This window comes from Heloderma suspectum, chromosome 2, assembly GCF_057233095.1.
Source record: "Heloderma suspectum isolate Gila_16-S chromosome 2, 16-S_ref, whole genome shotgun sequence".
NCBI lineage: Eukaryota > Metazoa > Chordata > Lepidosauria > Squamata > Helodermatidae > Heloderma > Heloderma suspectum.
The window spans coordinates 357,663,937-357,736,025 of NC_139459.1; the positions used below are offsets into that span (position 1 = coordinate 357,663,937).

General features: G+C 44.4%; 1 protein-coding gene across 1 annotated transcript; it reads left to right on the top strand.

Annotated features, from left to right (window-relative positions):
* Nucleotides 1–9,092: 9,092 nt before the first annotated feature.
* LOC146355544 (vomeronasal type-2 receptor 26-like) lies at nucleotides 9,093–23,556 on the top strand. The gene is made up of 6 exons (XM_084829938.1): nucleotides 9,093–9,374; nucleotides 11,113–11,803; nucleotides 13,291–13,325; nucleotides 17,336–17,563; nucleotides 21,639–21,765; nucleotides 22,652–23,556. Exons 1-6 carry the CDS (start codon nucleotides 9,093–9,095, stop codon nucleotides 23,554–23,556), a joined length of 2,268 nt encoding a protein of 755 aa, XP_084686064.1.
* Nucleotides 23,557–72,089: the final 48,533 nt, after the last annotated feature.

Below are 72,089 nucleotides of genomic sequence, written 5' to 3' on the forward strand. Positions count from 1 at the left end.
ACCCTCATTGGTTATGTCCCCACCAAAGACAGCATCTAATTGGTCCAGATCTCTGCTACTCAAATTCTAAAAAGAAGAAAAAGCTCTTTTAAAATTGTGTGCCATGGCAGGGCCCGCAGGCTCACCCAGCCAGTTGCCAGCGGGGCCAAATGGGCAAGGAGGAGGACTGGAGCAGAGCCAGAGAAAGAGGAGGTGGTGCTGCTGCCTCCTAAAAACAAAAGGAAGGGGGACTGCTGCTGCTGGGGGGGGGGAGCCGGTTGGCGGCAGAAGAGGGGGATGGAGGGATGGCAGCTATGGAGCCTAGCGACAGCATTATTCCGCGAGCCCACTGGAATCTGGTGCCGGCCCTGGAAGTTAAGACATGGCTGGTTGCTTTTAAGATTACAAAACATAAAATGAAGTAGCGAAGGTCAACTGAACTTTGCTGAACTGCTCCCTAACTGACCCATGAAATGGACCTACACGGGTGAGAGGTGCAAACATGTTTTCTCCAGATCAGCACCTGCTCATGGAGGCACGCAACAAGTCAACAAGGTTGCAAGAGTGATTTTGCTCCATTATAATTATAAAAACCATGGTCATTTACACTACTTCTCATCAAAGCTCAAGGGATTTTTATTTCCAAGGATCACTTTTGAAACTGATGAAAACCAAGTGTAACATCTGGTAACTCCTCATATACAAAACCTGAACAGTTGGTGCATAAATACCTCCCATGCCTCCCAGAGCCTGGGGTGAGATCTAGGGAAGCCAGGGACTATGCCAGTGGGAGGTTTCATACCATCCCATTCAGACCTGAAGCCATGCCGGACTCCATCTTTATTAGTAAAGTCACTGCAGCTGTGAGATGGTTTGGCTTCTAATTAAGTGTTTTTGAGACCAATCACAGGGGCCGTGTACGTGTGTGAATGAGAGAGACAGAGACAGAGACTTAGAAAGAGTGTATAGCAGGCATCTCCAGCATTATGCTGCTACTGTTCTTTATTCTGCTGTCCCATGTTCCTTGTGGGATGCAGAAGACAGAATGCCCAATGAATTTGATAGGTGATCAAAATCACACATTTGATTATTACAGGCCAGGACAGTACGTGATTAGTGGGATCATATCTACAGCAAGTACTGCATTTCAACCATTCGTTTTCTTCAAGCCTCCCTCTACTAGTTTACTCTCGTAAGTGATGATGTGACCATCTCTGAATTCATCCTCTCCAGCTGACCCTTTTTAGGAGGGAGGACAGCAGCAAGTCTCTGTTTTCTGATAACTGCCCATTTTAAGCAGGGTCAGTGAGTCTGGGCTCTCGCATCCCTGTTTCGTCCTGCTTTCCTTTGGGGATACGATTCTTGGGGAGGATTGTGGTTGTGATTGTCAGGCACCGCCTAGTTGTTCCACAACCTGCCCTTTCAAATGCTGCAGCTTGTGTGGTTCGTTTTGAGCTCTTCAATCAGGACCAGAGGCAGCACCTTGGGCAGCTGCCAGCAGTGATGGAGTTAAAACTGGACTTCAGGGCAAGACTCCGGGAACCCACAGCCTAGGGGCCCACCAGTACTGAGAGAACAGCATGTGATGGGAGCTGTGGAACAAAAGGCCCAGCATCAACACCTGAGCTGGCATGGGAATGCCAGGACTCAGATAAGCTGACGCTGTTCACTGCAACATCCTTTCTTTCACATTATTTTTTAAAGCATTTTATATTCAGGGGCCTATAGTTAGCTGAGCACGTACATTTATTTAGTTAGTTTATTTCTTGCAATTATATCCTGCCTTTTTTCCTCTTGCAAGGAACCCAAGGCTACTTACATTATCCTCCTCTGCTCCATTTTATCTTAGATATCAACAACAACCCTGTGAGGTAGGTTGGGCTGAGAGTCTGTGATTGACCTAAAGTCACCCAGTGAGCTTCCATGGCTGAGTGGGGACTAGAAACCGGATCTCCCAGCTCCCAGTCCAACACTCTCACCAATACTCATTGATCATGATGAATGATTTTCAACATATATATTTTCCTTTTTTTAACAAAATGGTGCTTATTCCCAAGTAAATGTGTTCAGAGCATCAGGGTAGAAGAAGCAAACTCCGTTTTATTCCTGCAGTCTTGATGATGCTATGGTTTAAATGAGCTTAAAATGGGAAACTCCACATACTCAGAGTATTACTTTCCCTTTTTTTTATCAAGCTTGGCAAACTGTTTGGGGGTAGGGTTGATCTAACATCATAGGAATGTAGGGGCAGTTGTAAAACAAGGAGTCGTGGCGGTGGATGAGGAGAAGAGAAATGTTCATTGTGTGCTTCACAACTGAAGTAATGCATCTAACCATCTAAAGGGTGGATGGCCCATAAGACCATTAAGTCCAGGGTCTAAAACTACCCAGCTGTAACTCACTGGCTGCTAGAGCCCATGGCCATGGTGGGGCCTGATGCTGATGCCCACTTTAGGACGGAATTCAAAGTAGTGCCGGGTGGCTGGATGTAGCCACCACTTCAGTTTCCCACAAATTCCACTCAACAATCATCATTTTGGGGCACCATGGGAAATTAAAAGGATGGCTAGTAGAACCAGCTGTCCCACACTGCTGTCCTACACTGGTGGGTTTCTCTGGTTGAGTGCTGCCACTGCAACCAGAGAAACCCACCATGGCTCACCGTCAGAGGAGGGGCTCATCAGAGGATGAATTGTCCAGCCCCTTCCCCATACATACATGCAAAACTAGAGCAGGTCCCTTCTTGGTTGCCTGGAGATATGAAATGCCAGTATACCGCTTCCACTGTCTGCACCCATATTCCTGCAAATACAGGTAATAAATTGTTTGAGTTGCAATTAGTACGTTGTACGTTAAACTATATCTATTGTGAAATTAATCATTCCTATTTTTTCTTTTTGTGTTTTAAGTATTCGTGCAGCTACTGAAATATATCAATCTAATAAGCAAAAAAAAAAATTGGTTTTTTTTTAATGTGATTGCTATCCCACCCTTCCTCAAAAAGAGTCCAGGGTTCTTTACTAAATAATCAACATAAAAGAAGCATTTCTAAGTAATGGGTATTATAAAATCCTAAACCACATTTGTACATTTGGGAGTAACCTGTTTTAGGGCGCAATCCTATGGAGATAGGCGGCTGCCTCCAAACTTGGAGGTGACCACCTATCCAATGCAGGGCAGGAGAAGCATGGAGGGGATCATTCCAACCGCGCTTCTCCTGCCCTGCATTTGCAGCTAGACAGCCGATTTCGGCTGCCTAGCCACAGGAAGGCAGAGCAGGGGAGGAGGCTGCCGGATGACACATAGGATGTGTCGTATCAGCATTTCCGCCTTCCCTGCCCTGGAACGCCCCCTGGAACACCCCGTTTTGGCTGCTCTGTGCTTCTCTTCCGAGCACAGAGCATGGAGCCATTCCACACTGCCTGTGAGGCAGCACAGAAGGTGGGGAAGGTTGGTTCTCCGGGAACCGACCTCGGAGCACAGGCTCCAAGGTCGGTTCCTGGAAACCCACATATCCTATGGCCGTCTAGGTGCTGACTAGTGGCCATAGGATTGCTCCCTTACACTATTTAATAAAAGCCATTCTATAATTAAGAAAAATGTTCCACTTTGGTCTTTTCTTCCTTAACATTCATATAATTTGCTAGTTTTGCCATGAGGGTTATTTCCCATATTTTTCCCCATGCCATTCTTTCATATTCTGAATCTTTGCTTGCCTCCAATGTTTAGCATTAAGGATTGCAATAATATATGAGATTATTTCACTGTTTTCCTCTTGAATTAACTCATTAGTCTACCCATCAGTAAGAATCATAGAGGTCTAGCAGAACTGAATATTGAAGTATATTTATCTTTCTGCAAAAAAACAATTTTTTACAGCACAGAATATAGGAGTTATCTTCCAATGCATGTGCGGGAATTTATGTGGTCATGCCTTCTCTCTTAACGATTTCCAAGGGGGTGACCATCTTAGAATGCTGTAAGCAGTAAAAACAACAACGGTGTTTGCATAAGCATCTGAAGAGGTGGGCTTTAGCATCCTACAAGACTCTGTCTTGTCTTCTCTCTTAACATGAGCATCAAATAAATTGTCTTACAATGACATTGTGATGGTATGTACATACCAATGATTATAAATAAGGTCAACAGGTGGAATCTCCAACAAAATACTGTGATATATCATCACTTCCTAACAGGAGTGCTCCAGTCTGAAGTGCCAGCCAGCAATGTCCTCCCCAAGATAACTGCCTTCTTCTACTCCCCTTCCTTTTCCATTTTTCTTTTCAAAGTGACACACAACTTTTTGAGGGTACTGAATTATTTATTTATGATTTTATTTTTATTTATTTCATTTCTATACTGCCCAATAGCCAAAGTTCTCTGGGCGGTTCACAAAAATTAAAACCTGAATATGCTGAGTCCTCATAGAACTGGTTTGGGGGGAGGGGTTGCCCTTTTGGGCAACTACTCCAGAGATCTGTTGTACTTTTGCAAATCTTGGGGTTCCTGCAAGCATGCTAATACCCTGGTTTTTTCTCAGTGTCTCTGTTTTGGCTCCATTTCTGTTGGTACTCACTACTTGAGTTTCCTTTCCTAAGGAGTAATAATATGTGCAGTTTGGTGTGCTGGAAATGCCAGGGAAACAAGAAGTGACCCTCCACCCACCAACCCCGTATTTAGTGGAGCGACCCTGTAATATTCTCCTAATTTTTGAACTCAGGCATGTGTTGTGGTCAGTTTACTGATACACCTGTTTCAGAAGCAAGTGCAGGCAGGTTATAAATGCAGGAAAGAATACTGCATACACAGGAGGCTGGGCAGACCCTTCAATATTGTCTTAATAGTGGGACTAGGGGAGGGTCCCCCCTTCATGGATCACTGCCTTGTTGTGGCGAAGGGGCTTGCGTAACTCAGTGAAGCCATAAGCTATGCCGTGCAGGGCCACCCAAGACGGACAGGTCATGGCAGAGAGTTCTGACAAAATGTGGTCAACTGGAGAAGGAAATGGCAACCCACTCCAGTATTCTTGCCAAGAAAACCCCATGGAACGTATCACAAGGCTAAAAGATATGATGAATCAGAGGTCAGAATTAAGATTGCTGGGAGAATTATCAACAACCTCCGATATGCAGACGATACCACCCTATTGGCAGAAAGCAAAGAGGATCTAAAGAGCCTCTTGTTGAGGGTGAAAGAGGAGAGTGCAAAAGCTGGTTTGAAACTCAACATTAAAAAAACGAAGATCATGGCATCTGGCCCTATCACTTCCTGGCATATAGAAGGGGAAGAAATGGAAGCAGTGACAGATTTTACTTTCTTGGGCTCCAAGATCACCGCAGACGGTGACTGTAGCCATGAAATTAAAAGACGCTTGCTCCTTGGGAGGAAAGCTATGGCAAACCTAGACAGCATAGTAAGAAGCAGAGACATCACCTTGCTGACAAAGGTCCGTCTAATCAAAGCTATGGTTTTCCCAGTAGTAATGTATGGCTGTGAGAGCTGGACTATAAGGAAGGCTGAGCAATTGATGCTTTCGAACTGTGGTGCTGGAGAAGACTCTTACGAGTCCCCTGGACTGCAAGGAGGTCAAATCAGTCCATCCTAAAGGAAATCAACCCTGAGTGCTCATTGGAAGGACAGATCCTGAAGCTGAAGCTCCAGTATTTTGGCCACCTAATGCGAAGAGAAAACTCCCTGGAAAAGACCCTGATGCTGGGAAAGACTGAAGGCAAAAGGAGAAGGGGACGGCAGAGGATGAGATGGCTAGATAGCATCACTGATGCAATGAATATGAACTTGAGCACGCTCCAGGAGAGAGCGCAGGACAGGAAGGCCTGGCGTGCTATGGTCCATGGGGTCATGAAGGGTCGGACACGACTGAACGACTGAACAACAACAACAACAGGGGAGGGTACGCACTCAGGCAGCGATCCTTGTTCTGAGAATTGTGGTGTTATGTTGTACAGCATTGGCAAAGTGTCTTTGTGAGATGGTTGGGGAGTTGAATGGTTTCCGGATCAAATGCTTCCTTGACTCTCCCAAAATTGTGCAGAGCCAATGTGTTGCGGTGGAGAGTGGTTAGAGCACTGGGACTAGGACTGGGAGACCTGGGTTCAAATCCTGACTCAGGCTTTCTTCTCACTGAGCTTTTATCCTGCAATTGAGATTGCTCCTTCACCGAAGTTTGAGAGCTCTTTACATGATGTCGTGTCCCTCCAGGGCATCACCTGCACTAAATGCCCTTTGTTCTGTTTTTAAATAGATCACAGATAATGAGCTATCAAATTACTCCACTGTGTTCCGCTTCCGTTTCCTCCGTGAAAAGAGGGAAAGTGGCAAGAAGAGGAGTGAGATCAATGAAAGATAATGGAAGAATCAGATACGGGGAGAAGGAGGGGGAGACGGGGCGGGGGGGAAAGGAAGTGGGTGAAAAAGGGAGTCGTTGTGTCCTGCATTTAAAACGGAAGCAGAAAGACCCATTTTAAATGCAGGATTTTAGGCTGGAGTAGAGATGCCCTCAGCCATGCAGTTGACAGGATGACTTTGGGCCACTTAACACTCTCTCAGTTTAACCAACCTCACATGGTTGTTGTGTGGATAAAATAGGAGGGGGGGGACTATGTTCACCACCCTGAGCTCCCATGCAGTCAAATAAATAAATGTCAGGGGGCACTGTGTGATTGAGGAATTAGCTTCCCAGTTGCAATTGGGTCTGGGGAGAACAGAGTTTGCCCAAGGAAAGAAACCAACTGCCTGGCTAGTCTTCTTCTATCCTTCGTTTCTAGTTTGGAGGCTGCCTGCTCCCTCTCAAGCATGCTCCCACTCTTAAGTAGCAAACATCCAAAACTAGCCCTCTTCCTGTAGCTCCACCCACCATCTCATGAACCTCTTCAAGATATATTTTGATTGGATCGACAGCCCATGCAGATCCTATGCATGCTTACTCAGATATTTATTCTGCTGTTCCCAACGGGGCTTATTCCCTGGCAAGTATGTTTAGGTTTGCAGCCCAGGTTCTTTGAAGATTTTGTATCTGCCCTAGATGTGTTGTTAAAAGGGGAGCGGGGACGATGCACGTTGCAAAGAGATGTCCTTTCTGCACACCCAGTAATTAATCCATCGGCCAGGGGTCTGAAAAATGGGTGATCAGGACTGAATAAATGAGGTAGCCTTGAAAGCTACTAGTCATGATGGCTAAATATTACCTCCAGGATAAGAGACAGTATGCCTCTAAATGCCATTTTCAGCATCATATGAGTGGGAGGATGCTATTGCATTCATGGCCTGTATTACTGTATGTCTCCAGCATGCTGTTCACACACTGGCCAACCAGTTGCCTGTGGGAAACTCTCAAGTAGTGTAGCAGCCATATCGGGGGTCAGACTAAGTAGCCTCATGCAGTCTCATGCTTCATGTTCTTGCTGAGCTCTTGCTCTCTGAAATATATGTTTGTAAGCTGACGAGACACAGGAATTTCTTATCTTGTCAACAAAGGCTAAGGTTATGGTGATATGTATATCATGTTCTCTGCTGTTCTCTGCTTATCATGGCTACCCTATAACCCATTTCTTGTATTATAAACAATGGTGCTAGGAGAGGAAATGCTGAATACTGCAAACCCACACAGAAAGGGGCGGGGGAGATTTTGCATATGTGTCATAATGTCTATAAAAACAATTTGCTGATGTAAATCGGGGCTTTTGGCTCTTTGGAAGTGATTCCAGCCATAAAGCCCATGCGTTAAATAAAGAAAAACTCTTTTTCCTTCACTCCGTGGTCTCTCTGACTCTGTGTTCTGCAACAGTAGGACATGCATGGAGTAGAACCTTCCCAGCCATGTTCCCCTCAACTGGTGTACATAGGCATACTGCCTTTGATACTGGAGGTAGCATATAGCCATCAAGACTAGTAGCCATTGACAGCCTGGTCCTCAATGAATTTGTTCAATCCCCTCTTAAAGACATACAAACTGGTGGCCATCACTACATCTTGTGGAAGCAAATTCCATAGTTTAGGTGCTGTGTGAAGAAGTCCTTTCTTTTATCTGCCCTGAATCTCCCATCAATCAGCTTCATGGGATGACCACAGGTTCTAGGATTATGACAGAGGGAGAAAAATGTCTCCCTAGCCCACTTTCTCCACAGCATGCATAATTTTGTGCCCCTCTATCTCGCCTTCCCTTACTCACCTCTTTTCTAAGTTAAACAGTCCCAGATGTTGTAACTTTTCCTCATAGGGGAATTACTCCATCCCCCTGGTCATTTTAGTTGCCCTTTCCTGCACTTCTTCCAACCCTACAATACTCTTTTTTAGGTGCAGTGACCAGAACAGTACACAGTATTCCAAGTATGGTCGCACATAGGCTTATATAATGGCAGCATGATATTGACAGTTTTATTTTCTATTCCTTTCCTAATTATGCCAAATTTGGAATTTATCTTTTTCACAGCAGCTGCACACTGGGTTGACATTTTCATTGTGCTGTTCACCACAACCCCAATATCTCTTTTTTGCTCCAAAGGTGTCAAACCTAAAGACTCATACAAGAAGTATGTATTTTCAGCTTTTCTTTTCTTTTTTTACAAAATTAAAGTGTGTGTTTTTCAGTGAGAGGTACTCGTTACAGATAGCCATAATGGCTAAAACTTTTATTAAGGTCAAAAAAGTACAACCTCTTTTATTCACTCCAGACAATATAGACCAACCGGTCTGCCCAAGACTAAATACTGGGATCAGTTATGGTGCTTTAGGTTCTAGAACTATGTTAGCATGGGGACCAAAATAAACATGACGTAAAATGTGTTTGATTTCATTAACTATCTGCATTAAAATACATATAAAAACATGCCAAGTGGATGCAATTTGGCACAGGACTCATGGCTGGGAGCATTTAACCCTTTCCTTCCCTGGCATGGTCTCAACAAAAAACACACCCTTAACCTGCTATTTGCACTGGAAACAAAATTCCCAAAGCATCAATTCAATGGGACTGTCATTCTAAGAACAGAACCCAGGGATTTCTATTTTAATACAGAATGCAGAAATTGAAAATAGTTTAATTGAATAAAGGATGAAAATCTGATGACATCTATCTTTGCTGCAGTATGTCAACTATGAAATACTGGTACATCCTGCCCTTCTTGTTTGCCATTCATGAGATCAACCAGAATCCGAGGCTCTTGCCCAATACCACCCTGGGCTACAACATCTATGAAAACTATTTCAGTGGAAGAATGACTTACGAGGCCATGATAGACCTGCTGTCTATTGGGCAGCAGCATGTTCCAAACTACAGCTGTGGAAGACAGAATAACCTGTTGGCCGTTCTTCAAGGGGCCGACTCTGACCTCTGCAACCAGATTTCAACCATGCTGGACATCTACAAAATCCCACAGGTATGAATGGGAGTGAGGGATGCAGGCTGAGTGAGTCTACTTCCACTTTGCCACCTCTCCAGAGACGTCCAGGAGATGGCACTGGGCTGGGCATCACCAAGTAAGGCTGGAAACAGGCAGTAGTAGTCAAAAGACCTGAACATGGTTTGAGACAGGTTTTATTTGCCCTGTTGTGCAGACCACCACACTGTCATCTCTGCACAGGGGATTTTTGTGATTTTTGAAACAATACAAAGGGTGCACTGAGTTTTCATTTTTGGATATTGCATTGAATCTACACTAAGGATACTTCCAGATGGAGGGCTTGTAGACAGCCCCGGGTTTGTACTTGGATGGGAGACCGCCTGGGAATCAGGCTTCCTGCCTTGAGCAGGAGGTTGGACTTGATGGTCTTGTAGGCCCCTTCCAACCCTATGATTCTATGATATGATTACCTGATTCTGCTCAGATCAATTCAGGGGATGCCAGCTTCAACTTTGGTGCCAAACCTGAGCCAAAATTCAGAAACCCATGCCTCCCTTTTACTATCATGGGAAATTAAAACATGAGTAGTTTTTTTTCTCTTTGTCAGAATTGGGTGATACCTTCAGGCACAGTAGCCACTTATGAGAGGTCTCCCTAAGTATAAAACCTGCATAGTTTCAGAAAAGTAGGTGCAGCAGTTCATATGGAAGGGGAGTCCACAAACCTTTGGGAGGGAAAGTGATATGCTTCTCCCTCCCTCACCCCCAGTTCTTTGTCCTATTTGTATAAAAACAGCACACATCATAGATGTGTCCATGAGCAGGAAACCTGCTGAGTTTCAGGAGGATAGGTTGAGGAGGTAGGAAGTTATCATGGTAGAGATCTACATTAAGGCTTTCTTTATAGTGAAGTTTTGTGGCTATGGAAGAATGGCCATCTCATGGTCCCATCTTTGCCCTCCCCCAAAGCACCATGACTGGACCCCCCACTAAAATGTGCCCTAGGATTAGAAGTTGAATCTGTTCATCACTGAACTGCACTTGCTCCCTCCACCTGCTCATCAGTGTTTTAGAGAAACAAAACCAAAATACACTATTTGGAGAGGAAACAGAATGTCTGTATCTCTGAGCACAAATTGGTAACAAAGCCTTGTTATGGCATAGGTTCAGTACTGATGGCTTGGGAGGGAAGCCTGCTACACCTCAGGAAGTACCAAAAATGGTCCAAAGGGGCCCAGTTCTACTTGAGCTTTGGGCTTTGTCTGAATCTGGTGCATATCCCTACTGCACAGTATGCAGAATGTATAGCACAGCACCTTTGTAGGGTGTCAGTGGGCTGCAAACATTATTGTAAGCATGAGTATGTCAATTTGAAATCTTAAATTAGCATACCTCGTATGAGTTATATCTGAAAGTATTTTATTTCTTTGATTTGGAAGTTCGAACTGGTGTGCTTAAACCAAATATCCAATATGGAATCCCAGACAAAAATGGGTGAATGGGATGGGGGTACTGTGGGGTGGAAAGGAAGGAGGAAAAAGAAGTCTTAGTGAAGAACCACTAAGTGGGCTAAAAGTTATAATGCAGGCCAAAAAGTGGCTCCCAAGCTGAGAGAAATAAACATTCAAAGCAATTTTAAATATAGAAAGGTCTATTATTTTATAGTAGCTAAGTGGCAGTCAACATCTGAGTTAGCAATGATTTTAAGTTAATAGACATCTGAGTTTTGTCCTTAAAAGCAAAGCAAAACACCAATGTCTTTCTCTCTTTACTAGGTTAGTTATGGTTTTGTTAGTCAAGTTCCTAAGGAGAGACAAAAGTTCCCTTTTTTCTACCGGATGGTCCCTAAACCAGAACCACCTTACTTAGGGATTGTCAAATTGCTCCTGCATTTCAGATGGACTTGGATTGGTCTCATTGCTCCAGAAAATGACAGTGGGGAAAGGTTCATGAGCACCTTCACACCTTTGGTCATAAAGAACAGTATTTGCATTGCCTTCTCAGAAAGCATCCCAGTGCTGAATTGGGAAAGATTAGCAATGAACATGATTTTAAAATTGATGGACACTCAAGTCAATGTAATTGTTTCCCCAGTGGACTCTCAGATCATGTATGCACTAGCAGCAATAATGCGATCAGTTGAGAAGATTAAACATTCAACTGTGGGGAAAGTTTGGATTGCAACAGCTCTACAGGACATCAGTGTGAGAATGTTATACACAGCGTTTGATCTTGAGCACACACATGTTTTTTTCTCTTTTTTAATCAAGGCACACAAAATGACACAATATGACAATTTTAAAGCTGTATTTTTTGCTAGCTATCAGTGTGGGAAGACAGCATTTCATTGCTTCTGTTCACGGCATCGCTTGGCATTGAAAGTCTGGAAAAGATGTACAGAAAAAGAGAACTGGGAGAACCTGCCCCAGGATATGATTGAAAGAATCCTGTCTCAAGACTCCTACAGTATTTACAGTTCCATCCAGGCTGTGGCACGGACCTTACATGCTGCATACTCATCCCGACCGAATCGGATGGGGAGGATGGGTGGAGACAGGCTGGTACTTCAAAGGGTTGAGGCATGGCAGGTATTCCTTTTCGTTCACAGATAATTATTTATGTAATTTTTGTTTGATAAGCAGCTCACTGGTTTTCCTCAGGGGGTGTCTCCACCACCGATTTACTCCGAGCCGGCTGCGTGTTGAGGTCATTAGAGATACATGACATTGTGACCATCCAGCACCCCCCACCCCCGGAGCTTATCACCGAAAAAACAGATTTCCTGAGACTGCTTAAAGTCTGATTTTTTTCCCCTTAAGTCAGGTTCTCCCTGGTATAATTCTCGCATGCCCCAACCCCTGTATTTTGCTCAGGTACGCTAGCCCTGCCCAGGGGTGTGCCTTTCACCATGACCCCAGTCAAGGGGTGTTTCCTGTGTGTTTCCCATCCCTGCACCATCCCAATTAGTGCCTACTCTGAAGTAACTCCCATTGTGCTCAATGAGGCTTGTCCCCTGAATGCCCACACCAGAATTTGCAGAGATCCCGCTCAGTTGAAATGGCACAGTTTAAAGCCCAATTTACTAAGCACTGTAAATCTCAAGGCTCTGATTCTTGGTTGTTTGGTTTATTGCCTTAGGAAGCAACTACTCCGACCCTTCATTATAGAGATCGTGCACAGCATCGGGTTACAATGGGGGCTGGTTTCCCATCTTTATGTTTACTGCTCTCTTTCCCACAACAAACCCATTAATGTCTCCTCAGTAGTAACTCCCATTGTGCTCAATGAGGCTTGCCCTCTGAATGCCCACATCAGAATTTACAGAGATCCCTCCAAGTTGAATGCAGAGTTTAAAGCGCTGATTCCCTGAAGCCTGTAAAGCGCTTTACCGAACCTACGATTCTCCGTGGCTGGATTTATTGCCTTAGGAAGTAACTACTTCATACCTTCATTATAGAGATCCTGTGTGTTCAAATGGGGGCTGGTTTCCCTCTTTGTGTTCTCCCCTCCCCTTTCCCAGCACAAGCATATGTGTGTCTACTGGGGAGTAACTCCCATTGTGATCAATGAGGCTTGCTCCTGAAGTGCAGGTGCATCTGGAGTTTCAGGGGAAAGGAGAAAGGGGAGGGGGGAAGCCTCTCTCATTGGTTGAGCAGCTCTGCCAGTCAGATGACGTTCACTCCAATGCCCACCCCCACCAGGTAGTATATTCTATGAAACAATTTTTACTGGTGTGGAGCGCTTATTCGTGGAGCCCTGCATGGACCAAAGTGCAGCAAAGCTGATTCCTTTAAAAAAAAATCTGGTACTTCTCCATTCACTTCTCCTGCCGTTGTTGTGGAGACACGGTCCCAGTTTCAGTGAACAGAGATTCTGGTGGACTGGAGGCACCACACGCTAGCCTGGGATCCACATTTTTCTTCCTCACTCATCCCACTGTTTTATGAACCCAGGTCTCATTGTTTCCACCACGCCCACAGGGTTGCTGGTAGGGATTTTTTATCAGATCAGTTTGAAGTTTTGCACAATTGTACACCTCAGCGGGTAGATCATAGATACCAAGTTTCACATTATTATTTCCACAGGTGTCATCTTTATCAGCAGTAGAATTCTCACGCTTATGATTGTTGTTGTTGTTCAGTCGTTCAGTCGTGTCCGACTCTTCGTGACCCCATGGACCATAGCACGCCAGGCCTTCCTGTCCTGCGCTCTCTCCCGGAGCGTGCTCAAGTTCATATTCATTGCATCCGTGATGCTATCTAGCCATCTCATCCTCTGCCGTCCCCTTCTCCTTTTGCCTTCAGTCTTTCCCAGCATCAGGGTCTTTTCCAGGGAGTTTTCTCTTCGCATTAGGTGGCCAAAATATTGGAGCTTCAGCTTCATTATCTGTCCTTCCAATGAGCACTCAGGGTTGATTTCCTTTAGGATGGACTGATTTGACCTCCTTGCAGTCCAGGGGACTCGTAAGAGTCTTCTCCAGCACCACAGTTCAAAAGAATCGATTCTTCGGCGCTCAGCCTTCCTTATAGTCCAGCTCTCACAGCCATACATTACTACTGGGAAAACCATAGCTTTGATTAGACGGACCTTTGTCGGCAAGGTGATGTCTCTGCTTCTTACTATGCTGTCTAGGTTGGCCATAGCTTTCCTCCCAAGGAGCAAGCGTCTTTTAATTTCATGGCTACAGTCACCGTCTGCGGTGATCTTGGAGCCCAAGAAAGTAAAATCTGTCACTGCTTCCATTTCTTCCCCTTCTATATGCCAGGAAGTGATGGGGCCAGATGACATGATCTTCGTTTTTTTAATGTTGAGTTTCAGACCAGCTTTTGCACTCTCCTCTTTCACCCTCAACAAGAGGCTCTTGAGATCCTCTTCGCTTTCTGCCATTAGGGTGGTATCGTCTGCATATCGGAGGTTGTTGATAATTCTCCCGGCAATCTTAATTCCGACCTCTGATTCATCCAACCCAGCATTTCTCATGATGTACTCTGCATATAAGTTAAATAAGCAGGGTGACAATATGCAGCCTTGTCGTACTCCTTTCCCAATTTTGAACCACTCGGTTGTTCCATGTCTGGTTCTTACTGTTGCTTCTTGACCCTCGTACAGGTTTCTCAGGAGACAGGTAAGGTGGTCTGGTACTCCCATCACTTTCAGAATTTGCCAGAGTTTGTTGTGATCCACACAATCAAAGGCTTTAGCGTAGTCAATGAAGCAGAAATAGACGTTTTTCTGGAATTCTCTTGCTTTCTCCATGATGCAGCGAATGTTGGCGATTTGATCTCTAGTTCCTCTGCCTCTTCGAAACCCAGCTTGTACTTCCGGTAGTTCTCGGTTCGCATACTGCTGAAGCCTAGCTTGTAGGATTTTGAGCATCACCTTGCTGGCATGTGAAATGAGCGCAATTGTGCGGTAGTTTGAACACTCTTTGGCGTTGCCCTTCTTTGGAATTGGAATGTAAACTGACCTTTTCCAGTCTTGTGGCCACTGTTGAGTGTTCCAGATTTGTTGGCATATTGAATGCAGCACTTTAACAGCATCATCTTTTAGGATTTTAAATAGCTCGGCTGGAATACTGTCATCTCCGCTAGCTTTGTTGTTACTAATGCTTCCTAAGGCCCACTTGACTTCACTCTCGAGGATGTCCGGCTCAAGTTCAGTGACCGCACTCTCATGGCTATCAGGGACATTCAGATCTTTCCTGTATAGTTCTTCTGTGTATTCTTGCCACCTCTTCTTAATCTCATCTGCTTCTGTTAGGTCCCTGCCTTCTTTGTCCTTTATCATGCCCGTCTTTGCACAAAACGTTCCCTTGAGATCTCCAATTTTCTTGAAGAGATCTCTAGTCTTTCCCATTCTGTTGTTTTCCTCGATTTCTTTGCATTGTTCATTTAAGAAGGCCTTCTTGTCTCTCCTTGCTATTCTCTGGAACTCTGCATTCAGTTGGGTATATCTTCCCCTTTCTCCCTTGCTTTTCGCTTCCCTTCTTTCGTGAGCTACTTGTAAAGCCTCATCAGACAGCCACTTGGCTTTCTTGCATTTCTTTTTCTTTGGGACGGATTTCGTTGCTGCCTCCTGAACCATGTTACGGACCTCCGTCCATAGTTCCTCAGGCACTCTGTCTATCAGGTCTAATCCCTGAAATCTATTCCTCACCTCCACTGTATATTCATCAGGAATATGATTTAGGTCATACCTGAAAGGTTTAGTGGTTTTCCCTACGTTCTTCAATTTAAGCCGAAATTTTGCAAGAAGCAGCTCATGATCTGAGCCACAGTCAGCTCCAGGTCTTGTTTTTACTGACTGTATGGAGCTTCTCCATCTTTGGCTGCAAAGGACATAATCAATCTGATTTCGATATTGACCATCTGGTGACGTCCATGTGTAGAGTCGCCTCTTGTGCTGTTGGAAAAGAGTGTTTGCTATGATCAGCATGTTCTCTTGGCAAAACTCTATTAGCTTTTGTCCTGCTTCATTTTGTATACCAAGGCCATGCTTGCCTGTTATCCCAGTGATTTCTTGACTTCCTACTTTAGCATTCCAATCCCCTATGATGAAGAGGACATCTTTTTTTGGTGTTAGTTCTAGAAGGTGTTGTAGGTCTTCATAGAACCGATCAACCTCAGCTTCTTCAGCCTCAGTGGTTGGGGCATAGACTTGAATTACTGTGATGTTGAATGGTTTGCCTTGGATTCGTACTGAGATCATTCTATCATTTTTAAGATGGTACCCCAGTACTGCTTTTCCCACCCTTTTGTTGACTATGAGTGCTACTCCATTTCTTCTAAGGGATTCTTGCCCACAATAGTAGATATGATGGTCACCTGAATTAAATTCGCCCATGCCTGTCCATTTGAGTTCGCTGATTCCCAAGATGTCGATGTTCAATCTTGCCATCTCATGTTTGACCACCTCCAGCTTACCTTGATTCATTGATCTGACATTCCAGGTTCCTAAACAATATTGTTCTTTACAGCATCGGATTTTCTTTTCACCGCCAGACACATCCACAGCTGAGTGTCCTTTCGGGTTTGGCCCAGCCGCTTCACTCTTTCTGGCGCTACTTGGAAATACCCTCTGCTCTTCCCCAGTAGCATATTGGACACCTTCCGACCTGAGGGGCTCATCTTCCAGCGTCATATCTTTTAGCCTTGTGATACGTTCCATGGGGTTTTCTTGGCAAGAATACTGGAGTGGGTTGCCATTTCCTTCTCCAGTGGACCACATTTTGTCAGAACTCTCTGCCATGACCTGTCCGTCTTGGGTGGCCCTGCACGGCATAGCTTATGGCTTCCCTGAGTTACGCAAGCCCCTTCGCCACAACAAGGCAGTGATCCATGAAGGGGCATGCTTATGATGGTGGAGGCTTTTTCTTTTCTTCCTTTTTTTCTTTTTTTGTGTGACTCACCTTAACTAAAGGGGGCACTCGTGTGCCCCTTTAATATAGACAGACAGACAGACAGACAGACACCCCTATGTTCCATACCAGCAACCCTGTGGGGTGGTAGAAACTATGGGACATGGGTTCATAATGCAGTGGGATGGGTGTGGGAGAAAAATGTTGACCCCCCAAACTAGTGCCTCCAACCCACCAGGCTCCTTGTTCCCTGAAAAAGGGTGGGGTGAAAACCAGTGAGCAACTTGTAAAACAATAAAATAAATAGTATTTATTTAGCAAGGAAGGGGAAAAGAGCAGATCGGGGGAAGCAAAAGAATTTCCTGGCCAGATCTACACCTTGTGTCCTATCGCTACAATCTCATCATGTTAACACTATAACCTTCTTGCGCATGTATGCCTTGCAGCATCCACAATGACATCTGTGGTGGTATTTTGGATCATAATATGGAATAAAAGGCAGGAAATAATGCTAGAAAAGCAGTATAAGGGATGTGTAATGTTGCCCAACAGTTCTCAGTGCACTGCAACGCCAATAAAAAGCACTAGTGTAGTTCTAGCCCCAGCTTCCTAAATCTGTGTGTTTTTCTATGTCATTCTAGCTTCACTCTTCCCTCAGAAACTTCCAGCTTTACAATACTTCCATGGATGGAGCTTTTTTGGATGAGAACGGGGATCTGGCAGCCAACTTTTATATCATGAAGTGGGTAGAGTTTCCCAACAAGTCCATTGCTAGAGTGGAGACTGGGAGTTTAGAAAGAGAGACCTCCTCAGAGATAAAGTTCACCATTGATCAGAATGCCATTGTGTGGCCCAGGTGGTTTAAAAAGGTGAGAAAAGCCACTTGTTTCTTTTGAAGCCCCTTAATATCTCTTCCCAGGCAATCCTGGACATGTCTACTCTGAAGCATGCCCCATTGAGTTCAATGGGGTTTAGCCATTGAGTTCAATGGGACTTACTCCCACGTAAGTGGGCATAGGTTACAACCTTAAGCGCTGTTGATTTGTTAGGTATGGTGCAAAATTCTTAAAGAATGTGATTCCTATCCCAGAAATCTATAGTGAAATAATACAGTGAATATGAATACAAAAGGGTTTGCATGGTTTTAAGGAACCCTCAATGAAGTTGAGCACACTCCAGGAGAGAGCAGAGGACAGGAAGGCCTGGTGTGCTATGGTCCATGGGGTCACGAAGAGTCGGACATGACTTAACGACTGAACAACAACAAGGAACCCACAAAAGCCTGCTCTGAAGTTTGCTAGGCCAGGGTCCCTAAGCTTTCCGGGCGACAGGGAACATTTGGATTTTTGTGGGCATGTTGTGTGTGCTGCCACAAAATATCTGCCATGAGAGGGATGTAACGGTTCACACCATGGCTCTTGTGGTGGCCATGACCCTTCCCAAAACACCCATTTCACAAAAGGCAAGCTGATGGTGCTAAAATACAACAAACGTACCCAAGAATCTGAACACTTAGCAAAGGTAGAGTCTTAGCCCCAAAACACACACCACTCCTATTAATGAACCAACATTAATAGGAGGATCATCCCCAAGTCAATTTACCCCAAGCACACATGCTAACCCCCCCCACACACATGGAAAGCACAGAAAAACTACCCACCCCACACCGCAAGCACAAAAGGACCACACATGAAACACCCATCCCAACACAGAAAACACAGCTGCACACACATAAATTCCTGTCCTACTTTCTCCCACAATTGGCTGCTACCCAATTCAACCTCCACCATCACACCATCTACCCCAACCTCCCGATTGCCCCACATCCCTATAATCACTCCACCACTCCCCCCAACCCCTCCGTGATTGTGCATTGTCCCCATCAAGGGGGAGGCATCTTACTTTCTTTTAGCTCATCAGTCAGCTTAGGCACAACCCAGCTTCAACCCAAGCCCAGGCCTCCAGCTACCATCTTCGTTTCCTGAGAATGCCTCTGGGTCCACACTGGGCTCAGAGGAATTCTGGGCAAAAGAAGTTGGTGGCTGGAAGGCTGGTGTGTAGCTTAGCTGCATGCCCTGGCAAGGGGCTTGAGCAGTGGCTGCTGCGGAACTCCAGATATTCTTGGATGACACGAATTAACAAGATCCATTTGAATCTGGTTTGGGCACCAAAACAGCCATGACCATGTTGGGAGAAACACCATGGGAGTGCAAGTCTGCTAATTCTCCTGGACCTCTCAACAGCTTTTGATATTGTAGACTAGGGCTGTGCACAGACCATTTGCTTCGCTTCAGATTGGCTTGGACCAACATGGACCAACTTGGCTACCAGTGCTGCTAGTTCCAGCAGCACCTTGCCCACCTCTGCCCCTGCCAAGACCCTGAAGATGCCTCATATTGGGCTGGCTGGCTTTGCCACAGAGTGGAGTATTATTTAAATAGTAGCTGTAGTGCTTTGCGAACTCTATTCTGAAATGTGGATGTGTGTAGTGCTTTGCCTGCCACACACAGAGACACACAAGAGCAAAAAAAAGCAAATACAGAACTACCTACAAGCAAAGAAAAGGATTTTGAATTTGTTTTGTTTTAGGGAAAAGATATAGAGTTCAAAAATGGGAAGGGGGGGAATTGAGAGGGGGGGGAGTTAGAGAGCTTTGGCTATTGGGCGGTATAGAAATGAAATAAATTAATAAATTAAAAATTAAAATGTTAGGAACAAAGAAAGGAAGGAAAGTATATATTAAAAGATCTAGCAAAAAAGACAGGGAAAACTACAAAGAAAGATTTGAACTGAGAACGGTGGGGGTGGGGACAGAGCCAAAGAACGAGGCAAGGCAAGGAAATTAAAACTGCTTCTTAAATTTTTCTTGGTTCTTTTTTTAAAAAAAGGATAAAGAAATAACTAGTAAGAATGGTTGAATAATTCGGAAGGGGGTGTAGCCAAAGAACAAGGCAAGGAAAGGAAGAAACTAATGTTTTTTGTTTTAAAATAAATTATCTAGAAAAGAAAGAAAGGGAATAGTTGAACTGAAAAGGGCTGGGTGGGAAAGAATAAGAACAAAGCTGCAGTACAACACACACACACCACAGATCTAGCTTTCTCTAACTGTAACCACCAGCTCTCTCACACACAATGACACAAATGCAGGCTGATCTCCAATATATCCAGTATTTCTCACCACCACCACCACCACTGCTGGGTTACATTCAGCCTTAATTTGGCAACTAGAGTTGCCATTCACCAAAGCTCACTCACTCCTCCTCCTCTCCCCCTCCATGATCTTTCTCAAGTTGATACATTTTGGAGACAGGTTGTTTGAGCTTCAGAAGGCATCAGAATAGCTCCAAATCTTTCAGAAGGCGTCAGAATAGCTCCGAATCTCTGAGGTGGACCAAGGCGCTTTGGCGGTGACCTGCTTCACTTTGGAGTGCCTCGGTGCTGGTCTGATTTGCTTCGGATCGCACTGAGGCACCCCGAAGTGCCTCGATTCACTTCAGGTTTTGGATTCAGCGCTGAAGCGATGCACAGCCCTATTTGACTTCTGTATTCTAGCAATGCTCTGGGGCATTATGGGGAATTAACAGTGTGGCTAGCCCAATGTTGCTTCAAGCTTGGCCACTACAGGCAGAGGCCCCTTGACACAGGAGAGGGGCCACCCTAGGAGACTTTGCCCAGGGTTCCCCCAAACCCAAAGCCAGCCCTGAGTCTGGACGAGGGAGTTCTGAGCACTGAATCTAACCTAGTAGGGATCTAAGGATTGAGCAACAAAATCATAGTTCTCTTTGGTGACAAGCCAAAGGCAGGGTTAGGCTGGGAAAGTGCAGAGACTCAGGGAACAAGCCTACAACAGGTGTTGCCCCAGGAATTTCCTATATGAAAATATAGGATTAAGAAACTTCAGCAAAACTGCAGTCAGCTCCACACGAGTGCCAAAGTGAATGTGGGACCCAGGCGTTCTGAAACATAACTAGTCTTAGTTCCTCATGAGCTTTGTGTTTTCTACTGGAACATAAGAAGCTGCCTTATTAGAGCTCAGATTATTTGTCCATTTCCTACAGGGATGGAGAACCTCAGACCTGGGGGCAAAATCTGGCCTGCATAGGGTCCTAATGATGCCCTCTGGGTTTCTCCAGATTGCCATGCATATTTTCCCCAACCACCTATAACTTGGTATTTCCCCAGTTTTTGTGCAGCTTTATCCCCATTCTAAAAGGTTAAAAAGCCTCTCCAAAGGCTGAGTTACTGTGGCAATAAGATCTTTAAGCAAAAATAGGGTGGTATTTTGGCCCTTCCCATTTTGCCTTTGGCCACACCCACCTCTGGAATGCAGTCCGTGAGAGCTTCTCCAAGATGGAATTCAACTGTCAGACTGAAAGAAGTTCAACACCCCCGATCTAGTCCATTGTTGTCTAGTCTGCCTGGCAATGACTCTCTGGGATCTCAGGTGAAGACCTTTCAGATCACCTCTGCCACCTGAAGATGATCCAGTGTGTACTGACCAGCAGTATTCTTTGGGGCAAAAGGACTTTCCATGCCTCAGTTCAGTGACAATGTTTAAATACACTTCCTCAAAATGTACTTTCAATAAACTTTGAAAGATACTTTGAAAGTGTATTATTAAGTAAGTGGGCTTAACTGGTATACCAGAATGATGGCATATGTCAACCCTTTGCTCCTAAGGAAGACTTCTGCCTCAAACACACTGGGAATAAATTGTTACTCTCAAGCACTAGCTTGACAACTGCCTCTCCCCTTGCCCCATCGTCACAAATACAGCTCTCGAAAAGGGGTCACAGGGTGATAAAATCAGCTGTGGGACTAATTAAGGCTTCCCCGTTACACCCATTCCAACTGTATAAATAACTTCCACTGATTAAGTTATGAAATGAAATGAAACCTCCCAACTAACACATCTTCCTTGATGCATCTTCTCTTTATGGTTAGACCATGCCTTCTTCTAGATGTACTAAAAGCTGTCTGCCTGGATTTTCCAAAGTGATTAAGGAAGGAGAGCCTGTCTGTTGCTATGCATGTGCCCCATGTACAGAAGGGACAATCACCACTCAGGAAGGTAGGAGACTCCAGAGCAAGAAGCTGCCCTTGAGGAACAGGGGAAACACCCACTGACACAAGTTCTGGGAAGGTGGGGGGCAGGGGCAGGCTGGATCCTTCCTGGTTTTGTGTATAGTTAATTATTAGTGTATTCATTAATGCATCTTCAGTCACCCATCTACTGTCTGTTCTATACATGCATGGGAAAGACCCGTATTTAAAGACAGTGTCATGTGCAGTTTGGCCTCAACTGGATGAGGTGGTCAGGGTTCATGTACAATTACTACTCCTGGCAAGGAATTTGAACTCGGTGATGCATGAGGTACTTTTAAACTAGCCAGTGTGGTGAAGTGGCTACAGTGTGGGGCTTTAACTGGGGAGACTGGATCCTCTTCAACTATGAAGCAAACTCCTTGGGTGCCCTTGGACTAGACACTCAGGTCTCTCAACCTAACAAACCACACAGTTCTCAAGGTAATAGGGTAAATCTTCATTCGTAATGCCCAGGGCCCTTCGGAGGGATAGCAGGGTACAAATATAAAAGAAGAAGATAATTAATATTATGAATTGATAAGAAGAAACAAAAACCCCTCCCACAAAGTGGCATACTGCCACTGATACTGAAGGATGTATATAGCCAACAGGATTACAACCCATGGATGGACTTCCTCTTGATGCTTTTCTCTAATCTTTTTGTAAGCTAGAGGCCATCACCACATATTATGGCATGGGATTTTAAAATGTGGTCTCTTCCCATCCCCACTATACAGTGTGAGTTCATGATTTCTCCTCCATCCCTGCCTTTATCTTGCCTTTCTGGCATATACATTCTCACCCCCCAAACATAGAACAGGGGCTATGACTGATGTGAGGCAGATCACAACTGCTGCTCTTGCTCTTTTCAGATGCAGGCCATTGCAACAAGTGTCCAGATGATCAGCATCCAAACAAAGACCAAGATCAGTGTGTTCCTAAGCTTATGAATTTCCTGAACTTCAAAGAAACTTTGGGGATCGTCCTAGCTCTTTTTTCCCTTATCTTGTCCCTAACCACTGGTGTACTTTTAGGAATCTTCATTAAACACCGAGAAACTCCATTAGTCAAAGCCAACAACCGTGACCTCACCTACATGCTCCTCATATCCCTCCTGCTTTCCTTCTTGTCCTCCTTTCTTTTCATTGGTAGGCCCCAGAAGGTGACCTGCCTTCTCAGACAAACTGCCTTCAGCATCATCTTCTCACTCGCCGTCTCTTCTTTGTTGGCAAAAACTGTCGTGGTGGTGGTGGCATTTATGGCCACAAAGCCAGGGAACAAGATGAGGAAATGGCTGGGGAAGAGTTTGGAAAACTCCATTGTAATTTCTTGCTCCAGTGTTCAAGTGGGCATCTGCATTTTCTGGCTGGGAATCTTTCCCCCGTTCCCAGACTCTGACATGCATTCCCAGCCTGGGCAGATCATCCTGCAATGTAATGAAGGGTCTGCCGTCATGTTTTATACTGCCCTTGGCTACATGGGCTTGCTGGCTGCCATCTGTTTCACAGTGGCTTTCCTAGCCAGGAAGCTGCCTGGGGCATTCAATGAAGCCAAGCTGATCACCTTCAGTATGTTGGTCTTTTGCAGTGTGTGGATGTCCTTTGTGCCAGCCTACCTGAGCACCAAGGGGAAATACATGGTAGCTGTGCAGGTCTTCTCCATCTTGGCTTCCAGTTTGGGTTTACTGGGTTGCATTTTCATCCCCAAATGTTACATTATCATATTAAGGCCAGATCTGAATAAAAAAGATCATCTTAAACTTAAAGATGGCATCTGATTTTTAGTACAGCATGGTGGTAATTAAAAAAATGGGAGTTAACATCATTTCTGAGTTATTCTACCCAGTCTACCTTTTCTCCATGTACATCACAAAAGAAACTAGTCTTAAACAATGAAACGGGGGCAGGGGGTCAGCTCATTCATCACTTTATCAGAACCTGAATGCCAAGCAGAATCCCAAGTAGTAATACTGGGTCTAAAAGATAAAATTCAGTTCAAATCCCACTGTGGCACCCCAGAATGTGGCTTGCTTTGGCTCAGATCCAAAGCCTCATTCTGCCTAAGAACATCCAAGGCTTTGTATGGAATGACAAAGGTTCCGAAGCATTTCTTTTTGCTTTCTGCTTAACTGATGCCTATACCCCTCCCCAAAGCAATGAGAATGGGAGTAAAAAGGAAAACCATTGAAAAGTTATTCCCAGGTTAGAAACTAGAGATCTCCATTGCAAACTTCCACTCCCTCCTCTTTGTCCCTCCACTCCTTTTGTGGAGACCTCAGTGTCTATCAGAGTCTGAGGCAGATTTGATTTGGGACGCTGCTTTGCCTCGGGAGGGACCGAATCTCTCTGAAGCAGCCTGATTTCACTTGGGATTAATCCAAACCAAATGTACTCCCTTAACATTAATTTTCATTAGAGGTTTTTGTGTAATTAATATCCATCTGGTGTCACTGGACCTGTTTTGCATGATGTAACTTTAAAATAATGAATGTGACACTGATGGCTTTTTGGAGCCCATCTTCCACACATAGTTTTGAAAGGACCCATTTTTGTGACTAATACTTTTGCACATATTTTTCATAGGTCCTCCTTTACATGGTGCAGAAATGGGTTTTCAGTCATCTTTACTCTTTGTTAAACTTTTTAGTACCAGATTAACAGGCCCTTCATAAGCATGCTATAACTGTTTCCGTAAAGATGCCTGGCTAATTCTTGTCACATGACCAGTTCACTTTCCTTATTGGACATGTGCTCCCTTTTGCAAGTATTTACTCATGATCACATTAGGGAAGAGAGAGCCATTTTCTTTTTATTCGTTCACCTGCTGTGCACTGAGGCCCCAAATTCATAATTAATGCAGTAAACCTCTTGCTGCTCTGCCTGTCTCCATTTTCAATTTATTTTCAGGATGAGGTGTAAAGCTTTTTTTATTACATTTGGACTGATTGTGTTTTTACTGATCCCTCTCTGCTTTCAGTTTTTATTTTAAATATATATTTATTTGGTGTGTTTAATGGTAAGTTACATCTGTGATATTTTTTTAGGGTCAAAAGGGGAGAGATAAATATCCTGATAAATAAAAATAATATAAAATGTTGCATCTAGCCTTTGTTGTGTCTTCTTACATAAAACTTACCTTGCTGCCCTGAGGCATCTTCGAGCATATCTTGGTGTGTTTTCTTCTCTCCCTCTTTTCTTACGAGTCACACCGGGCTTCTTCACATGGAGCTTTTATCCTGCTATTGATATTGCTCACTCATGGAAGTTTGTGGGCCCTTTAGATGACGTCGTTAACCTACAGGGCACCTCCCACACTAAATGACCTTTATTCCATTTTTAAATAGATCGGAGATAATGAGCTATCAAAGTACCCCGCTTGTGTTCTGCTTGAGTTCCCTCCATGAAAAAGGAAAAGTAGCAAGAAGATGATCTGATTCTGAACATTTTATTGCATTTGATTAATAGCCATTACAAGCAACATAACTTAAAATATCATTTAATAACAGAAGGTAAACAGAATCAGGTTAACAAATCACCTGCACAGTCCACTGCAACAGCATTCAGAGTGCTTGCACGAATATGTTTTGCAGCCTTAGCAAACAGAGCTGTTTTGTGTGTAACACAGGGGTCGCAGTCTGACAGTAACTAACAAATCTTCGCATAGATTCTTTTACCCTGTTAGGTTGCCAAAATCTGTCCCAGGAATCTCTCCCTGGGGTTTTGGTACAAATGACAGTACAGTAAATAATGTGAGATATCCTCTACCTCTCCCATGCCACAGATACAGAACCGTAGGTTTCTTGGAACATGCCTATATCTTCCATCCAAGAATGCTGTGGGCACGGTTTGAAAATGTAATTCTGTAAATGATGTTATCAAAGAAGCAAAAGTAAGAGTTTGCAGGTATTGAGCTCTTTCATGATCCATTTTAAACAAATAATACCACTGAGATAAGTTCGAACATTTAATTAGATCTGGGTCTTGCCTATTATCTATTCCATAAATCCAATCCTTCGATTTGTTTTTGGCTCCCAGTATTATAAAAATATCTGGTAGAAGGTTTTTAGATGTTAGCAACTCTTAGCATAACTTAGCCCAGCCACCCTTCTTCATTTGTTCTCTCAAGCAAAGCTTGGGGAGGCGATCTTCTGGCATGTCCAGGAACCTCTCATAATATAGAAGGGCTGCCTTCTGTGCCCTAGCTTATACTGATACCACGCCTGTCTCTACTCTGAGGAAGAGAGCTGGGGTCTCTGGGGGAACTGCCAGTAAGGATCTCAAAAAGTTATTCTTACAGGCCTCCAACTCCTTCAAATTGTTATGCCTGACCCCCCAAATCTCAATCCCATATTGCATTTGAGCAACAGCTTTTCCAAGGAACACTTTCAGTGCTGGCACCACCAGCCTGCCTCCCCTGGAGTAGAAAAGTTTCAAAATAGCTCGAGTTGTCTTCTGTGCTGTTATTTTAATGTTCTGAAGCTGAATCTTCCAAGAACTTGTCCCATCAAAATATCCACCCAGGTATTTGAAGGAGGAAACCTGCTCTATCTTATTTCCATCTAGCCTCCAGTTGTACCTGGGGAAACGTTTACCAAAGACCATCACCTTGGATTTAGCATAGTTAATTGTGAGCTGTTCCATTAGGCAGAAATTATAAAGTTTGTCCAGACATCTCTTCAGCCCAATTTTGTTCATGGACAGCAGTACCAAGTCATCTGCGTAGATTAATATCGCAACTTTACGGTTGTCTATTGTGGGAGGGAAGTGCTCTGGGCAATTTAATACATTTACAATGTTGTTAATACAAAGATTGAAGAAATGCAGTGCCAACAAGTAACCTTGTTGACCCCGTTGGTTGTACAGATTTCTTCTGACAATCTCCCATCTGTGCTAACCCTTACCCTCATAGTGGTGTTCGTATCAAATTCCCAAATTAGGAATAACAATCACTTATCAATATGGGTCTCTGCTAGCTTATCCCAGAATTGACTCCTACTGATTGAATGAAAGGCTGAGGAGAAGTCAATGAAAGCAGCAAAGAGCCTTTTGGAAGGACCAGTTGTATATTTATAAATGAAATGGTGCAAAACAAAGATCTGGTCCATGGTGCTATGGCCTTTCCTAAACCCAGCTTGTTCCTGGTGTAAAATATTATTTTCATCTTCCCAGTCTGACAACTTCTGGAGGAGGAAACAGATGTAGATCTTAGAGCTGACATCTAGTAAACTCATTGGCCGATAGTTCTGAGGTTTAGATTGATCTCCTTTCTTGTGAATTGGAAATATTATGCTCAGTTTCCATCCTTCAGGGAAGATTCCCGTCATATTAATATGAGCGAATAATTTTGCTAACACAGGTGCCCACCATTCAGGCTTACTCTTTAAAAAGGCATGATAAGTTTGAAGAAGAGGAGCTAGATCAATGAAACATATGGAAGGGGGAGAAGCTGGGGGAAAGGGGAGGAGGAAAAGGAAGCATGTGTAAAGGGAGTCTGTTGTGATCCTGCATTTAAAACAGAAGCAGAAAGCCCCATTTTAAATGCAGGATTTTAGGCTGGTGCAGAGTTGCTCTTAGACCACCTGTCTGTGTCTGCTTAAGTAAGAACAGAAAGATGCACTCTTGTCTATCCAGGCTTGCTAATTCTAAAACGAAATCCTGTATGTAGATTAGAAAATACTGCAAGGTTCTAGGCATCTTGAATCAGGAACTCCGACGGTAGCACCCTGGCACCAAACTCCTCACTCTTTGCTAGCAAAGAAAACTCCTGGCTTGATCTCTACTGTGCTGCAGCAGCACCAGACCAGATGGCTAGAGAGTGGAACTACAGCTTTTAGCCCAGGTGTTATCAGGTGAAAGAAGGAGCCAATGAGGTTGTACTTTGACCTATAAAGCTGCTGTTAGTGGCCTGATTTTCTAGGGTGAAGAACTTGTTTGCTTGAGCTCCTGCAGAATGAGTGATATGCTTCCAATTAATGACCCCTTTTCCAGAGTTTCCCTCACTTCTTGGTGAATATAAGATCCTGTGCTCAGAGCCCTGCTTTGGTTTCCCTCTGATCATGCTAAAAATATTAACGAGATGTTCTTTTTCCAAAGCAAAGAGCAATTATATCAACCTATATATTTACACTGCACTAATTTACAGGGTCCTGAACATCCTGCATTTTCCTCTTAATCTATATTATGTAAATGTGTTGGATCTTCAAAATAAATCTGGACACAATGCTTGAATTATTTCTTCCTCTTCTTTGGAGAAGAACTTGCTTGTGTTATACAGAGAGAAAAGGAATGGTGACTTTGCCTGGGTTTCCAGTTTCAGTACACCTCTTTTTTCACTCCCTCATGGTGGAAGTGACAGCAGCCATAGAACAATACAGGTGTCCATTCACAAAGGAAGAGGTAGCAGCTGCAGCAAAGAAAGATCCGGAATGCCTCCTCTAACTCAGATCTTATGACTTCTTATGAGGGGAGAGTCATTTTCTTTTTCCGTATCCAGGGCTGGTGTGTCCCGAGGAGCTGTATTGCTGATTCCCCATGTCATGCATTGAGCCTCTTGCCTTCCTGCCTATTAGCATTTTCAGCAGCTCTTTCTCCTTCTGTCATTTGCTCTGCCTTCTTGCAGGTTGGCTCCAGCAAGCTTATCTGGCAGCAATGGCAGACATAGTAGCAGACAGCAGCAATGCCCTGAACCAGTGCCTTGGAGCTGCCATTTTAATTTCCCTCAATGCAGCATAGTGTGGTTTTCTGGGGAAATTAAAAAGCAACTCTCAGTTCCAGGTGTTTTTCTGAAATTGGGTGGGGCATGCTTCAGAGCCATGAGGGCAAAGTGGTCTTTGTGTTACCTCAAACGCTCCACTACCAGCATGGAGCACTGCCCGATAATATATGATGGCAGTTGTGCGTTGAGAGCCTCGTGTGGCGCAGAATGGTAGGTGGCAGTATGGCAACTGAAACTCTCCCCACGACCTGAGTTCAATCCCAGAGAAGTTGGGTCTCAGGTAGGTGGCTCAGGTCGACTCAGCCTTCCATCCTTCCGAGGTCAGTAAAATGAGTACCCAGCTTTCTGGGGGAAAGGTGGTCATGACTGGGGAAGGCAATGGCAAACCACCCCGCTATAGTCTGCCATGAAAACGCCAGCGCAAGCGGCATCCCTCTAAGGCTCAGTAATGACCTGGTGCTTGCACAGGAGGAACTTTTCCTTTCGCGTTGCCACAGACAGGCATGTGGGAATGGGCCTACCTCTCAGCCCAACGAAGAGTATATCGTGATTACCTTTGCGGTCCTGAATTTCTCCCTTCCTGAAGGCAGTGGAAGATTTTGTGACAGGTGCCTCAGTGGTTAACCAAAATGAGATATGGCCTCCCTGAAACAGGCACTCTGGGGAATAAGACTTGAACTTAGGAAGATGAAGGCCTCATCCAAACCAAAAGGGTAGGGTGAGGAGGAATTACCCCAGAGTTCCCAGTTCCTAGTTAACAACTGTTTAGTTTTATGTATTTATTTAAAATTTTTTCAGTTTTACTGGCATACTGTAACTTTTAATCTGTCAAGTCGGTTGAAGTTTGCTGAACTTCTCCCTTGCTGACCCCTGAAAAAGAGCTACACAGATGAGTCACACAAACATGTTTTCTCCAGCTGCACACAGAGAATCAATGATGTTGCAGGAGTGATTTTTGCCCCTCTATAATTATCAAAATCATGGTGATTTATTCTACTTCTCACCAATGCTGAAGAGATTTTTTTTTTCCAAATATCACCTTGGAAACCAATGAAAGAAACCTCAGATCAAGAGCACTTACTTGCTACCTCCTCATGTATGGAGCCTGGAAAAGCTGGGGCATAAATACCTCTTGTGCCACTGACAGCCTGGGGTGAGATTTAGGGAAGGCAGAGACTGTACCAGCATGAGGCTTAATATCATCCCCATTAGATCTGAGGCCATGGCTGGACTCCATCTTTATTAGCAAACTGTCTGCAGCTATGCTTTGCTCCAGCTTCTGATTAGCTCATTCTGAGACCAGTCAAAGGGGGACATGTGCGTGCATGTGCAAGAGAGAGAAAAAGAAACTATAGCAGGCATCTCCATCATGATGCTGCTTCTGCTACATCTGCAGCCCATGCTCCCTGTGGGACACTGATGACGAAATGCCCATTCAATTTGATAAGTGATCGAAAAGACCCATTTAATTATTGCAGGCCAGGAGAGTACCTGATTAGTGGGATCACATCTACAACCAATAGTATACTTCAACAATATGTTTTCTCCATGCCACCCTCTACTAGATTTCAATTGTAAGTAATAGCGTGTGTAACATCTGCCTGTTTTGTTATGTATGTTTTTATATTGTTAAATTTAACCCAGGTAAGATAGGGTTAATAGTGTGCCAGAGAGTGAGTGAATGGTGGGGGGAGGCTGAGTGTATGTGAGGATTCTGAGGTTATAAAAGGAACGAGCTGATAGTTAGTCAGATAGGGCCTTAGGGATGGTAGAAGCAACATCTAGTTAGTAGGGTTTTTGTATAGGATTTTAGAAGGGGTAGAGTAGGTAGGGAAGTTAGGGCCAAGGGGGTGTCTCCACGAGGAATTTACTCCGAGCTGCCTGTGTTTGGAGGTTGTTGGGGATACATGACGTCGTGGCCATCCCGGAGCTTATCTCAGAAAAGCTGGTTCTTCTGAAACTACTTTTAGTCAGATTGTTTTCCTTAATCTGGCTTGTCTGCACTTCTATTGTGGCATGCACCACCCTATGCATTTACTTCGGCATGATAGCCCTGCCCAGGGATGTGTCTTTCACCTGGCCATGACCTCACTGAGCCCGGTTCAAGGGCTGTTTCCCCAGTGTTTTACTCACCTGTGTTCCCCCCCCCCGTTTCTGCCATTTCACGGCTAGCCGTCAGAGTGCTCAGCTACCTCATGGTATTTACTTCACCTTGCCTACCACTAAACTCTGGTGGCTATCCCCACAAAGTATAAGTGTGCTTCAAGCAGTGTGGAACTTTTTTTTTTTTTTAAGTAAAGCGTTAAATCAAAATAGTGCTTTTGTCCGCAATACCTACACCCCCTATCTCACTATTTCATTTTCTCACTATTGCGCATTTGCCCAGCAATACTTATACCCTTTATCTCACTATCACACTATTGTGAAACAGTGAGATAAGGGGGTATAGGAATAGTTGGCAAATGCGACACCGTGGGATACGGGGCATAGGTATTGCTGGACAAATACATGATAGTGACACAGTGACATTTAAAACCCCTTTGTAGATGTGATTTGTTTAACTACTTCCTTTCAGGATGGGTGATTTCTTCCACCTCACTATGCCTCTATCACGCAATTCTGCTATAATGGAATTGCACAATTGCGTGATAGAGCAATTGCAAGATAGGGGGTGTAAGTGTTGCTGGACAAATGTGAAATAGTGACAAAGTGAGGTAGTGCTTTTAAAGGGGAAGGGGAGGAGAAATTGGCGGAATCAGGCATAGCTTGGGGAAGCAGGTGTCTCCTCGGAAGTAACTCCCATTGTTGTCAATGAAGCTTGTTCCGTAAATATCCATGGTGTGTGTCTTCACTGTTTGCACTGTTGAAAAGAAGTAATTAATGGGGGCCAGGGGGAGAGAAAGAGATTGTTTTTTGGCAAGACAATTTCATGGGAGGAGACCTCCCAGGATTTTATAGCATAACAAAGGATCTGCAGCTGTGTTTCCTTAGTGTTTGCTTTGTTGGTGTAAGGAAGTAATTAGCGCTAAGCTTTGCATTATGGGAGTATCAGTGGAAGGAGAAAAGAGAGCCTGGATGGGGGGGCACTCTATTATTGGTTGAGCAGCCCCTGCCAGTCTGATCATGTTTACTCCAATCCCCCCACCCCAACCGGAAGTATGTTCTGTGAAGCAACTTATACTGGAGTGGTGCACTAGCTCACAGAGCCCTGCACAGACCAAAGTGCACCAAAGCCGATTCCCTGAAAAAAAATCTGGGTAATCCTCCATTGGCTTCTCCTTCCGTTGGCATGGAGCAACCCCCCAAGTATTAATGAATAATAATAACATATAACTGTTCTTGTGTTAAATAAATTTTTATTTGTTTTTTGAAATCCAAGTTCCCACATGTTGTTTGATTTTCCACTACCTTTATTATATCTATTTCCTGGTTACTTCTCCTGTAGTGGGTAGAGAGAACCAATTGAGCATATTGAGTTTCTCTGGAACCCAGAGAGAGTAAAAAGGCTGAAGCTTGTGGGACAGCAGGGACAGCTGTCCCAAAGTGAAAGCAGGCATCCCTGAGGGATTTGGTTCTCAGACTCGGAGGAGGAGGCTGGGGTAAGGTGGAACCACAGGTGGGAGCATCACAGTGTGCATGACCGATTTCACACTCTCCAATTGTCCTTTTTTAGCATGAACAGTCTCTGTTTTAGTTTTTCAGTTTTCTGGTACTGTATTTTAATTTTTTGGCTGCTGGCATCTGTTTGGTTATTTTTATTTTTATATTGTTTTAAACTTTTAAACTTTTGTATTGTATTTTATTATTTGTATTTCATTGTTTTAATTGCTGAGAAGCACCCAGAGAGCTTCAGCTATTGGGCGGTATAAAAATGGAATGTATGAATGAATATTTTGTGGCAGCTGTCCCTGGTAAATCATGGTCCCATTTTTGTCCCATTTTGCTTTAAGAAAAAGATTTTTGGGGAGCGTGTGCAAATGCTCAGGCACCATCTGCCTTGTGCACAGCCTGCCATTTCAAATGCTGCAGCTTGGGAGGTTCATTCTGAACCCTTTTCTTATTATAGGAAACAGAGGTTTTCCTAGCATAACTTTTAACGAAAAGAACAAAGAGCCTCTTTGCTTTTAAAACACATTGCCAGAAAGTGTTGGTGAGATGGTTCTTTCTTGTCTACAGGAATCTTCTCCAACCTAGTGTTCTCCAGATGTATTGGACTACAATGCCTATCATCCCTAATTTTAATAAGCTGGGGTGTTTGTGATGGGAATTGTAGTCTAACACACCTCAGCGGGGGGCACCAGGCTGGAGAAGGCTGATCTAGAGACATGAAAAGCCAGTACACTGCTTCTACTTTGCGCTCCAATACTGGCCAATTCAGGTAGTGAGTGTTGCTGAAGGTGTTCTGTAGTACATCGCAACCACATCTGTTGTGAAATTACACATTCTCCTACATTTTCTTTTCCTTTAAAAATTTATGGAGATGCTAAAATAGATCAATCAAACCAACAGGAGATATTAAATAATCAACATAAAATAAACTCTCTAACCATTGGGCAAGCTAGTATTAGCAATGATGAGAAAGAGGATGGGGAGCAATTGCGGCTTGTCACAATGGTGTTCAGAAAGTAGACTCACGGAGGGAGGGGTGCATTGAGGGTCTCTTGCCCAAGGACACTCAGAAACCTGGAGCCACCACTCCTAATAGGTATTATAACAACCTAAAACATATTTGTACATTTGGGAGTAGTTCATTATACAAAAATTAATAGAAGGCATTACACTATTAAGAAACATGTCCCAATTTGTCCATTTTTCCTTCACATTAATGTAGTTTATTAGCGTCGCTGTAAAAGTCATTCTTTCTGCAAAATTGATTTTTTTTTTTTAAAGGCCAAATGTAGGAGTTGTATCTTCCAATGCATGTGTGGGGGGATTTGTGGTGTAGACGACATGCCTTCCCTCTAAACACCGTTCTCAGGGGTGGCCGCTTTAGTCTGTTGCAGGCAGCTTACTCCTTGGCAAGTATGTGTAGTTATATGAGGCTTTTGCACAGGTTTCTCAAGCACTTGAGTCTGCATCAGCTCTGGCTTTACAAGGGAAATGGCAGCACTTTGCTGTACGGCTACCCCATTCTGCACATCCCATCATGTTGGGGTCACCTCTGGAACTTGAGGCTCTAGATTTGAGGACCAAACTAAACACAAGATGAGATGGGTTTTTGGATTCAGTCTTAAAAACACTGATAGATGTTGGGGTGGGGCAGTTAGGCCTAGGACTGCACGGGGTGGGGAGTGTAACCCTTTCCCTCCCTCCCCTGGGGCCAACAAAAATCAACCCGACACTTCTCTTTGTGGGGAAGTTTCTGTTGCCAAGAAAGGCCCTTTTAATAGCTGATGCAGCAATCTGACATGTTTTCATTGAATGGAGGATGAAAAACTGATGTCGCCTCTTTCGTTGCAGTATGGAAAGTATGAGCTTTTGGCACATCCTGCCCTTCTTGTTCTCCATTCATGAGATCAACCAGAATCCGCGGCTCTTGCCCAATGTCACCCTGGGCTACAACATCTATGAGAACTATTTCCATGCAAGAATGACTTACGAGGCCATGGCAGACCTGCTCTCTGTCGGGCAGCAGCATGTTCCAAACTACAGCTGTGGGAGACAGAATAACTTATTGGCAGTTCTTGAAGGGGCAGACTCTAAACTTTCCAATCAGATTTCAGCCATGCTGGGAATCTACAAAATCCCACAGGTATGTGAATGGGAGTGAGGGATGCAGGCTGAGTTTAGTGACACTTTGCAGTCTCCCCGGGTTTTACTTTCCCTAGTGTGCACACCTCCACTTTTCTGCCCCCCTATCATTTCTGCACACAGAAGCTGGGTGGTTTTTGAAAGATACAGGGGGTGCACTGAATCTTCTTTTCTTTAATGTTGGTTTTGGCCTATTCCTTTACACCATTTCTCAGAAATAAGTCTCAATGAGTTCAATTGGACTTACTCCTAAGGAAGCATGCCCTGTACGTCAATCACACTTGGGTGATGACAAACATTTCACAATGATTTCAATAGGACCTAACTTCACCTTATTCTGGATCCAACCCAGTATATTTAAGATTGCTCTAAGCCACCCTGGAAGTTAGAATACTGAAATGTAAGATTAAAAAAAAATAAACACGTACAAATAAACACACACTATGGGCATCTCAACACCAGCCTAAAATGCTGCATTTAAAACAGGGCTTTCTGCTTCCATTTTAAATGTGTTGCGCAAAATGCTAGTTTCGCCCCCTGGAGGCTAGTCCAATTTGCCCCAAAGAGGAAAGTCAACTTCAGGCTGGGTCCAACTCGATTTTATTGTTTGCAAACAGTTCGACAAAGGAGCTCACGCTCAAAAGCGGAGTCGACCCTGGGCAACCCCTGCGCTACAGTTTTATCACCACAGCTTGCATTCCTTAGCCAGCGTGTCACTTTGATTGATTGCCAGCAGTTTGCCTAGCTACCTTATCTTAGGGTTACTGCTCACTCATTCCAGGCATGAGCAGCTCTTACAATACTACGTGCTGCTTAAGGCACATATAATGGCTTTTAGGTTACATTTTTACTACAATTCCCCCCTCAAAAGGCTTTTCTCAAATTTATACTCTCTTTGGTCCAGCGGTGGACTACGCACTTAAAGGCGTAAACTATTATTGCTGTGGCATTGACGGTTTTCTCTAAACAGCAAGTGAGGCCTAGGACGCCTTTGTTCTAGCTACTAGAATGTTGACAACAAAAACACATTTTGGGGTGTAAGTCTGGAATTTGAACTTTTGGAACTCAGTTTTGTTCAATTCATCAGGAACCCTTGAAATGAGAGTGCCCTCTTTCTGTAGAGCTACCTGTGTTTTTCTAATTAAGGCAGACAACAAAGTAAAGTTTCTGACAGTTGATGGGTGTTCGTAATAGAGAACAAAATTATCTCTATTCTGCTTAAACATAAGCTCAACATGCCTCTTAAACTAATGTTTTTTGTTGTTTTTTACTTGAGTGGGGAGTGTTGAGACAACTAAACTTAAGAAGGAGAGAATAATGCGCATGAGTAAGCGTTAGGAGAAAACTCTCTCATGAACAAATACTTGAGTCCCTCCAGGGGTTCATTATTCCAATGGCTGCCTTCAGGTGGGTCAGCTTCTGGAGTGACCCTCTCTGGTGCAGGTGATGCCTTTATTCAGTGTAATGAATCCACTTCTTCCCTTTAGCGACTTTTATAGCAATGGGAGTGGTAAGTAGGATCTGAAATGGACCCTTCTGCTTTTCGTTAGGTAGTTCATCTTTCTAGGACTGGATTAGCACCCAATCACCGGGATTGAGATTATGCACTGGAGCGTCTAAAGGCCAGGATTGCTGAGGTGTCGCAAACCTGTGAAAACAAAACAGACTGCAAGGCAGTAACATAATCTTGAATCTTAAAACTCTTACTTCTAAATTCACATTTAAGCTATCAGCCATACGTAATATCCGAGGTGGGCGCTTATATAATGTCTAAAGAGTGTCAATTTAATACTTCCCTTGGAGGTGCACCGTACTCGAGTCAAGGTGATTGGCAAAGCCTGTGGCCTTTCAACTTAATCTTTAAACAAATTCTAGTGAGCATTGTCTTTAAGGCACGGTTCATCTTCTCAACTTGACTTGTGGATTGAGGTTTCCAAGGGGGGTGTTGTTGTTGTTCAGTCGTGTCCGACTCTTCGTGACCCCATGGACCATAGCACGCCAGGCCTTCCTGTCCTGTGCTCTCTCCCGGAGCGTGCTCAAGTTCATATTCATTGCATCGGTGATGCTATCTAGACATCTCATCCTCTGCCGTCCCCTTCTCCTTTTACCTTCAGTCTTTCCCAGCATCAGGGTCTTTTCCAGAGAGTTTTCTCTTCGCATTAGGTGGCCAAGATATTTGAGCTTCAGCTTCAGTATCTGTCCTTCCAATGAGCACTCAGGGTTGATTTCCTTTAGGATGGACTGGTTTGACCTCCTTGCAGTCCAGGGGACTCCTAAGAGTCTTCTCTAGCACCACAGTTCGAAAGCATTGATTCTTCGGCGCGCAGCCTTCCTTATAGTCCAGCTCTCACTGCCATACATTACTACTGGGAAAACCATAGCTTTGATTAGACGGACCTTTGTCGACAAGGTGATGTCTCTGCTTCTGACTATGCTCTCTAGGTTTGCCATAGCTTTCCTCCCAAGGAGCAAGCGTCTTTTAATTTCATGGCTACAGTCACCATCTGCGGTGATCTTGGAGCCCAGGAAAGTAAAATCTGTCACTGCTTCCATTTCTTCCCCTTCCATATGCCAGAAAGTGGTAGGGCCAGATGCCATGATCTTCGTGTTTTTAATTGTTGAATTTCAAACCAGCTTTTGCACTCTCCTCTTTCACCCTCAACAAGAGGCTCTTTAGATCCTCTTCAATTTCTGCCATTAGGGTGGTATCATCTGCATATCGGAGGTTGTTGATAATTCTCCCAGCAATCTTAATTCTGACCTGTGATTCATCCAACCTGGCGTTTCTCATGATGTACTCTGCATATAAGTTAAATAAGCAGGGTGACAGTATGCAGCCTTGTCATACTCCTTTCCCAATTTTGAACCAATCGGTTGTTCCATGTCTGGTTCTCACTGTTGCTTCTTGACCCTCATACAGGTTTCTCAGGAGACAGGTAAGGTGGTCTGGTATTCCCATCACTTGAAGAATTTGCCACAGTTTGTTGTGATCCACACAATCAAAGGCTTTAGCGTAGTCAATGAAGCAGAAATAGACGTTTTTCTGGAATTCTCTTGCTTTCTCCATGATGCAGCAAAAGTTGGCGATTTGATCTCTAGTTCCTCTGCCTCTTTGAAACCCAGCTTGTACTTCCGGTAGTTCTCGGTTCGCATACTGCTGAAGCCTAGCTTGTAGGATTTTGAGCATCACCTTGCTGGCATGTGAAATGAGCGCAATTGTGCGGGAGTTTGAACACTCTTTGGCGTTGCCCTTCTTTGGAATTGGAATGTAAACTGACCTTTTCCAGTCATGTGGCCATTGTTGAGTGTTCCAGATTTGTTGGCATATTGAATGTAGCACTTTAACAGCATCATCTTTTAGGATTTTAAATAGCTCAGCTGGAATACTGTCATCTCCGCTAGCTTTGTTGTTACTAATGCTTCCTAAGGCCCACTTGACTTCACTCTCCAGGATGTCCGGCTCAAGTCCAGTGAGCGCACTATCATGGCTATCAGGGACATTCAGATCTTTCCTGTATAGTTCTTCTGTGTATTCTTTCCACCTCTTCTTAATCTCATCTGCTTCTGTTAGGTCCCTGCCTTCTTTGTCCTTTATCATGCCCGTCTTCGCACAAGACATTCCCTTGAGATCTCCAATTTTCTTGAAGAGATCTCTAGTCTTTCCCATTCTGTTGTTTTCCTCGATTTCTTTGCATTGTTCATTTAAGAAGGCCTTCTTGTCTCTCCTTGCTATTCATTGGAACTCTGCATTCAGTTGGATATATCTTCCCCTTTCTCCCTTGCTTTAAGCTTCCCTTCTTTCTTCAGCTACTTGTAAAGCCTCATCAGACAGCTACTTGGCTTTCTTGCACTTCTTTTTCTTTGGGATGGATTCCGTTGCTGCCTCCTGAACAATGTTATGGACCTCCGTCCATATTTCCTCAGGCACTCTGTCTATCAGGTCTAATCCCTTAAATCCATTCCTTACCTCCACTGTATATTCATAAGGGATATGATTTAGGTCATACCTGAATGATTTACTGGTTTTCCCTACGTTCTTCAATTTAAGCCGAAATTTTGCAACAAGAAGCTCATGGTCTGAGCCACCGTCAGCTCCAGGTCTTGTTTTGACTGACTGTATGGAGCTTCTCCATCTTTGGCTGCAAAGGACATAATCAATCTGATTTCGATATTGACCATCTGGTGATGTCCATGTGTAGAGTCTCCTCTTGTGCTGTTGGAAAAGAGTGTTTGCTATGATCAGTGTGTTCTCTTGGCAAAACTCTATTAGATTTTGTCCTGCTTCATTTTGTACACCAAGGCCATGCTTGCCTGTTATCCCGGTGATTTCTTGACTTCCTACTTTAGCATTCCAATCCCCTATGAGGAAGAGGACATCTTTTTTTGGTGTTAGTTCTAGAAGGTGTTGTAGGTCTTCATAGAACCGATCAACATCTGCTTCTTCGGCCTCAGTGGTTGGGGCATAGACTTGAATTACTGTGATGTTGAATGGTTTGCCTTGGATTCGTACTGAGATCATTCTATCGTTTTTAAGATTGTACCCCAGTACTGCTTTTCCCACCCTTTTGTTGACTATGAGTGCTACTCCATTTCTTCTAAGGGATTCTTGCCCACAGTAGTAGATATGATGGTCACCTGAATTAAATTCGCCCATGCCTTTCCATTTTAGTTCTCTGATTCCCAAGATGTCAATGTTCCGTCTTGCCATCTCATGTTTGACCACCTCCAGCTTACATTGATTCATTGATCTGACATTCCAGGTTCCTAAACAATATTGTTCTTTACAGCATCGGATTTTCTTTTCACCACCAGACACATCCACAGCTGAGTGTCCTTTCAGCTTTGGCCCAGCTGCTTCACTCTTTCTGGCGCTACTTGGAAATACCCTCTGCACTTCCCCAGTAGTATATTGGACACCTTCCGACCTGAGGGGCTCATCTTCCGGCATCATATGTTGTAGCCTTGTGATACGTTCCATGGGGTTTTCTTGGCAAGAATACTGGAGTGGGTTGCCATTTCCTTCTGCAGTGGACCACATTTTGTCAGAACTCTCTGCCATGACCTGTCCGTCTTGGGTGGCCCTGCACGGCATAGCTTATGGCTTCACTGAGTTACGCAAGCCCCTTCGCCACAACAAGGCAGTGATCCATGAAGGGGGAGGGGGGTGTAGCTTCTAGTTAGTTTGTTATGCCTGGGCCACTACTTGCGTCACTTGTCCAACAAAATGGGTCCCCTGATTTGATTCACTCTCTTTAGGTAACAAGAGCCTAGGGATTACATTTTAACAGGATCTTGGCTATGTGCGGTGCAGTCAATTGGTTTTATTATTACTGTCAGGTACCAATAGCCATGAGTCGGGGGCAACTCTGAAAAGTCAATTTGAAATCTCTGAAAAGGATAGTAAGCCCATGGGCAACTTCTCATTTGAGCTGGGGGCTCAAACATCTTTGAATCGTTTTTGAGGCACAAAGGGCAGTTAGCCGCTGCTCTCAGGTGTTGGTCCAACCTGAAGGAGGTGCCAGCTGCCTCGGGCACACCCAAAATCGGGGTGTTAAAGGGGGATGATCCCTTTATTAGCTAACCATAATTTTTTGAACTTCTCAATGAGCGGCTTCAAGCCTGCACAGGTGGCTTTCTTCAGAGGATACTGCCTCACACACACAGGGCTCTCTCCCTTTTTAAAGAAGATTTTAAGTGGTGTTATGCATTTGCTCTGGCAGGGGTTCTGTCTGCCCACACATTAATGGCTCAATAAAGTCCTGCTTTATTGGCAGCTGTACTACAATCTGATTATCACGGAAGAAGATTTTAGCTTGCAGTTTTGTTAACAAGTCCCGCCCCAAGAGGGCAACCAGGCATGCAGATGAAACTACAAAGGCATGTTCCAGTATGTTATTTCTAATCTTCGTGAGGAGGGGCTTACACATGGGCAATTTAGTTTTTTTCCCTTTAATTCCTTTTACGGTTACATGCTTTCCACTTTCTCTCGCTGAGGGAGCTTCACAGGGATCATAGAAAATGTGGCTCCAGTATCTACTAGGGCCTCACAGTCCCTGCCACCAACCCTTACTTTTATCTTGGGATTCTCCTGAGCGTTTGTTCATAGGGTGGTGGCCTTTCAGCTAGACTTCCCCCCCCCCCCGGAGGACCCTGCCCGCATTTGGCAGCCTTCAGGGTGAGTCTTTTTTCTCTTCTCTTTCAACTCTGGACCATCTTCCTTCCAAAGTCTCTTCTCTCAGCAATACGCACATTTTTCGAGCCCCAGTCAGCCCTTTCCTTCCCCCCCCCCCCCGGTCGCTTCTGTGCCCTCAAGCCGTGGTTTATATTTCTGCCTGTGGTGGCTGCCAGCATTGCCTTTTCCTTTTTTCAGGAATGGCACTCTTTTCATGTGCTCTCACATGCACCATAGCTACTTCTTTTGACTTCATCGAAGCATCTAAAAATTTCATGATATGGGGTCTGATAAGGCTAAAGCAGGTGGTGATATTAAGGCTTGCTTCAATTTAAGAAAAGCCTTTTTTAATTGTAATTGTCCACTTCTAGTGGGTAACATTTTTGTTAAAGCTTCATATGGGGGTTTTGCCCCTTTTTATGGCTGCTATAACCATAACAGCTTGTAACAGCTCTTGTAACAGGCACACTTATCTTTTGGCATGCCTGTTCCGCAGATCATGTTTCAAACTCTCTGTACCATGCACCGGCTTTAACTCTTTGTCTTCTCTGCAAGTTAGGCTGTTTGCCATTGCTTCGACAGAGACTCACTTGCTTAGACCTTCTTACTAATTTCAACGACACACATTTGGGATAAGCTCTCTTTCTTCTTTAAGCCTTTTTGTCTCCTACTTTCTTCTGCCTTCTTTTATACCTTTGTCATATCATTAAAATCAAACACCATGACTGGAAAACTTTTGTTTTGCATCATAGGGCATGGTGGAGCAGATCTAACAATTATACTGCTCCTCTGACTGCATGGTCAGGGCCCATCAAAATCAAGGGAAGGGCATTCTTATACATGCAAAGAGTTCCAAGCCACCATTTTTGCATCGGCAACTCCACACTGCATGAGTTTTGGCAGAGTGTCAGGTTTGCCTTTGAGCAAATGGAATGTCAGAACAGTTCAGATTTTGAGAAAGAGCTGGAACATGTGGGGCAGTGTTAGAAAAAGAGACTCCGTAACTGTTGGCGTCTCAAGTTACATAAAAGCCCAAGTGGCGAAAAAATGTAGGCAGAGCAAAAAGAAAATCATACTGACGTGCTCATGACTAACAGTTAAGTAAGCTGATACTGACTGTTTATTGGCTATTGACTTGGTGAGCCGATGTACTAACTGTTTCATTGGTTACTGGTAAGAACAATAGAAGCAATATGGTATAAAAGGCTTTTGCACACGTGTCTCGAGGTCCAGACTGCTCTGCACCCATTTTGCAAAACGTTTCAGTAAAATAGTGTTGGATCCACTGCTGCCTGCCTGGCATCCTTTCCTTCTAAACAATATGGTATAAAAGGCTTTTGCACACATGTCTCGAGGTCCAGACTGCTCTGCACCCATTTTGCAAAACGTTTCAATAAAATAGTGTTGGATCCACTGCTGCCTGCCTGGCATCCTTTCCTTCTAAACCGAAAGCAAGAACTATTTTTATCTAACAGCAGGAACTTTCTCAGGCTTCAGAAACACAGCTGGGCTTAGAGGTATCACGGGAGAGTGGGGGGGATCTTTCCCTCTCACGGGATAGCTAATACTTTGGAAGACAGAAACAAAATTCAAAGTGATCTGGATAGACTGGAGTGCTGTGCAGAAAACAACAGAATGACATTTAATAGGGATAAATGCCCAGTTCTGCACCTAGGAAAAAGAAACCAAATGCACAGTTACAAGATGGGGGATACGTGGCTCAACCACACTACAAGCGAGAAGGATCTTGGAATTGTTGTCGATCACAAGCTGAATATGAGGCAACAATGTGATGTGGCTGCAAAAAAGGCAAATGGTATTTTGGGCTGCATTAATAGAAGCATAGCTTCCAAATCCCGGGAAGTACTAGTTCCCCTCTACTCAGCACTGGTTAGGCCTCATCTGGAGTACTGTGTCCAGTTATGGGCACCACACTTGAAGAAGGATGCAGACAAACTGGAGAGGGTTCAGAGGAGGGCAACAAAGATGATCAGGGGACTGGAAACAAAGCCCTATGAAGAGAGACTGAAAGAACTGGGCATGTTTAGCCTTGAGAAGATAAGACTGAGGGGAGATAAGATAGCACTCTTCAAGTACTTGAAAGGTTGTCATAGAAAAGAAGAAGGCCAGGATCTCTTCTTGATTGTCCCAGAGTACAGGACACGGAATAATGGGCTCAAGTGACAGGAAGCCATATTCCTGCTGAACATCAGGAAAAACTTCCTGACTATTAGAGCAATATGACAATGGAACCAATGACCTAGGGAGGTGGTGGGCTCTCCCACACTGGAGGCATTCAAGACGAGGCTGAACAGCCATCTGTCGGGGATGCTCTGACTTAGATTCCTGCATTGAGCAGGGGGTTGGACTCTATGGCCTTGTAGGCCCCTTCCAACCCTACTATTCTATGATTCTATGACTTACATACCATTCCACTTCTAAACAGATTCCAGAGCAGTCAATAATAAAAGATAAAAAGAATAAAACACCATATTAAAAACATTGTTTTTAAGAACAGAATACCAGTATAGAATAGAATACTGGGGGGGGGGGAAACGTGGCTGGTCAATCAAGGAAGGCTTCTTGAAATAATGATGTTTTCAGGAGGCGCTGAAAACAACACAGTGTTGGCACCTGCCTGACCTGCAAAGGCAGGGAGTTCCATAGAAGGGGGGCCACCACACTGAAAGCTCTTCTCCAGGTGGAATCCAATCAGGCCATGGGTCCATGGAGAACCACCAGGAGCATGCCCTCCAATGACCTCAGTGACATCATGTATTTATTCATTACATTTATTGCCAGCTTTCCTCCAAGGAGCTCAAGGCAACACACATGGACCTCCTTCCCATTTTTACCCTTACAACATCCCTGTGTGGTAGATTAGGCTGAGAGTTGGTAATTGGCCTAAGGTCATCCAGTGAGCTTCATTGGCAAGCAGGGATTTGAACCCAGGAGGGGACAGTGTTGGGCAGGTGGGGTTGCTGTGATCTATCAGGTGCCCTAATCAGCCATCCTCCAGTTTTGAGTGTTTCTTCTTGAGAAGAGGTGGCCAGGACCAAATGTGGATTCTATGGGTATATGACCCACCCTGCTTCTCAGCAATCTGCCTACCTGAGCTAGCTGGGGTCGTCTCAGATGTGGGATTGCAGTCTTGTAAGCTGATTATGTTTATCATTTTTTTATTTCCTAGGATAGTCAGTGGGCAGAATGAAATATTGGATTTCCAAACCTTGATTTGGGTTCAATACCGAGTTGAAACGGACCATCTCTGAGTCACTCTGAGCTGAAGTGGGCCATTTTCTGAAGCACTGAATCGGGGTCCCAGTCAAAGTGGGGAGTCAGTGCGCACTGCACACACGTGTGTGTGTGTGTGTGTGTGTACACATTCATACATGCAGAGCCACTGAAGAAGAACCACTGAATTTTAGAGCTCCAAATGGGTAGGGCCAAGATGTGCAACAGGATTTCCTGTTCTAAATCTGCTTTTTTTTTCTATGTCATTCTAGCTTCACCCATTCCTGAGAGATTTCCACCTTTACAATACTTCCATGAATGGAGCTTATTTGGATGAGAACGGGGAACTGACAGCCGACTTTAATATTGTGAACTGGGTGGTGCTTCCCAACAAGTCCACTGCTGGAGTGGAAGTTGGGAGGATAGAGAGACAGGCCTCCTCTGAGTCTGAGATCAAATTCACCATTGATCAGAATGCCATTGTGTGGTCCAGGTGGTATAACCAGGTAGGAGAAACTACTTATTTCATTTTACTTTGTTTCATTTATCTCTTACCGGACAATCCTTGACGTGTCTGCTCAGAAATAAGTCCCAGTGAGTTCAACGGGCTTGCTCTCAAGTATGTGAGTATAGGAGTTGCAGTCTTAGACTCTATTAATTTGCTAAGTACATAAAGGATGTGATTCCTATCCCATTAGTTTATATTCACATAATGCAGGTGGTTATGGCCTGTTGCAAAACACCCATTTTACACAAGGCAAACTGGTCAGGCAATAATCTGAGTACAAGGCAGATGTAGGATCTGAGTCCCAAAACACAAAACCATCCCTTTGAACTTCCATTAATAGGAAGATCCCCGCCCACCCAAGCATGCACGTATGTGCACACATGCGCACGTGAGCATGTATGCATGGCAAGCATACAAAAACCACACACAAATCACTCACCCCAACACAGAAAATATATATGCACAGAAAATACCCAGACAGACTCTTGTCCCCCTTTCTTTCCTCACTACCCCCAGCCTGCACCGTTGCCCTGACATCCACCTCAGCTCCCGATTACTCTGAATCCCCACGATCGCTGTGCCAACCACTCCAAAGCCTACATGATTGCCCTCTTCCCAGTGGTGGCTCCAGGTCTTCAAGAGCCCACTCTCAATGGGCCCCCTCTCTTGGTACCTTCTCACCGCCATTTTCACCATCTGCTATTACTCCTCATCCTTTTTCTCATCATTGCTACCACTGGCTTGCTAGACAGGCAGAGAGCCAGTAAGCAAATAGGCAGGGGCATCTGCTGTTCCTCCTCATCGCCACTGACTGGGCCAGAGTGAGAGGCAGGTAAACAAGCAGGTTGCAATGGGGAGGAGGGGGAGGGGGAGGAGCAAGTCCAGGGAGGTGCTCTCAGTGGATCGCTGCTTGGGTGTGGACCTCAGTAGGTGCCCAACCTTGCCTACCCTTGATGATGGCCTTACCTCTCCCTTGTCTCTCATGCTGCCCTTGCAAGCTTACCAGGCAGTGGACTGGAGGGGGCGGGGAGTCTTTCTATTAGCCTTAATAGGTAGCGGGGAGTATGTGTCACGTTCCTTCATCCTCCCCTCACAATCAACACACTCCAGGAAACAAGCCTTCAGGCTCACGACTTTATTAGTTAACAACTAGCTTCTTTACAAATGCAGATTCTAGGACACTCTCAGACTGTAATGAAACAGCTAATCCACGCATCTACGATTATCAATAACTTCCATCAAAAGTGGAAGTTAGAGAAGTTGCCAGCAGTCTGGGCAAGAACTTCTCAATCAGAATAGCTTTGCAAGGATGCTCCTCCCTTAGGGTGGCTCCCTCCTACGCAGACTTCCACGAGTGGCCACCCTGGTGGACCATCTGGGCCCCACCTTTAGCTTTTCCTGCTTCATTTTGCGATGGATCCTAGCATCCCTCAAGTCACGCCCCTCGCTCTCCTCCTCCTTTTCCAAATCCTGGGTTCTCATGGTGGAGGAAAGGGGGGGGGCATTGAGGCTGAGCCATCTGTGTGTCAAGGTCTTGGGAAGAAAGTCTTGTCATATCTGGGCTCACTAGGGAGGATGCCTCCCCCTATTCTGGCTGTTCCCATTCTGAATCTGAGCTGCCAGACATCTCCACACACTCAGATTCGTTCCTGACAGTATGCTTCAAAGCTAAGCACCAGCCTCCAGCTACCATCTTCATTCCCTGAGAATGCCTCTGGGCCCAGAAGCATTCTGGAGAAATGAAGATGGCAATTGGGAATTGAACACTTGGCTTTGCATTGCATCCTGGCTGCCAAGTAAAAAATAATAATTTTAAGAAATAGGGATGAGTAGGGACTTAGTAGGCTCTAAAGGTGATGTCTGGTGCACCCAAGGTTGCCAGGTTGGAGTTCCAGGCCTATGTGAATCTGAAGGTTTCAGAAGCCTGGGCAAGACAGCAGTGAACTCCCCGTGACTTCTGAGGTGACCCTGGGATAAAACCTTGCTGAAACATAATTCGTTTTGAGCAATGACTTGGGTCCCTTATTGGCTACTCTGACTGGAAGTGACTCTCCAGCTCTCAGGCAAAGGTCTTTAGCATCACCTGCTATCTGATCCTTCTAACTGGAGATGCCATGGATTGAACCTTCTACCTACAAAACATGTGCTCTGCTACTGATTTATGTCCCTTCCTAACATCTCTGCCCTCTATGTCCGAGGCTAGAGTTATACCCCAGTATCTGTTTTCTGAATCTAATTGCATATTTGACTCAGCGTTAGGAAGATCTTGGGCCACGAGTTCAGTACTTCTTATTTGAGAGGCAGGACTGTGACAATAACAAGTAATCTGAAGATGTATTTATTCCTTTAAATCCTAGGGTGGGTAATAACACTATTAAAACAATAATAAATAGTAAGAAATAAAACTCTAATAAACCCATTTTGATAGCAGCAGAGCTGCCTTCTCATAAATGCCTGTGTAAATACATGGGTCTTAGCCCAGCACTGAAGTGATAATAAGGTTGGTCCCGGGTGCACCTGTTGGGGGAGGAAAGGGCATTCCAAAGTCAGGGAATGACCCTGAAGAAGGCCCTGTCTCATGACAACACCCAGTGTACATTCCCCAGGGGTGGGGCAATGAGACAGACCACCCCCACAGATTTCAGAGCATGGGCAGGCTTTTACAGGGAGAGTCATTCCTTCAGATACCTGGGCCCCAAGCAATTTAGGGGTTTCTAGGTCATTATCAGGACCTTGAATTCAGCCTAGAAATAGGGGGAAAGCTGACAGGAGCTGGGAAGACTCTGGTTCAGGGTAAATCATCCCAAAGGGATGAAGATAAACATGTTTTTGATTGCCCAAACATAGAAGGGGAGGAAATAGGCCAGAAGTTCATGGCTGAACATAACAGCCAATCAAAGTGGCCAAAGTCCCATAGCAAAAGATGCACATGCAGATACATCTGGGCAGGGACACCATGTATAGGTGTTTTCCAACTCTCCCATTTTGGCTCAGCAAATGCTAGAAGTCAAAATGGGAGAGTTGGAGTTGCCCTGTACGTCAAAGAGGGCATAGTATCAAGCAGACTAGAATACCTAAAAGGGGTAGGCTCTTCCACAGAAGCACTATGGGTGACAATACCAGGCTCCAAAACTAATTTAGTGCTAGGAACATGCTATCGTCCCCCAGACCAAAATGCTCAGGGTGACTTTGAGATGGAAAACGAAATCAGGGAGGCCTCCAAACAAGGAAATATTGTAATAATGGGTGACTTTACTTACTCCCACATTGGCTGGATAAATGGTTATACAAATCTATGGTATGACCACACTTGCAATACCGCGTACAGTTCTGGTCACCACACCTAAAAAAATATATATTGTAGAGCTGGAAAAAGTGCAGAAAAGGGGCAACTAAAATTATCAAGGGGCTGGAGCATCTCCCCTGTGAGAGAAGGCTACAACAGCTGGGATAGTTTAGCCTGGAAAAAAGGAGGGTAAGGGAAGACATGATAGAGGTCTACAAAATGATACATGCTGTGGAGAATGTGAATAGGAATTTTTCCCCCTCTCTCAAAATACTAGAACTTGGGGTCATCCTATGAAACTGATTGATGGGAGATTCAGGACAGATAAAAGGAAGGACTTTACACAGCACATAGTTAAACTATGGAATTTGCTACCACAGGATGTAGTGATGGCCACCAATTTGGATGGCTTTAAAAAGGGGTTAAACAAATTCCTGGAGGAAAAGGCTATCAATGGCTACTAGTTTTGATGGCCATGTGTTACCTCCAGTACCAGAGGCAGTCAACCTATGTACACCAGTTGCTGGGGAACACGGATGGGAGGGTGCTGTTGCGCTTATGTCTTGCTTGTGGGTTCCTGGTCGACAGCTGGTTGGCTACTGTGTGAACAGAATGCTGGACTAGATGGACCTTTGGTCTGATCCAGCAGGGCTCTTCTTATGTTCTGATGTTTGGCAACCATACAATGCAGCTCCTTCAGCATTGTTGTTATATGAACCTTGATAGCTGTCCCTGGCAGCATCCTGGCAGCCATGTTTTATATCAAATGAAATTTCCAGATTGTCTTCAAGGGCAGCCCCATATAAAACACATGACAATAGTCCCAATGCAAGGCCAGCAGAGCATGAGTTACTTTGGTGACGCTGTCAAGGAGTGGCCATAGCTGCTGGGTAAGGGTATTCCATGCCTCTGGAGCCACCTGGGCCTCCACTGACAAAGCTGGCCCTTATCGAACCCATTCCTCCCTCCACACACCCATCCTGCACCTGCACAACCTCACCTAGGGATGTACGAATCCCTTACCTGGCTCCGTTCAGGGGCATCCGCGGTGGGGGGGGGGTGCTCCGTCCCTCCCCCCGGAATCCTCCCTGGCCGGCTCTGCTCCATGGCGACTCCGCGGAGCCGCTGGCCGGGGCCGGCTGCAGCCAGACTTCCGCCCATTGCTGGGCTGCTGCAGCCGCAAATGGCAGCCGCTACGCCGGCCGTCATTTGCGTCCCTGCCAAGCCGTGATACTAAATTCTTTTGCCTTGTAGGCTACATAGATACTTACATAGCCTATTACGGCAAAGAGCAGGGGCGCAAATTTGCGTCCCTGCCTTTTGCCATGATAGGCTACGTAGATACTTACGTAGCCTATCACGGCTTGTCAGGGACGCAAATGGTGGCCAGCGTAGCGGCTGCCATTTGCGGCTGCAGCCCGGCTGCGGCTGGAAGACGACTCAGAGCCGCTGCCACTGCCCCTGGAGCCGCCGCCACTGCCAGGTAGGTCCGCTCCAGCGGGGATTTCGGGGGGTGGCAGGGGGTAGTCCGTTCCGCCACGGACTCCGGGGAGCCAGATTCTAAAGTATCCAGCCTCACTGGAGTCCATGGTCGAATTCTCCAACATCTCTAACCTCACCTGACTCAGATGACAAGGAGAAATAGAGCTGGGTATCATCAGCATACTACTCAAGATGTTTTGTCCACTGGTCTTCCTCGGAGGTCATTGTCTAGCTCAATTCTGCTGCATGTTTAAAGCCACTTCCTGAAAAATATAGTTTCAATATACTTTGGAAGATGTGTTGCAAGAGTATTATTAAGTGGGCTTAACTGGTGAACCAGAATTATGGCACATGTAGTCCTTTTGCCCCTAAGAAAGACTATTACCTGAAACACATTGGGAAACCTTCAGGCAATAAATTGTTGCTGCCAAGCATCAGCTTGAAGCCTGCCCTTCCCCTTGCTCCATCACAAAAAGAATCACTGGTGTGGATAGGGCTAGACTTCTGGGTGCAGGTCTGGGCCCCAGGGTCTGGAGACCCCCCAAATGATCCCTTCAGCTTAAGAAGGTGGTGGCAGTGGCTCTCTCCCTTCCTCTCCTTCTAGCCTGGCCCAGCTCCATTAGCCAAAGGAAGCACAGGGGCAGTTGTCCAGGCATGTCTGCACCAAGGCACACCTTTTTTTAAAAAAAACCTTTCTGATTTATATTTTAAGTAGCAAGTATCTGAACCAACCAGATGCTGCCTTTGAGGGACATGGCCAATGAGGGCACAGGAGAGACATAAAGACTGTCTCTTCACCGGTTCTGTGCTTTCATTGGCTGTGTCCCCCTGGATTTCTTCAGATCGCTGCTACTCAAATTGTATATTTTTTAAAAAAGTAATTTTGAAATGGTGCACCATGGGGTGTGCTGCAGGGGCTGGGCTAGGAGGAGGAGGAACTGCTGCTGACACTGCTGGTGCCATTACTGATGCCAGGGTTTGGAGGAGGAGGAGGAGGAGGAGGAGGGCTGGTTGGTAGTAGCAGGGGCCTGGGTGGCTAGTGGGTGGGGGGAGACTGTTGGCGGCCACAGCAACACTGAGGGAACCTGGAAGAGCAACTTGCCCAGGGGCCCTCAAAGCTAGCTGCACCTCCAAATATAATCCTCAAAAAGGGCCAGAACTCACTGTGTGACAAAAAAACAAGAGTGGGGTAAAGAGCTTTTCTACACGAAGCTGTTAATCACTGTATCTACTTTTGGTTTCGTCGCAGAATTGAGATCCAAGCTCTACATAAAAAGTTTTTCCTTTTTTTCTTTTCCACTGCATAACCTCTAGGTGGCACTCTGCTATAGAAGAACGTTGCAATTACACCAGCAGGAATATACCATTTCTTTTGCTTTCAGAAATAACAGTCCATTTTCCCCACTCTAAAAAATAAAAACAACAACCGGGGAGGTGTGCTCTTAAAAAAACAGAAACAAAACTGGAGAAGAATGACATCACCTAAAGAACCCATAAACAACCATGAGTGAGGAATCAGAGGTGTACAATAAATGCCTCATGTAGAAAAGCGCAAACTCCCATATTAGGCTCTTTCCAACTCTATGGATTTCTTCGCATGGAGCTTTTATCCTACTATTGAGATGGCTCAATCATGGAAGTTTGTGGGCTCTTTATATGACGCTGTGATCCTCCAGGGCATCTCCTGCACTAACTGCCCTTTGCTCTGTTTTTAAATAGATCGCAGATAATGAGCAATCAAATTACCCCGTTGTGTTCCACTTGAGTTCCTGCAGCGAAAAGAGGAAAAGCAGCAAGAAGAGGAGTGAGATCAATGAAAGATCATGGAAGACTCAGATAAAGGGGAGGGGGGGGAAGGGGAGGGGGGAAAGGAAGAGGGTGAAAAAGGACATTGTCGTGATCCTGCATTTAAAACGGAAGGAGAAAGCCCCATTTTAAATGCAGGATTTTAGGCTGGTGTAGAGATGCTCTGTAACTTATTACAATAGATAAATGAAACCTCTAATTAGCACATTTTCTGGGATGCTCCTTCTCTTTCTGGTTAGACAGTGCCTTTTTCTAGATGTACTAGAAGTTGTCAGCCTGGATACGTCAAGCAGATTAGGGAAGGAGAGCCAGTCTGCTGCTATGATTGTGCCCTGTGTACAGAAGGAACCATCTCCGCTCAGGAAGGTAGATGACTCCAGAGCCAAGAGCTGCCCTGGTGGAATAGGGCAAGTGTTCATTTACATATGTTCTGGGAAGATTTTTCAAAGGTATTTTGAACTTGGTTTCCTTCTTCTTTTGTATATAGGTAGGGATGTACGGATCATGTAAAATCTGTTCCATCTGCATTTCACAGATTGTCAGGCGCCTTTCATTCCATCATCCGGTCATCAACAGAATTTTTAAAAATCATTTTCTGAATTCATGCAAATTTGCACTTGTGCAAATTCAAACCCCCCAAATGTAAATATTACACACACACACACACTCATTTTCATGATTTAGCCTATGGGGGAAATGTGCATTTTTGGCTGGGCTTTTTATTTTAATTTTTTTGCATATTTTTCTCTTACTAAATTTGCACATAATTCAAGAAAGTTAGAAAAATGATTCACATCTCCGCAGAGTTGCCCCATCTGGGTAAAGCCGGTCTGCTGCAGAACCCACAGATCAGGTTTACAAGAATCCAAACTCATTTGATTCCATTGCGGATTTCTCCAACATCCATATGTATAGGTATGATCAGTGAATTTGTAATTTAATTTTACAAAGGGTGTGGAACAAAATATCTTCAGGTAATGGACGACAGAGAGAAACATTTTCAGCAAAGAGAATGTTCAACAAGACCCACCTGTGCTAGGACTTCTGGTCAGAGCCAATGTCGCCCTTGCAGCATTCTGCGGAGCCTCCACAGGAATCTCAAACAGCTTTTTAAAAGGTTGAAAAACCTTTTCATCTCTCCCCTGGAATGAAAACGGGAGGCAGGAGCAGCATCTGGATGAAGTTTTGGAAGAAAAGTTCTCTCTGCTTAGTAGCAGGGGGGCTGGACTCCGGGGCTAGTTGCCAGAGCTTAATCATCACTCAAAGTTGTTTTGAACCTCCTATCTAATTAGAAGAAAATAGGACTGGCGTGCTCCATTGTAGTTTATAGGGATGTCAGAGAATTCTACAACAGATCTCGGTCAGGCCGAATGCCAGTGCATTCGGCCCCCCAAAATCCATCGTGGAACGAAGCCCCCGCCCCCCCAATCCACGAAAGGCATGCGGGACGAAGTCCCCGCCGCCCCCACCCCATGAAAGGCGCGCAAAACGGAGCACTTACCTGCTCCCGTCCACGCTGCTTTGCGAATGGCGGCTGTCCTGCGGCCGCCATTCGCTTCCTCCTCTTCAGCCATGATAGGCTACGTAAGTATTTACATTTACAGCTAATGCAGGGATGCCATTTGCATCCCTGCGGAGGCTGTGATAGGCTACATAAGTATTTACATAGCCTATCACGGCGGGGGGGGGGAGAAACCCCAGCGTACGCAAATAGCAGCGGCTACCGCCATTTGCGTACACTGGGTTTTTTCCTTCTGCCGTGATAGGCTACATAACTATTTACATAGCCTATCACAGCTCAATACAGGGACGCAAATGGTGGCAGCTACGACAGCCGCCATTTGTGTCCTGCAGGGCTGCCCAGCAGCCGGATGTCCGGCTGCGGGTGGCTGGAGCCGGCCAGTGGCTCCGCAGCTTGGCCGCGGAGCGGAGCCGGCCAGGCAGGATTTCGGGGGGAGGGATGGAGTGCCTCCCCCCACGTCAAGGATTCCGGGGGGAGGGACAGAGCATCTCCCCCCACCTGCAGAACCTGGCAGAGCCAGGTAAGCAGGGTTTCGTACACCCCTAGTAGTTTATGGATTAAGAAATACCAACAACATTTGAGGAATGGGTTAAGAAATATCAACAATATTGGAGGACTTGCAAGAGCTGTTTGAAGAGAAGGATGGCTACATCAAGGCCAAAAAAAAAAAAAAGGATCTTCGCCTACCCCCCTATACCGCCCTTGGCAAAGGCTCTGAGAACCGAAGATGGGGAGTTACTTGCTCTGATAAAAACTTTGTCTTCACAATTTGCTGAACAGGCTAAGAGGTTGGATACAATCCAAAATTCCATCACTGCCCTGCAAGAGGCTGTGGATTTCATCAACACTTCTTGGTAAAAAAATGGAGGCAAAGGTTAATGAGCTGCAAGATCAGGCAGGGAATGAGACTACTTCACAAGCTTTTTTCAACAATTTCTCTGTCAGAAGTTCTCAGCTGGAGGTTTTTGCATGCAGGGCAAATGTACGTATCATTGGTATTAAAGATTTACCTACTGATGTAAATTCATCTACTTTTGTAAATAAGCTCCTGGATGAGATACTCCCTGTGCCAGCTGATTATTCATTTGATATTGAGCAGGCACTCCATATGTCAAATGCCAAAGGGACTGGTTATACGATTATAGTCCAATTTGCAAGAATCTCCACAAAAAATTATATGCTGCGTTTGGCAAGAGAGGGAGGAAATCTTTTTTTGGAAACAAGATAAAGTTATGTTATTTCTGGATTACACCAAAAAAGTTGCTGATAAAAGAAGGCAATTTAGCAAGGCAAAAAATCTGGCAAAACAAATAAACTTACGATATCACTTAAAATGCTACATTTTGCATTTTTTCTGAAAGCCAGATGAAGAAGTTTCTAAATCATGAAATGGCGGAGGCGTGGCTAAATAGAAAATCACGTGAAATTTCTGTTCCAGCCTCATGAACTGGAATCTACAAACAGGTTTTGTTAACTGGCTATGTTTAGTCTGTAAGATACAGGCTAGGCGAGAGATAATGGCTCATACATATACACGTATATCCATCCTTTTTTTTTCTCTTATCTCTTTTTTCTCTCTTCTCTTTAAATCCTTACTTTTTAAAATGGATATGATATACTGTATTTGAAGTTACTGTTTGAGGGTGTATAGAAATGTGCACACTCATTTATATATCTAGTACAAAATACATTAGCGATTGTTGTAAGGTTGCCTTTAAGCTTTATTATTATATAACATTATAAAATTAGTGATTTGTTATTATTATTTATCCTTTTTAATCTCCTTTCTTTTTTATTACTATTATTATCAATATTATGAGATTGGTTAGTAAGATTTTTGGCTGGTTAAATTGTTAAGCTTTACTATTATATGTTAGTTGAAGGGCAATATATGGTTACTGGAAATGAATTGTAGGCCTGCTTCCTTGCTATAAGACCGATGATATGATATTGAAATGTAAGGTTGATTACTTATGCTGTACTGAATTGTAATATTGCTAATGTTACAGGTATAATTTTTAAGTAGAATGGGATTTGAAGTTTCTGTGTAATAGAGTTTAAATTTAATCCTTTTAAATAACTTTTTATATATAGATTTTTCATGCTTTCTTCCTTCTCCTTTTTCTGTTTTCTTTTTTCTTTCTTTTTTTTCTTCTCTTTTTCTCTTTCGTTATTGCTGTGTCCTCCTAAACTGTATTGTTAGGAAACTGTAGTTACTGATTAGGTTGTTGGTACTGTTTATTTCATTTATAAAGATTAAAAATAGAATAAAAAGTATTAAAAAAAAAAAAAGACCCACCTGTGCTTCTCTTTTGCGGTTTTGGTTACATGTCCACTGTCCACTTCATATGTGAATGGGAGAAATGCATATTTAAAGGCAGTGCCACATGTAGTTTGGCCCTAATAGAAAGAGGTAGGAGGAATTCATGTAGGATTACTGCTTCTGACAGAGAATTTGAACTTGACAATGAAGCTGCTATAGTGTGGGAGTTCAAATCCTGTTCAGTCATGATGGTTACTGCTACAGTGTCTGTGGACTAAATACTGGGCTTTCTCAGCCTAACTTAGTTGTGACAAAAAATAGGAAATTTTCATTTATGCTGCCCAGAGCCCTATGAAGGAATGATGGGATACTATTATAAAATTAATAAGAAAACAACAAAACTTTCATCAGAGCCCTGCCCACAAAGCCACATTGTATGCGGGTCATAGAGAGAATAGAAATACTTATTTTAGCTAATCCACTACTCACCTGCTAATCTAATGCTGTTTGAAGCTGCCTTATTATGCCAGGCCAGACCACTGGACTGCCATTGGACCAATACTGTCCACTTTGACTAGCAGAGACTCTCCAGTGCTCAAACCATTCTATCTGGGATGCTTTTTCAGTGATGCTCAGACTGAACCTGCAACCTTCTGAATGCAAAAAAGTGCCCTGCCACTAGGGATGTACAAAAGTCACTTACCTTTTCGCGGAATTGACTCGCGGTGGGGGGGGAGGCGCTCCATCTGTCCCCCCGGAATCCTCAATGGGGGGGAGGCACTCCGGTCCTCCCCCCAGAATCCTGCTCGGCCAGCTCTGCTCCGCGGCAGCTCCGCGGAGCAGCCGGCCAGGGCTGTCCGCAGCCGGACTTCCGGCCGTGGACGGGCTGCTGAGGACACAAATGGCGGCTGCCATAGTGGCCGCCATTTGCGTCCTTCCAGGCTGCTGTGATAGGCTACGTAGCACAGCATGCCCCCCCAAAAAAATGGCATACGCAAATGGCGGCGGCTACGGCAGCCACCATTTGCGTTCCCTATTTTTCACCGTTTTATCCTACGTAAATATTTACGTAGGCAATTATGGTGAAAAAAAGGGAACCGCAAATAGAGTAGTGGGCGCTATTTGCGTTCCTTTTTTTTTCCGCCATAAAAGCCTACGTAAATATTTACGTAGGATAAAATGGCGGGGGGGGAAGAACGCAAATAGCGTCCACTACGCTATTTGTGGTTCCCTTTTTTTTGCCGTAATAATCTACATAAATATTTACGTAGGATAAAACAGCGAAAAATAGAGAACGCAAATGGCGGCCGCCGTAGCCGCCGCCATTTGTGTATGCCGTGGTTTTTTTGTTTTTTGTTCTGCTTGGCTTGCCGTGATAGGCTACATAAATACTTACATAGCCTATCATGGCAAAGACTAGGATGGAAATGGCGGCCGCAGCAGCGGTCAAAAGACCAGCCGCCGGAGCTGCCGCCATCCAGAACATCCGCCCCAGGTAAGCTTCGTCCCGGGGGGAATCCGCGGGGGAGTGGGGGGGCAGACCATTCCGCCATGGATTTCGGGGGGCCAAATGCCAGTGCATTCGGCCTCACTGAAATCCGTGGCAAAATTCTCCGCCATCCCTACCTGCCACTGAACATTAAATTCCTGCTAAATCTAGTTCAGCATCTTATTTCTCACAGTGGCAAACCAGAAACCACTGGGAATCCTATAAGTAGGACATGAAAACACAACCATCTCCTATTGTGGCTCCCAGGAGCTGGTATTCAGTGGTCTATTGCCTCTGAACTTGAAGGCTGAATACAGCCATCATGATTGCCAGCCATTGATAGAATTTCTTATCCTCTTTTACACCCATCTATTTCAGGGATCAAAGCTACATATGACCGGGGTTCCCACTGTGGTGTCCATGGGTGCCAATCTGCCCATAGACATGTCTCTTGGCACACGCCAGGCTCGCTGCACCTCCTGATTTTCATTTTATGTGTTAAGATCTTTTTATTTTAAAAAAATTAACTGGGGCCTGCAAAGCTAATTGCTACCCACCAGTGTCACCTTTCCTTAAGTGTGGTTTTGTGTTTTGGAGCTCAGACCCACCTCTACTTTGTGTTTAGGTTCTTGGACAAGTTACTCCTTTTAGTCTCACCAGTTTGGCATCTAGGAAATGAGTGTTCAGTGACTGGCCATGCTCACCATGGCAGCCATTTTATGAATGGGCAAGGTGCCCCCAGGTCAGCCAATTTGTGACAGGACCCATTACACTCTCTGAAAATTCCAAATTTACCTGCTGACCCAAAAAGGCTGGGTACCCCTGACATATATTGACACTGAATTTGGAAATGACCCTCCTCCCATTTTTAATACACACTGTTCGTTCATGACCTCTTCCCCATCCCCGTCTTTATGTGGCCTTGTCTTTATCCCTTGCTCTTGTGGCATATAAGTTCTCATCCAGCAAACATATATTTTGAGGAATGTAATACACTATATGATTGATGCAAGGCAGATTATTGTAATGCTGCTGCTACTCTTGTTCTTTTCAGATGCAGACCATTGCAACAAGTGTCCAGAAGATCAACATCCAAACAAGGACCGAGATCAATGTGTTCCTAAGCTTATCATCCTCCTCTGCTACGAAGAACCTTTGGGGATCACCCTAGCTCTCTTTGCCCTATTCTTGTCCCTAACTACTTGTCTTCTTTTAAAATTCTTCATTAAATACTGAGGAACTCCAGTAGTCAAAGCCAACAACCGTGACCTCACCTACATGCTCCTCATATCCCTCCTGCTTTCCTTCTTGTCCTCCTTCCTATTCATCGGAAGGCCCCAGAAGGTGACCTGCCTTCTCAGACAAACTGCCTTCAGCATCATCTTCTCACTCGCTGTCTCTTCTTTGTTGGCAAAAACTGTCACGGTGGTGGTGGCATTTATGGCCACAAAGCCAGGGAACAGGATGAGGAAGTGGCTGGAGAAGAGTTTGGCAAACTCCATTGTAATTTCTTGTTCTAGTGTCCAAGTGGGCATCTGCATTTTCTGGCTGGGAATCTTTCCCCCATTCCCAGACTCTGACATGCATTCGCAGCCTGGGCAGATCATCCTGCAATGTAATGAAGGGTCTGCCGTCATGTTTTATACTGCCCTTGGCTACATGGGCTTTCTGGCTGCCGTCTGTTTCACAGTGGCTTTCCTAGCCAGGAAGCTGCCTGGGGCATTCAATGAAGCCAAGCTGATCACCTTCAGCATGTTGGTGTTCTGCAGTGTGTGGGTGTCCTTTGTGCCAGCCTACCTGAGCACCAAAGGGAAATACATGGTGGCTGTGCAGGTCTTCTCCATCTTGGCTTCCAGTTTGGGATTACTGGGTTGCATCCTCATCCCCAAATTCTACATTATTGTACTGAGGCCAGATCTGAATAAAAAAGAACATCTAACCAAACTTAAAGGTGGCATCTGATTTTAATACATTTAGGGCATTTTGTTTTCAAGATTTACATTCATCACTTTATCACAACCAAAAGCACACCCCTAATATTGACATTACAGGTTTTTTTTAATTAAACTAACACCCATGTGGTGTCACCAGAGCAATTTTACATGAACAAATTTTAAAACAGTCTTCCACACATAGTTTTCAAATAGTTTTTTACAGTGTACACTTCTGCACATATGTACACCAGTTTTTGCAGTGTACACTTCTGCACATATTTTTAAAGATAGTCCTTTGAGTGCAAAAATGACTTTGGACCCATTTTAAGCATGCTAAAATTGTTCCTAAAAGTGTACCTTGCTAGTTCTCTATTTCATATCCAGTATTTGTCAATTCTTTCCATTATTTTAACCTTAAGGAACAGAGAGGCATTTTCTTTTTATCTGAATGCATGCTGTACACTGAAGCCTTGAACTGCAGATCCAACATTTGTGTTTTCAATCTCTCGCTGATGTGCCGTTCAAATATTTTCAACTGATTTAGATGAGAATAAAAAGATGGGGATTTCTGATTGTCTTGTTAATTCTAACAATGGAACAAAACCTGTGTGTGGATTAGAGGGTACTGCAAGCACAGTATCTTGAATCATGAACCAGTGGTAACTACTTAGCCCCATAATCCTTATTCTGCTTTGCTAAGAAAGGAAACTCCTGACTTGCTCTCCACTGTGCTGCAGTGCCACCAGTTCTAATGGCCAGAGAGTGGAACTACAGCCTGCAGCCCAGCTGTGATCAGGTGACAGAAGGAGCCAATGGGGTTGCACTTGGACCTGTAAAGCTGCTGAAAATGGCTTGACTTTCTAGGCTGAAGTACATGTTTACCTGCTCAAAGGCCTGTGGAAGGAGTGACATACTTTCAAGAAATTAGCCCTTTTCCAAATGAGTTTCCCTCACTTTGGGGGGAAACATAAGACCACATGTTAAAAAAAAAAAGTCCAACTTTGGTTTCACTCTGATCAGTTAAAAATATTAATGCTATGTCCTTTTTCAGTAGCAAAGAGCAATTATCTTAATCTCCATATTTTCATTATACTACTTTCCAGAGCACTGAGGAAGCAGTTCCCTTAACAATCTATATTATGTAAATGTGTTGAATTTACAAATTAAGTCCTTACCAAATACTTGGATTATTTCTTCTTGTTCTTTTAAAATCACCCAGACAATAATTTGTTTGTGATGTCCGGGGAGAGAAAGTGAAATAATAGTGACACCAAGTCTGGATTTCCAGTTTCTACAGACCTTTTTTTTTTCTTCCTCAGGGTGGAAGTAAGATTTTTGGCACACCTATGATTGGCCAGTAGGTGTCCCTTCCAAAATCCAAACTTGCAGCAAAGGAATTCCTCCTCTTTCTAATTCAGGCATGTGTGTGTGTGTGTATGCATATGTATTTGTGTCTATACACAGATACATAGAAGGCTTCTGCATACAACTGGAGTGCTAGATTTGGAAGTTTCCAGCCTTGTTGAGTCTAGGAACACATTTGGAAATTTGAGAAACTATCCTAGGCACCACCACAAAATGATTACCATAAGGGTCACAGCTACGCACAAAGGACAAGTAACCTTCCCAAAAGTCTGAGTACAAGACAAGGTGGGGTCTGAGCCTCAACACACAAAACAACTCCTTTGAACCCACAGTTTCCTGGGCCAACAGAAACTTATTTTGCAGGCTTTTTTTTCTCTGTCCCCCTCTCTTTGCCAGGCAACTCATTCCAGCATTGTCTCACCCCCCCAAATATCCAGCCATACGCTCTCACACTCACTCCGTTTCACTCACACACACACAAAACCCCATCCATATACCCTTCATGAATACATGCACAGATGAATATGTGAGCACACACAGTTATCCTGTTCTCTTCTCCTCAGTGGAAGCACATGAAAAACCATACTCTTTTTCAGGATCCTTCCAAAATCCCCTCTTCTCTCTGGATCATCCCTAAACCCTTTCTCTCTCCCTCACTTTCTCACATATACACATCCCCACCATCCATTCAGACATACAAACACAATCCTCCTTGACCACCCCCCTTGCTGGCTAACTGCTGCCATACCTGATGGATGACCTTTATCAAGAGAGGGGCAGGGGGAGTGCAACCCTGTAAATTCTGCTCAATCTGATGGCTTTTGATACCATCAACCATGGTATCGTCCTGGATCGAGTCCGTGGGATAAGCACTGGAGGCACTGTGTTACAGTAGTTCCGGTCTTACGTGTAGAGCCGATTTCAGAGAGTAACATTGGGTGACCATTCCTTGATCCCTTGGCAACTGAGCTATGGGATTCCACAGGGTACCATTAGTCCCCAATGTTGTCTGCCTCCCACCCTTCAATATTAACAATGGACTATGTTGCAGGGCCATAGTAAGCCTATCTCTCATCCCAACCTATACTACAGGAATAATGGTCTGGATTTGCATTGAAATTTACAGCACCAGAGCTAATGTTTAACAACACAAGAAAAAAAAATTACATAAACTACCCAAGACCTCAGAACGGGGGGGGGGGGGGTTCTTCACAGCAACAGAATGAGAAGCGCATTGGAGTATTATCTGGATTTTCATGGAATCAGCGTTGGTCCTCCAGGGACACATGAAGCATGAAAAGCCAAGTGTACCATACCTTTAAAATCTGGTTTCCACGTGTCACACAGCACTTGAAAGGAACATACTTCCGGGTCAAGTGGGGGGAGTACAAGTCATCAACCCAGCAGGAGCTGCACAACCAATGCCAGAGGCTTATTTCCCACCCCTGTCCAGGCTCTCCCCTGCTACAACATTATTATGAGTGGAGAATAACTAATTCACAATTCTGAAGGCTAGAAACAATGCTAAAAAGGCAGGCTAGATAGTCACTCCCCACCAGCACAAATAAGCCCCATTCCAGCAAACAGGGAGTTCTAGCTCCAATCCTCCTTGCAATGACGGGCTGTTCTGCTCCCATGATTCTGAGACTACGGTAGATCGCTACTGCAATAAATCCCTTGTGCGCATTTGTTTAGTGCCAAAGTGATAGGGGGAAAAAATGCTCACTTTTCAATGAAGTAGTCAAAATCCCCAATTATCTAGTGCAGCATCTGAAGGCTCCATATGAGAGCACCCCATCACCCCAATTTCACCCCATTCCAGCAACCTGTTGCACTAGTTCTCTACTGCAATAAATCTCTTGTGCACATCAGAGAAGCGACTTAACACAATGTTGGAGAAGTGACTTGACACAACGTTGGAGAAGCGACTTGACACAATGTTGGAGAAGCGACTTGACACAACATTGAGAAGTGACTTAGCACAACATCAGAAAAGTGAAGTAACGCAAACATCAGAGAAGTGCATAATCACAGAGGCTAGTTACTCCCACTGGTGAAAAGGAAGTGCAGTGCGATTCTGAAGGCTCAAAAGAGGGCTCTAGCACTTTGATGTGTTGGAAAGGCAGGCCAGTTACTTTAGTTACCTAGGTTACTGAGGGCATGGCCAGGTGAAAGACACACCCCTAGGAATGCCCTGTTCATTCTGAATTTAAAGTGGAGGGATAGGCACACAGCAGCTGAACTGCAGGGGAGCCAAATTAAAGAAAAACAACCAGTAAAAGTACTCTGCAAAAAAGTGGCTTCCCCACACATAAACTCCAGGGTGGCTGCAGACTGGCCATGACCTCATTTGCCACAAAGAACCTCCAAACTGTCTCAATCCTCACTCAGAGACAGAGGATGGTCATGGGGAGATATGATAGCATGGTACTGACCATCATTCTTTCCAATGGCCCAGACTCCTTCCCCAGGACTGATTGATTTATCTCTTTTAATCACTGAATGTGCCCTGCAAGTGCCCATAGACCATCCTTCTCCACACCCACATCCATTTCCAAGTAGTATATACATGAGTTCTGATACACATTGCCCCACAAGTTTGCCAGAAGTCAAATCTCCCCCAGTCTTGCAGTTTGTCTCCAAGTGTCATGTACTTCTGGTCTTCAGATATGAGAAGCCAAGAATGGGCTGAATCTGCACACACTCAAACACTCCATGTACACTTCATACATATATACAAAGATGCATATGTGCATTCACACACACACATGTCCTTGTCTCCTCCTCCTCCATGCAAGTACATGACAAACCATATTCAATCTCTTTTAGGATCCCACCAAAATCTCCCCTTCTCTCTGGATCATCTCTAAACCCTTTTTTTCTCCCTCTCTTTGTTATATATAAGCATCCCCACCATCGATTCAGACACAAAACACAATCCCACTGACCTCCACTGCTTGCTTACTGTTGCTCTTCCAAGCACCCCCACCCCACCCCCAGTTCTCCTTAGCCTTGACTAGCTTACCTGAAAGCAGTGACAGGATCCCCCTTTCTTTTTCCCCTCCTTTTTCTTGGTGGCTGAATGCACAGCAGAGAAAAGCATTAGCCTGCAGCAGCTTGCCATCTTAATTTCCTAAGAACATCCCTGTTCCTGATGAGCAGCCAAGGGACATTCATGGGAAATGAAGATGGCAGTAACTGGAGTCCCACACTTAGCTTTAAAGTAATCCCGCTGCTGGAAATAATTCTAAGAAATATATCAATCAGGAGGTATAAGGCACCTCATTAGCCACCAAGGATGGTGTCCAGGGATGCATTGGTGCTGATGTCTGAGGGAGAAATGTACATAAGTGTGTTTTAGCTGGAACCTGAAACCTGCCTCAACTAGACCCCCAACATGCAATATAGGGATAATAGCACTGTACTACATTGCAGGGTTGCTGTATGCTGCCCTCTGTCTAACTCCCACCCGTCAATATTAACAGTGGACAATGTCGCAGAGCCATCCAAATCCTCTCTCTCTCTCCCTCCCTCTCTCTCTCTCTCTCTCTGGTTCAGTCACCTGAACCTGCACTACGGGATTAATGGTCTGGATTTGCATTGAAATTTGAAGCCCTAGAACTCTTTTTGAAATGCTTAACAACTCAAGGGAAAAAACGATCACACAAAATATACAAGATCTTGATTAGAAAGGGAATTGATACCCCTTTTTGCTGCAGCCTTTTGTTTTTGTTCAATCACAGGTACAATTTTAAAAAAACATACACACACCTGGATTTCTTCACTGCTTTCTATTGACAGCTCTCACTTCTGCCCTGGGAGAGACTTCAGCTGCATTTGGACATAACGATAACCCATGATAGGTTAATAAGCTACACACAGTAGCTTATTTTTCAAATAGACCATGATCCCCTACCACACGACGGGGCTAATAAACTGCTGTGAGTTGCTTATTAAGCTACTGTGCATTGTTTGACTCATCCCCCGCCCCCTCTCCCCTCTCAGTCCTCCTGGTGGTATCCCATCTTCCCTTGCTGTGCAAATATATCCCACTGGCACTCGTGCTGCAGCTACATCACTTGCCTTTCTCCAATTGGCCAGCTTTGCGCAGGGGGCATTTTCTTCAGCCTCCCATCTCTGCCAGGAGCAGCGCTGCTCTTGAGGCACTCAACCCGGTGCCCTTCCTCAGTCACTCTCCCCTCCATCATGCAGTATTTTCAATGGGCTTTGTGTGCATCCCTCCTAGGGGATGCTGCATATGATGTTTGGTCCCAGTCCTGTAAACCCCCATAGAGTTATAGCTGCCACCCCCAAAGTCTATCAGTGGGGAAAATGCACAATTCCGCTTTAGCGGTAAAGCAGGATAATGCTTTAGCGTGATAGGGGAACAGAAGCAGCTATGCCTCCAATGTCTATGGGGGGAAATGTACAATTCCACTTTAGCGGTAAAGCACTATAGCACCTTAGCAAGATTGGGAACACTTAAAGGTTTCTATGTCAGTAATGGCAATTGGGGGGAAATGCACAACTGAGGGTTTTCCAGTGCATCAGGTGCCTCGTGACTTGGGGAGGCTGCCTATGAACTTTTGTCCCGAGCCTGCCAAGTTCCAAGGGTTTATTTGTGCCACCCCCTTTTTGTTTTCCCCTGGATTTTCCCTCCTCTGGGGTAATTGTGCAGGGTTCTGATGGTGCATTGGGTGCCTCCCAACTAGGAGAGGCTTCCTGTGACATTTGGTCCCAATCCTGCAAACCCCCACAGAGTTATAGCCACCACCCCCTTTGGGGGGAAATGGTGCTTTCACTCTCATTTCATGTACAGCATCCCCCATCTTTCAACTCCCCCACTCCCCTCCTGCAGCAGCCTCCAAGCCCCTCACTTGACAGTTGACACACCCTTCACACACACACCCTGCTGTCACTCAGCTTTGCCGCGCACCACAAGTGGTGTCTGAGCTTACCTAATCACAGCTAGCCTCCCAGGCTGCCTGCACGTCCTGATCTGAAAAAGCCCTATGGGAGGAATTCCCTCATGTTCCCTTCCACTGGGCTTTAATTCAAGCGTAGGAAGCTGAGGAGGCTACAGGCGGCCAGAGAGATGATTGTCCAAATGAAAAACAGGACACTTGTGCTCACTCCTTGGCCACCTCCTAAGTAAGGTAAGCCCAAGAAACCCAAACCCAACCCATGAGAATTTCTCCAAAATGTCTTCACCACTGAATTTATTTTCAAAAGCTATTTCTCTTTTATCAAATTGAATGAGAATGGTCAAAAGAAATATGGGAGAAATGTTGGGCACAGCACTAATTTGTACTGCTGCGGCCTATTTCCTGAGCTGAGATTCAAAGCCCCCCATTTAGTGACTGCCACCCCCCTCCCTCGCTCCCCCTTTGCTCTCCCTCATTGATCCCATCTCTCCCTCCTTTCCCATTTCTTACTCATTTCTTCTTCTGTACCCCTCCCCAACTTCCCAAAGGAAGCAACAAATGACAGTTACAAAATACTGTTTATTGCTATGAACCTACTTTGGCTTGCTGGAAAACAAGGGATTGCTACAACCTGCTAGGGGTTGACTAAGGGCTCCGTCACACTGAGCTTTTATCCTGCGATTGAAATTGCTCCTTCATGGAAGTTTGCGGGCTCTTTACCCAGCACCGTGACCCTGCCATGACTTTCCAGGGCGTCTCCTGCACTAAATGCCCTTTGTTCCACTTTTAAATAGATCACAGATAATGAGCTATCAAATTCCACTTCAGTCTCCTCCCTGAAAAGAGTAAAAGCGGCAAGAAGAGGAGCGAGATCAATGAAAGATAATGGAAGTCTCAGATACAGGGAGAAGGAGGGGGCGGGGGGAAAGGAAGCACATGCAAAGGGAGTCGTTGTGATCCTGCATTTAAAACGGAAGCAGAAAGCTCTGTTTTAAATGCAGGATTTTAGGTTGGTGTAGAGATGCCCTAAGGCACAACTTGGCTTCATCTCTGCCACAAGCTGGAGGCAATGGATGGTGGGTGGCAGGCACTAAGCACTAAAGCAGAATTGCACATTTTTCCCCATAGACATTGCTGGCAAAGACGCTTCTCAATATTGCTAAATGCAATTGCACGTACCACACACACACACACACCTGCTCCATATACACTGCTGACATAGATGCTTCGGTTCCCAATTGTGCATTTCCCCCCAGTGGACACTGCTGGCTTAGTCGCTTTAAAACGCAGGAGGAGCAGAGCAGCAGCAATCTGAACCACTCTTGCCACACAACTCTGCAGGCGACCAAAATAACCCATGGTGACTGCCAGATGACACGATAACCCATGATGAGTTAAATAACCCCTACTGCAGACCATGGGTTATCAGAGCAGATTATTTTGGCCAAATAAGCCATCATGGGTTAAAAATTCCCAACAGACCACACGATAACCCACGATGGGTTCTATAAGCCACAATGGTTTATTTAACCCATCGTGGGTTATCGTGTTGACTGACCCCACTCTTAGAAATGGTTCGCCAATGTGAACTCAGACATTCCTTGATGATGAGATGCATCATTCAGATTTTTCTTCTTCCTAACTCTGTGGTGTTTAAATAGAATGGTAGGCCAACCCTACCATTAAACAGAATGAGGCATCTAAGGCAGCTGATTTTGAGTGTCATGAAACAGCAGCGTATTGTTTGATTGTTTGCTTATCTATGTATTTCTTTAATGTCTCTAAAAAGATGTGTCTTTGCTGCCAGAGAGGAGGAGGAGGAGAGCTGGATATGCGATTTTCTGCATCAGGTGCCAAAATGTCTTGATCGACCTTGGGTTCCGTGCACCTTGACTAGCGGGGAGGGGTGAGGTGCTATCTGCTGTTCTGCCTCAGGCAGCAAAATACTTAGGCCAGCCTGTGTTAAATACATACATACACATTTATACATTTCATAAAAGGTATTAAATTGGTGAAATGCTGTGCAATGTAGCTCCCTGCTGGATGCTTAAAGCACTGCCCTTCTTGGTCCTTAGAAACAGCCTGAGAGAAGAGTTTCTTCAAAAAAATCATATTTTGCACTTGGCAAGAGAAGTGGGAGAATTGGGGGGGGGGGGCAACACGAGACAAAGTTATGTTATTTCTGAATTACACTAAAGAAATTGCTGACAAAAGAAGGCAATTTACCAAGGCGAGAAATCAGGCAAGACAAATGAATCTGCAATATCGTATCAAATATCCTGCTATATTTTGCTTTCTTTTTGAAGGCCAGATGAAAAAGTTTTTAAATCATGAAATGGCGGAGGCTTGGCTAGCTGGTGTTCAAAGTAAGGCACGGGAGACATATTTCCCAGCCTCATGACCTGGGAACTTTTCAATTATTGTCTTTCAGATTTATTTGGGTTATAAGATCCGGGCAGTATGCCGATCCAGAGGACATATATCCCCCCTTTTTTTCTCTCTCTTTTTCTTACTTCCTCTTTTTTTACATTAGACATGATATACTGTATAATAAAATTCCTGTTTGTGTGTGTATAGATATGTATACATTCATATATAGATTTAGTAATGACACTATCTAAAATATAGATAACATTAAATTTATTAGTGATTTGTTACTATTATTACTTATCCTTTTTAATTTCTTTCCTTTTTATTAATATTACTATCATTATTATGAGACTTTGATTAGTAATATTTTTGGCTGGTTAAATTGTTAAGCTTTACTATTATATGCTAACTGAAGGGCAATATATGGTTATTGGAAATGAATTGTAGGCTTGCTCCCTTGCTATAAGACTGAAGATATGATATTGAAATGTAAGGTTGATTATGCTGTACTGAATTGTAATATTGGCAATGTTATAGGTATAACTTTTAAGTAGAATGATACTTGAAGTTTGTCTGTAATGCAGTTTAAATTTAATCCTTTTAAGTAACTTTTTTATATTTTTTCTTTTTCTTTCTTCTCCCTTTTCCTTCTTATGTTCTTTTTTTTCTTTTTCGTTATTGCTGTGTCCTCCTAAGAATACTGTATTGTTGGAAACTGTAGATAATGACTAGGTTGTTGGTACTGTTTATTTCATTTATAAAGATAAAAAATAGAATAAAAAGTATTTTTTTTAAGTATAAAATTGGTGAAATGCTGTGCAATGTAGCTCCCTGCTGGATGCTTAAAGCACTGCCCTTCTTGGCCCTTAGAAATGGCCTGAGAGGAAGTAAGTTTTTGGTCTGACTGGGGGGATTGGGGGAGAGTTCTGAGGAGATTTAATTCTGAGGAGGGCTCTTTGAAGGGATTCAGAGAGGAAGGAGAGACTGAGAAGACTACAGAGAGCAGGAGGGAGGGAAAAGCACCACCCAGAGTGAGAAGGCCATGGACTGGAGAGGGGGAGCCCCCTTCTCCTCTCTCCTTTTCCCCTCTCACAGTCACCATCCAGTGCCAGCAGCTGCACTGCCAACAGAGTGACAGAGACTGGGGCCTAAAGCTGCACCCCAGCCATGGACAGTAGAGCTGGAGACAAGTCTAAGAGGTGGCTCACTCACCTGTGGATCACTAAATTATTTGACCCCATCCCCTCCTGTTTTGTGGCTTAGAGACATACCTTACAATATGCACACCCATCTGAAATATTCTCCTTGCTTCGTCCCCCGCCCCTGCCTGCCCTGTTAAATATGTCCTTGTTTTTCTGTTGTATTAAAGCTGCATTCCTATACCCGTTTTATTGGAAGTGAGTCCCACTGAAGTCTACATGGTGTACTTCTGAGTATATATAAGATTACACTGTAAGGTGAAATCAATAGAATTTACTTCTGATCATGCATAAGAATCCACTGTAACTTGCCTACTAGTTGTTTTCCCCTATCTCCTTTCAAAGGTCCTACACTGTTTAGGGCTTTAAAACACATGACTGAGCCCAAGGAAGCTGTTATACCAAGCATACTTTCAGGCACTTTAAGAGCCTTTTCAGGTTGTTTTAAGATCACCAGTGTTTCATTTTCTGCTGTGATTGTATTGTTTTATTGCTGCTGGTTTTATTTTATCTGTTTTGTTTGTACTGTGGTGCATTTTAATATATTTGATTTTTATGTTTGAGGTTTTTGTTATTTCAAGTTTTGTAAACTGCCCCAAGGACTATGTTGAGTCTATTAAGTACTGAAAATAAATACATCACCCTGAACAGCAGTGCTCCTGGTCAGGGTACCAACTATAAGAGGGTTGGCAGGGCATCTTTCACTACCACTACCTACCAGTTTTCCTTTTCCAACTGACCCTCAAAATTATGTGGCTACTGAACATACTCAGTCCTAACGGGGCTGTTTCTGCCTGTCCAGTTTGTTTTGTACTTCTGCAAGCTTTGAGGTTCCTTTTCCCCTTAGCATGCTGATACCTGCAGCATGTTTCCCTTTTGGCTTCAGTCCTGTCGGCACACACCACCTCAGTTTGCGATTAGAGGGAGTGATGGCCCCTGTGAAAGATACTTGTTAGACAGCTTTGATTTTTCTGGAGGGTTTCTCCACGACAATGGAAGGAGACTGGAGGAGAAGCCAATCGTGGTTTACCCGGATTTTTCAAGGAGCTGGCTTTGGTATGCGCAGAGCCCCATGAGCAAGTGTTTTGCTCCAGTAAAAGTTGCTTCACAGAACATACTTGGGGGGGGGGGTTGAGTGAACATCATTTGACTGGCAGGGGCTGCTCAACCAATAAGAGAGGCTCCCCCTCCCCAGTCCAGGCTCTCCCCCCGCCTTTCTCCTTTGATAAAATCCTGGGAGGTTTCCTCCCCTGTCTTTAGGGAAGTAGTGCTTAAAACTGTGCTATTTCAGTTGAAGGGGGGTCTCTGTAAATGCTGGTGTGCGCATTCAGGGGACAAGCCTCATTAGCCACAATGGGTGTTACTTCTAAGTAGACATTAATTGGTTTGTGCTGGGAAACACAGGGGGGACAGGAACAATCTCCTTCTCTCTCTCTCCCCAGCCCTATTACTTACTTCCATAAATAAATAATCATTAGATGAACACAGTGTTCTTCCTGCCCTGCTGAGATCAACTGAAGCTTTGAAGCTTTGACATTAAGGCTCTCTAAATGCATTATTTCGATCCATGGGAATCTTTTTTTTAAAAAAAAATACTTTTTATTCTATTTTTTATCTTTATAAATGAAATAAACAGTACCAACAACCTAATCGGTAGCTACAGTTTCCCAACAATACAATATTCTTAAGAGGACACAGGAATACACAACAAAAAGGAGAACAAAATTATTTAAAAGAGTTAAATTTAAACTCCAATACACACGGGCTTCAAATTCCATTCACTTAAAAATTATACCTGTAGCATTGGCAAAATTACAATTCAATACAGCATGATTAATCTTATTGTGTCATCAGTCTTATAGCAAGGAAGTTTCCCTAACGACCTCCAAATGCAGCCAGCTCAGAGTAAATGGCTCATGGAGACACCCCTCTGGTCACTGCTGTTACATCACATAGCAAAGTTGAGAGAATATACCTGCTGTTGCCCAGCTAAGATTTTTGACAATTCTATGAGTACTGGCAGATTAAATGGATCCCAGTAATACAGGGAGAGTGCTTTCCAGCTCCTGAGTGTAAGCAATAGGCATATGCACACAGTCACCACACAGACAGGATGCCATATCAGGAAGGCAGGCAGCACCTTTTTTGTCAGTATGGCTGCACAGCCTTCAGGGTGCAAGGGTGGTGGGTTCTATATGCTACTGTACCACCTCCAGTAAGACAGGTGGACATTTCAAGATGTTTCTTCCCTAAAGTCCAACCTCACTGATCTGCCCCATGCTGACCCATGAAAGACCATCAAGCCACAGTGATGAGTCTCGCAAACATGTTTTCTGTCATTGTGCACACCTGCGTATGGAGCCACAGGGTCAGCCAAGGATGTTGCATGAGTTTCTGTACATTATAATTATCAAAATTATGGTGATTTTGTCTTCCTTTTTGCCACAGCTCTGGGAATTTTCTGAAAGTAACCTTTCAGCCTAATAGCATAAATATCAGAAGCAAGAGAGTGTGCAATAACCTCTTACCCCAAATGTGAAAAGGCTGGTACATAAACCTCCTCTGCCGAGAGTCTGGGCTGAGATTTAGGGCAGGCAGGGACTATGCTGAGATGGTCTGAATTTATATTAGCTGTTCGTGCTTCTGAAGCCACAGCTGGACTCCCATCTCTGTTACTGAAGTCACGGCGGTATTGTTCTTGTGGCTTCTAATTAACCAGATCTGCAGTTGAGAGCAGTCACAGGAGTGGTGACTGTAGCAGGTATAATAAAATGATGTCGCTCCTGCACCTAATACTTTTGCTTTTGCTGCCTCATGCATACTGTGGGACACTGAAGGCTAAATGCCCATTCACTCTGATAAATGATCGAAGAGACCCATTTAATTATCACACACCAGGAGACCACCTCATTAGTGGTGTTGTATCTACAACAAATATTATGATCCAACCACACATTTTCTTCAAGCCGCCCAATTCTGCTTTCACCGCGTAAGTAATTATGTGTTGCTAGATTTTTTGCTGCAAATCTCAATTCAGATTTTACACTTATGACTAAAAAAGGCATAGGACTGGCTTTTGCAACAGGTTAGCTCTGTTTATAGAGTATTAAATACTTATTTAGAATTGACAAACAGAACACAGAATATAAGATGTTCTAATAAGCTTTATTAGTTACTTTGCTACTTTTACTCTTAGTCAAACATGCACAATATCATACACTGCAGATTAAAAGAAGGGACAGGCTGGCAGAATTTTACAAATGATGACCCCAGCAGACTAAGTTTCTAAGGACTGTAGCATCTGGCTTAAGACAAACTATGCAAGAGATTGGTTATCAGAATTAAACATCTAGAATTTTAGAGGATATCTGAGTAAACATTGATTTAGCACTGCTGACCCACATTTCACTGTTCCCCCAAATTGTAGCCATTATAGGAAAAGATGCAGGAAGCTGACGTATGTTTTTATTGAATGGAGGAAAATCTGACACCCACATTTTCTTGCAGTGTAGAAGGCCTGAAGTTCTGGCATATCCTTTCCTTCTTGTTTGCTGTCCATGAGATCAACCAGGATCCAAGGCTCTTACCCAATATCACCCTGGGCTACAGCATCTATGAGAACTATTTCAATGCAAGAATGACTTATGAGGCTATTCTAGACCTACTGTCTCCTGGGCAGCAGCATGTTCCGAACTACAGCTGTGGAAAGCAAAATAACCTCTTGGCAGTTTTTGAAGGGTCCAACTCTGAAATCTCCAGCCAGATTTCAACCATGCTGGGCATCTATAAAATCCCACAGGTATGAATGCAGGAGGTATGCAGACCAGGGGCCTGTCTGCATGGGAGGCTTTCTCATTATGAACACACTGACATCATGGACACATGACATCATGGCCACTCTGCAGTCACCCCAGAATTTACCTGTGGGGAAGCTGCCATTTTTGCAGAGTACTTTTACTCCATTGTTTTTTCTTTAATTCGGCTCACCTGCAGTTCAGCTGCTGTGTGCCCATCCCCCCACTTTAAATTCAGAATGATCAGGGCATTCCTAGGGGTGTGACTTTCAGCTGGCCATGCCCTCGGCAACCTAGGTAACTAGAGTAACTAGCCTGCCTTTCCAACACATGAAAGTGCTAGAGCACTCTTTCAGGCCTTCAGAATTGCGCTGCACTTCCTTTTCACCAGTGGGCGTAATTAGCTTCAGCGATGATGCACTTCTCTGATGTTTGAGTTACTTAGCTTCTATGATGATGCACTTCTCTGATGTTTGAGTTACTTAGCTTCTGTGAT

Bases quoted from the DNA above. Each gene is read 5' to 3' on its own strand.
- LOC146355544 (XM_084829938.1), top strand. From the start codon at position 9,093: ATGAAATACTGGTACATCCTGCCCTTCTTGTTTGCCATTCATGAGATC. The intron at 9,375-11,112 runs GTATGAATGGGA...TCTCTTTACTAG, and splicing joins ACATCTACAAAATCCCACAG to GTTAGTTATGGTTTTGTTAG. The intron at 17,564-21,638 runs GTGAGAAAAGCC...CTTTATGGTTAG, and splicing joins GGCCCAGGTGGTTTAAAAAG to ACCATGCCTTCTTCTAGATG.